At 36.7% G+C, this 72089-nt stretch overlaps 1 protein-coding gene and 2 long non-coding RNA genes across 4 annotated transcripts; all 3 read left to right on the plus strand.

Annotated features, from left to right (window-relative positions):
- Positions 1-13675: 13675 nt before the first annotated feature.
- On the plus strand, positions 13676-15512 carry LOC120112483 (zinc finger A20 and AN1 domain-containing stress-associated protein 9-like). 2 transcript variants are annotated; one of them, XM_039132012.1, is made up of 2 exons: positions 13676-13768; positions 14737-15512. In XM_039132012.1, exon 2 carries the CDS (start codon positions 14757-14759, stop codon positions 15264-15266), a length of 510 nt encoding a protein of 169 aa, XP_038987940.1. In that variant the 5' UTR covers positions 13676-13768; positions 14737-14756; the 3' UTR covers positions 15267-15512. The 2 variants fall into 2 exon arrangements, with proteins under 2 accessions (XP_038987940.1, XP_038987939.1); XM_039132011.1 differs by lacking the exon at positions 13676-13768 and adding an exon at positions 13776-13901.
- Positions 15513-23639: 8127 nt separating this feature from the next.
- Positions 23640-24697, plus strand: LOC120112484. Its single transcript, XR_005514139.1, has 2 exons — positions 23640-23775; positions 24533-24697. It is a non-coding gene; the product is annotated as an uncharacterized LOC120112484 (long non-coding RNA).
- Positions 24698-27762: 3065 nt separating this feature from the next.
- Positions 27763-30222, plus strand: LOC120112485. Its single transcript, XR_005514140.1, has 3 exons — positions 27763-28584; positions 29369-29417; positions 30175-30222. It is a non-coding gene; the product is annotated as an uncharacterized LOC120112485 (long non-coding RNA).
- The last annotated feature ends 41867 nt before the right edge of the window (positions 30223-72089 follow it).

Genomic DNA, 72089 nt, shown 5'->3' on the forward strand with positions numbered 1-72089 from the left:
TCAAGGTTATCCATTGATTTTGATGAATATTTTATAAGGAGTGGATTAGAATTGTTTATGATCTAATCTTGTGATAGATCGATTAATCAAGAGCAGTTGATATTTTGACCAGAAAAAAAATGATGTTCTTATTCAAACTTAAGACGTTGATTTTATTTATGAGAGAGAGAAGTTTGACTTACATCATCTACTAAAAGAACTAAATTTGGAGGTATTGGACCTTATTCTTATGATAAGATGAAGTTGTATTGATAAGTAGAATTATTGGAAGACTTGAGTTAGTCTTCTAGTAGAGAAGAATGTTGTTGGTTCTATGAATAATCTGGAGGTAGCTATGTAAGTTTCATCAGTAGGTTTTTCTATTATTGACAATTTTTGGGAGAATCTTGGGCATCTTAAATTTAGTGTTAACGGATTGATGGTTACTTGGTTGGACTTAGACCTGAAATGTTTTAACATAGATCTCCTATTCCTAATTCTGACATTGTTAATCTGGCTATTTGAAAGGGGCTTGAGGCTTTCCTAAGACAAAGATTAATCATTATATTATGGGAAAAAACGAGGAGCATTTGATACTAAAGCTTTCTCCTACTTATATTTAACCGATTAAATTTCTATGTGGAATTAATCAAGAGAAATTAATTTCTTGGAGAAAAGAATTATGGCATTTTAATCCAAGGCTGGAAGGTTAGTTTTATTTTGAAAGAGATCAAAAAAACTTGCTATGAATCATAGATGGAAAGGATTAAGTTTTGAGATGCCATGATTTTGCCAAAATCTTGTGAGGTTGCATTTCGAGATGGAGATTGTTTAGAAGCTCGGGAATGATATGATGTTCCAAACTTTCAAAATTTGAAGCCTTATGTGAGTTAATTTCGGGGACGAAATTTTTTTTTAGGAGGGAGGAATGTGAGACTTTGGACCTGGGCCCGGTCCACTTGACCGGCCTAGTCCCAAGTTTCAGCCCCACGTGCAACGAGATGGAATGATCCATCTCGAAGAAGAAGGAGCCCCTGTTTTAGGGCTTCTTCTCCTTCTCCTTTGTGGTATCAGGGAGAGCCGCCACAACCAAGAAGAGGGAGGGGGGTTCTTCTTCATGTTGCCGCCCAAGAGAGAGAGAGAGAGAGAGAGGGCCGTTGGGTCGGTCTTCTTTGGTACGGGTAGCCTTCTTCTTCCTTTGCCGTCGGAGAGGAAGAGAGGCGTCGGATCTTTGTCGGAGCGGAGGTAAGAGTCCCTAGCCTTCCTTTCCTCTTCTCTCAGTGCTTGGCTATGAGGTGTTGTGGTTTGGAGTCGGCCAAGCGCCAGATTTGGGTCCAAAACGGGGTGCTTTGCTTCGGCCTGTGTGCTCTAGCTGCCGGCGTGTTTGCCGCCGCCAGCCGCCGGGGGTGGTCGGGCTTGCTTCGCTATCTCCTGCCGCCGTCGGGGCCGGCCCCCACGGTCGCCCTTAAGTCCGACCGAGAGGGGTGAAGAAGAAGAAGGGGGGAGTCATGGGCCCCCTGTTTCGCCAAAGGAGAAGAGAGGAGTCGGAAGAGGAAGGGAAAAGAAAAAGAAAAGAAAAAGAAGAAAAAAAAGAAGGAAAAAGAAAAGGATAATAAATAAATAAAGAGAGGGGATGGTTTACGGTTATGAACCCGAACTCGGGGTGCTAGGCACTTCTGCAGGATCAACCATGGGAGAATATTAAAATTTAAGTTTTTGTATACATATATTGTGATGAATTTTAAGAGAAGAATGTGATTTTTGGATATTAAGTTTTGCAAGGGATTTGCGGAATTAATTGGATTTGTTGTGGATCGCGTTTTCAAAGTAAATAATGTAATCTTTTTCATTTATTGGCAAGTTATAAATGTTTTCTTGAGTCGAGTTATTCTTGATTTACAAATTCGATGCATGGTGTTATATGTCTATTTTTAGAATATTGTATAATTTTGATTGAACGTATTTGCTTTCGTTTTGGATTATGTTTGATTGATTCGATATCATATTTTCGGTTTAGAATCTTGAACATAATGCAAGAAAAGATAATAATAACTCGTAATAGATTCGGACTCGCAGTCGGGCTATGCTGAGGACCCTGCCAATGGGGGCTAATACATTGGTATCGCAAGATTAGTCGGTGATATGACCCTGCCACAGACAAAATGTGGTCTTAGTTTCTGGCTGTTAAGTTGAATATGATAAATTGAAAGAAATTAAGATATGAATAATATTTGGTTTGACACTGCATGTTTTCATAACTGAAATATGAAATAGAGAACTAATTAAACTTCGACCTGGCTATGTTGAGGACCCTGCCAATGGGGATAGATACGTTGACAATTGATTGTCCTGAAGGACTCGCCGCAAGAAGATTAGTCGGTTTTGATGACCCTGCCACTGGAAATATATGGTCATAGTCTAGGATCGACAACTTGAATCGAATATGCGAAATAATCTCGAATCCGTGAAAAGAATCTTAAAAATTTAAGAAATATTTGACTTGTACCTTGGAACTGCATATATATTTATTTTCTATATATTATTGCCTGATTTATCTAGCTAGAGTGTTCATTACTTACTGGGCTGTTTTACTCATTATACAATTTCTTGTTATTTTACAGATTTGGAGAACTATTCTATTGATGTTTCAAAATGGGAGAGTGACTAGAAGGATTGTGGCCCAAGCTATCTTAGATTAGGGTTATTTAAGTTGAACTATTATCTTAGACATTCATTAAGATTGTTGGACATTGCAAGATTTTGTTATTTTAAGAACTAAGTTTTGAATGTTGGTAAATTATTGTTCCGCTGCGTATTTAGAACTGTGAGACTTTATGACTTGAGTTAGTTAATGGAATAAGATTGCATTTATTTAGCTGAATTATTTTGGATTTATATAATTGAGATGTTGGTTAAGATGCCTTGCATGCTCGTGGGAAGAGTTTTCTATGGGTGTACAGCGGTTGGCGCGTTCCCCCGGCTTGCGATTTCGGGTCGGGGGCGTGACGATATTAATATTTGGATAGGTCGACTACTCTTTTATTTAGGGAGAATGCCAACAAGTTAACTTCTATTGCATATGACTCTTCTTTATTTGGACTCTATTTGCATATGAACACTTGTTTGATCAATTTTATAAGCAATACATAATAGTGATAATTATTTTAGGATACAGTCATATCCATGGTATTCGTAGTCCATGGTTCCTTGCTCAACCGCCTTTTGTAAAAGAAACAACCATACGTAATCATGTGTATTTTATACGACTCACTGTATGGGTCCGGTTCGTATCTTTAGACACAACTTTCAAAAATTTTATATTTAGTGAAATAGTTAGCTATCGTTTTTACTTCTGGATCCGTTTAGCATATCTTCATACATGTCTTTTAAAAATTTTATGTTTATAATTTCACAACCATAATTTGATCAAGGTTTGAAAGATAAAAATTGATTAATCGAATTTGAATTGATTTTAATGATTAGGTAGATAATTTTTAAGTTTTGCATAGATTGATGGTGCAGAGCATAGTCATATTCAGTTCGATCTTACTGATTTTACTGTATAAAGTCATATTTTAAGATGCAGAGCATATAATATTGGCGTTTCTTTGGGTTAAACCTTCAGTTTTTGGCAACTCTTTTCCAAAATGCGCAAATCATACAATTGTTTGAAACTTGATCAAACTCTTTCGATCCATCACCCATCCATCTTATCTTGTCAGATTGGAGTAACCCACTAGTTTTTGCTTGTGATCACCACCTAAATGGTTCAATAATCTTTTATATGAATGGTTTGTAGTTTAGCATAATGTCGTGAAACATAATCTACAGAGTTTTACATGAGAAATTGCAATGACAGTCCTTTAGCCAATTTATACCTATGATGCCTGTCCAACTTGATGATCCCGATGGCTGATTTAAACGTGCTTTTTCCTAACCCTTTGTTTGGACCCAACGATATAAATCCATTGGAATCTGTCCCATTTGTCTCGCTATCCACAGGCAGTCAGTTTTGAGATGAGCACATAATGGATGTAACCAATAGTAATGCAGCTGGGTGAGTGGTGGCACGTCATGCAATTTAGGGAATAATATCTGCTGTATCAACCAACACTACACTAGTCTTTGTTGGTCATGGTGAAATATAACCCCAAAAAAACTCTTGATAGCTTTATTTTTGCAATCCCTTGCCAAAATGACATAACAATTTTTTGAAATCGCCAAAAAAAAAATGTGCTCGAATCTATCCGGATATTAGGGTTGAGGACGAGATTGGGCCCAAATTTATAAATGTTATATAAATTTAAATAAAGTCACAAATAGAATCGAATATTCAAATACGAATGGAATGGTTGTTTATCCAACTTTTATTTTGGCCCAATCTCATCCTCAAATACTGGGTATTTACCTTATCGACTATCAGATCAATGGCGGGTTCTATTTGATTTGGCACCTGAATTCGCACATGAATCGGACCGCACTCAATATTTGTCAGGCTATTGTTTTCTTGTTCCCTCGAATCTATGGAGTAAGACATCGATTTGTCAATAAGATTAATTATGTTTATTGCATTGCATAATGGGCTCCCTTGAAAAGCATTGGAACACGTGTAAATGAGGTGCTCTATCTAACTGAGCTATAGCCCTTGTCATAGATATATTAACACATGATAATTTCTTATCATGTGGGATATTATGAATATTCCATAATAATCCCACATGATAACTCTCTGATTGATCTACTGTTAACAGATTGGTATTGCTTAGAAATAATATTCCACTTATAATCCTATAAGTGATGGGTTCTTTTTTTGGTGATAAATAACCTACTTAACTCAGTGGTTAGAGTATTGTTTTCATACGGCGGGAGTCATTGGTTTAAATCCAATAGTAGGTAAAACTTATTAGATACCGAAGTCAATTGAGTAAGTGGGCCTCACTATAGGATACCGAAGTCAATTAAGTGGGCCCCTACCTAACTATATAAGCTCTTTGGGCCTCACTAGCCATCTCTCTGCTCAAAATTAATTTTATAAGAAAAGAAGGCTCCATTTTTACTTTTCTGCCATGCCAACCTACTACGAGGGACCAACAACAAACTTTCTTTCCAACCAATATCTGTTTCCGACCAGCATATGTTCTTCTTCATCAGTTTTAGTTCTCGTTTTTTAGCCCACTGCATTATAGAAATCGAAGATATCGGTGTATTATTTACTGGCTTTGAATTCTACTTGTCCAACTTTATAAATATAATTTTTTAAATTATCGTTGCAAATGAGAATTTCTATATTTATATATTAAGCTATAATAGATTACATAGTTTATTATCTAAGGGGTCCAAATCAGTACGTGTATAAGAACTCTTTTTTTTGGAGGGTGCATCGGTTACGGTTTTATAGCCTGACTTGGACCATAGACAGTTTGGCTCAAGCCGATAAACTCTTGATGCTAGTTCTTTGTAAAAAAAAAATTTAGAGACCTCCACTTTCTTAGAGAGTTGTAGAATTTTTTTTTGGTATATTGTTTTTTTTGGTACATTGTTGTTTTCTCATAATTTATCTAAGATTAAGCTCAGACCCATAGCATCTCACGGTTATTTTCTTTCTTGAGTTGATGTTATATCAGCTAAGCCTAGTTTGATTATTTTTTAAATTTTTTTCTGATGTGACATTTAGGTTCTATTAAAATTAATGATTTGTCAAACATTTTGTTCAGTTATAGATCAAAGTGTTGGATTAAAATAAATGTTAAGGAGATAAGTGTAGATTTTTCAAACAATTAAATTTAAGTATAACTTACTCCTAACCTTAGGAATTTTTTTGTAATTTACTTAGGGGCAATTTTGAGATAAATGGTTTTAGTAATGCCGTTAGTTTAATTGGGTGTAAGTGTAGGTTTTATAAACTAGTATGCATAGATGTAATAAACGTAAACTTCTTTTGGGGGGGGGGGGGGGGGGGGGGGGCGGTTTGCATTTTATTCTTATTTATATTAACCTTTTTATAATATAATTCTATCAAGTTACAATTTAAGGTTACTTTAGATTAGATAATATATAATATGTGGGTTAGGGTTGAAACACTCTAGTTTTTGTTTGCTATATTTAGACAAGGCCAACAAGTTCTTTTGATCACAAATGATTAAAGTATAAGAAAGCTAATCTAATATTTAAGAAATATGGGAAATAATATATAGTTATTAATTCAATAAACAAGCATCTAATTTTCTAGTATCATTATTTTCATAATTAATAACCATGGGATCAACTTGTAGATAGCATATATATTCTTAGATTGAACCAAAAATCTGTAAGATACAATTGGTGGAAGAACGTACTTTCCTCTTGAGTTGGTATGCAGGAGGCTTTGCCAATATTTGTTTATTTCCACCAACTAAAGAGATATTTGACTTTTTACAGGTATTACACACTTGCGGATGGCCAATGCAATTGGATGCATAAGACCACCATGATAAGTGATCTATAAAATGATTTGAGAGAATGGGCCTAATAAGTTCTAATGCTAGTAAGGTAGGTCATGAGTTGGGGATGGAGCAAGGATTTAACATCTTAGGGAGGATTAGGAAAATGCAAAATTTCTTCTATTAATAGTAATTTTTTTTCCAACCTAAAGAAATTTTATTTTTTTATAGAAGAACTGTTTTTGATATCTTTACTTATAGAGTAAATTACAAAATCTTTCTAAAATTAGGAGTAAATTCAATTACACTCAATAGTATGAAAAACCTACATTTACCCATTTGAGGTTTATTTTTATTCAATACTTCAACCCATAACTTAACAGAATATTAGTCAAACCGTTAACTTTTAATCAAACCCAAATGTCATATTAGAAATTTTTTTAAAATGACCAAAACAACCTTACAAAAATTTTGTTGGGATTTATGTTTATAATACTTACACCCAATATTTTGTAAATTCTTATACTTACACCCATTTAAATTAATAGTGTTAGTGAAACCATTTATCTATTTAAGTCAAAATTAACTTTATAAGAAAATAAGGCTCTTCTTTCACTTTTCTGGCTCTTGGAACTCTTCGAAGTATTATGTCTTCAAGAGTCTTCTTTTCTTCGAGATTAAGCAGCCAAGAGCACGTTTCCCCTTCGCCACCCCACCACAAGCATTCCTTCTCGATGAGCGATCAATAACTAGTTTTGTTTTCAACCGACATCCGACAATGAACATCCTTCCTGACCAGCATCTGTCATTTCTGATGATGTTTTGTTCTCACTTTTTTGCCCACCACATCATAGAAATCGGTGATGCCGGTATATTATTTGTTGATATTGTCGCTATAAATGAGGATTTCTATATCTATATATGGAGCTATAATAGGTCTCGCAGCCAATCATCTAAAAGATCCAAATTAGTAAATGCATAAGAACTCTTATTTTTGGAGGGTGCATCAGTTGTGGTTCCATAGCCTAGATTGGATCATACACAGGCTAGTTCAAGTGATAATACTCTTGATGCTCGTTTCCTACAACAAAAAATTTTAGAGACATCCACTTGATTAAGAGATCTAGATTGCTTTTTTCTTTGCACATTGTTATTTTTTGATAATTCATTAAGATCAAACTCAGACCCATTAAACCGCACAGCGATTCTCTTCATTGGGTGGATGTTACATCACTTAAGGCTAGTTTGGTCATTTTTTGAATTTTTTCTTATGTGGCATTTAGGTCCCATTAAAGTTAATAGTTTGGCTAACATTCTATTAAGTTATAGGTTAAAGTGTTGAATGAAAATAAATCTCAGGAGGGTAAGCGCAGATTTTTCAAACTATTAAATGTAAGTATAATTTACTCCTAATTTTAGGGTGCATTTTGTAATTCATCACTCGTAGATAATTTTGACTTTTTATATGAGATAAATGGATTTGATAACGTCGTTAATTTAACTGAGTGTAAGTATAGATTTTACAAACTAGTGAGTATAGATGTAACAAACATAAACTTCAAAGGGGGCTTTTGTAATTTACTCTTATTTATATTAGCCTTTTTATAATATAATTCTATCAAGGTACAATTTAAGGTTACTTTAGATTAGATAATATATAATATGTGGGTTAGGGTTGAAACACTCTAGTTTTTGTTTGTGAAAATAGACAAGGCCAACAAGTTCTTTTGATCACAAATGATTAAAGTATAATGAAACTAATCTAATATTTAAAAAATATAGGAAATAATATATAGTTATTAATACAATAAACAAGCATCTAATTTTCTAGTATCATTCTTTTCATAATTAATAACCATGGGATCATCTTGAAGCTAGTATATATATTTTTAGATTGAACCAAAAATCTGTAAGATACAATTGGTGGAAGTACGTACCTTCCTCTTGAGTTGATATGCAGGAGGCTTTGCCACTATTTATTTATTTCCACCAACTGAGGAGAGAATTGACTTTTTACAGGTATTAGACACTTGCAGATGGCCAATGCAATTGGATGCATATGACCACCATGATAAGGGATCTATAAAATGATTTGAGAGAAAATGGACGTAATAAGTTCTAATGCTAGTAAGGTAGGTCATGAGTTAGGGGTGGAGGCAGGATTTAACATCTTAGAGAGGGGGTGTAAATTAAGAAAATACAAAATTTCTTCTATTCTTTCAACCTAAAGAAATTCCATGTTTTTGATAGAAGAACAGTTTTTGACGTCTTTTTTTATAGAGTAAATTACAAAAACTTTCCTGAGATTAGCGATAAATTACAATTACACCCAATAATATAAAAAACCTACACGTACCTACCTGGGTCGGGTCGGTTCGGGTCCACCACTACAATTTTTGACCCAACGGATCATTTGGATCATCGGTTTCTTGTATAACCCGGATTCAATCCAAAAAATTCGGATATGGTTTGGATCCAGGTTGGATCGGGTCTGGGACTGTGCTTCCTTTTATTTATTGAATATCTAATTTTTCACACCATGAGCAACGTATATGTCGCTTGATGTACAATTTACAAAAATCTAGCTTTATTTTCTAGAGATTCAGAAATCAAAATAGATAAATGATATCCGAGTGATTCAAAGTCCTGCAAGAACGTTGATCATAGCTTGGCGTGGAGAGTACATGGCCTCCAACGGAACGAACTCAGGCAAGGTCAATCTGGAGACTTCACCCATGTCCACCTCTTCTCTGCCAGCTCTTTTCCACTCAAAACATTGGATCAACGTCCCAAGTGCTAGCCCAACCTCTCTTATTGCAAGCCCTTCCCCAGGGCACCTCCTCCCCATTCCAAATGGGATCATCCACTTCCCTTCCCCTTTCCTATTCTCAAATCTTTCTGGCTTGAATTTTGCGGGCTCCTCCCACGTCTTGGCGTCTCTATGGATATAGTCTGCGTTCACCAGCAAGGTTGTTCGTTACGGAATACTGTAACATCGCACAGCACATTCACTGGATGATTTATGGGGCAAAAGGAGCGGGTCGACAGGGTACAAACGAAGTGTATATCTTTATTTCCATCGGCAAACTAATCTAAGAGATGTAGCAACGTTGAAACCTGTCATTGACTAATAATTCTACATCTTACAGTGACCACATCTACACCCACAGCGAGCAGCATTTCACAAGCCCAAGCTACCTGAAGCCCAAATCATCCATAAAGGGCCAATTGTCAATTATGAACCTGCAACTGAACCAAATGAACCAAATGAACTACCTAGACCATCTGCAGTATAATTGTTTTCTCTGTAGTTGATAGGACTGCTAAACAAAAAGACACACTACCTAGACATCCATGAATGATCGGTTCACTTTAACTAAGAGAATATTCCAGTAGTTCATTTGAACATTGACATGAGCCGATCCAAGACACTATGAAAATGAATTACATCACAGTCAAACGAGAAAAAAACGTAGTTCAACGAGTCAAGTGAAGTAGATAGCACATGGCACACATGAAACATGGCAGTGTTCAAAAAACGGAGTCTCTTACCCTTCAGTTCGCAAAGCCACGCCCCGACGTTGTATGGACTTGATAGAAAATAGCTACAAAAAAATTTCTCTTTTTCCTTAGGTAACAGATGTATAGTTAACTACGCATAAAAATTACAATATTTTTAATAATATAAATATAATAATGAAGATGATTGTTACCTGCATAAGCTAATCATCAGTACTCATAACAATAGCTGTTTTGTAATCTTCAACCATATAATTAGTTTAGGGAGGTGGGTCATCTACAAATGAAAAAAAATTATAAATTAAAAATTGAAACGCTTTGTTGGTGCATCTTCAAAATTAGAATCCCGTGCCTCAAGTCACATAAACATATTCTTGAATTGTATAGCATCATCTATGCGTATCCTTTTCTTACTATGCATCTTTAATTGTTTCACAATTGCCATAAATGTTTTCAATCTTGCTTGGGATGATTTTACATATTTAACAGCCTCACGGATCCCATGAATAGCACCCTCCACTACCTTCAACCTGTCCTTCACAATTAAATTAAGAATATGTGCACAACAATGCACATGAAAGAACTTACCATCCAAAAGTAAATCTCTTCTAAATTATCTTTGAAGTTCCATGGCCATAGTTGTATTTGCTGAAAAATTATCAAGGGTGATTGAACCCAACCTTTTCTTAATATTTCAAAATAAATTGCAGCTAGCTATACAATCACTAATGACTAAGCCCATATGTGGTGAAGAATCCATCTTAAAATTGATAATGTGCTTTTTAAGTTTTCAATCATTAGTGATGTAATGTGTCGTAAGACACATATATCCCATTATCTAATTTGATGTCGACATATCAAATGTTAAGCTAATTCTTCCACAGTTCGCCTTAAACAAACCATCAAGTCTTCTTTTTTTCTTTTCATATGCTTTAAAGCAGTTAGATGTCAATGTTGTCCTTGAAACAATACGAAATTCAAGTCTAAGGTTCATAACAAATTTTCGAAAAGAGAGTTCTCGACTGTTGTAAATGGCAACTCTTGTAGAATTACCATTCCTACAAGATCCTCATGGATTCTCTTTTGATCAAATGAATAGAGAGTCTACTCATTCAATGGTAAGACCATCTTTTAAAGTCACATTACCTATTAACTGTTTCTGCCTCCTATCAAGACTTTTTTTGGACTTACAGTTCTTTATTTGTTTGTGAAAATGACTTGTCTCATATTTAGGATCGGCTGAAAAAATAAAATGGTGATAATTATATTTAGCCTTCTCGTTTTGGTTTTCTACCTCACTATAATGATTCTATATCTCTGACCTCCTTTTTTTGCTCGCTTGGAAACTTTCTGTATTAGAGGGCTCCATAGCTTCAGAACGAAGTGTACTTGAAACTTCAGCTGTGTTTTCATTGCTACCCATCATAGACATTAACTTATATCCAAAAGCACTTAAGAATACATTTCGACAAGTTTTCAATTTCTAAAAAAATGTAGTATCTAGAATGTTATTTTCATTTTTCAGAGCATGATAGAACTAATAGAGAACCTTTAATGATCCATAAGAACTCACAAATCAAGGATGAGAATTGTTCAGAACGTACGTTCATATGAGAATAAACTTGTAAATGGATGCAGTGCATGGTTCAATTTTAGTAAAATGATGTTTGGATTTTCCATAACCTAAAGTCTAGCTAAACAAGCATTACAAGCTTCAGACAAATTTTCACTTCTCTGGTGCTGCATTGGTTTCTTCAAGAGCCCAAACTGATACATTAACTTCTTTGTGATAACTTCCCTGAAATTTGGACCTCAAATTAAGTGGAATGGGTTCCAGAGCCTTGAACATTACTAGAGGAAATGCCCTTGTATGAGAGCAAATAGTTCAAATACTTCAAGGCTGTATAATTCTGTAGGCAGCATTTATCTGTTGCTTGTGCCAAGATGATTTCCATATGTTCCATAAACAAAACAGAAGTGGAAGATGAATTTTGGAGGACCTCAACTCCGAAGAAATTCTTGTTCAACGGAACCATTATTACTAGAGCAGATATTCCTGATTAGTATAGATAGATGGGTATTAATCCTGAGCATCAAAAGAGTAGATCTTCCAACTCACTAAACAATATCTAAAAGCTCACCCCTCACAAATGATATATGGCAACCATTTAGATTATGAGGGATGCAACTCCGATCACAAGAAACCCATTCAAAGGCAAAAACTCTCATCTGACCATCTAGGATGAAAAGCCATGAAAACACAAAAAAATTGAGCTATAAATCGAAGAAGGAAGCAAAGCTAGATACATCGGAGGAAGAAAGATCGAAATCCAATCTTACTTCCTCCACCCACCACCAATAGCACAAACCAAAACCATCAGATCAAATAAAAATCACAAAAAGCCCGACCATTCCAAGAAGTGAAAGCAAGAAAAGTAAGCGAACCAAATCCAAATATCAAATGCAGGAAATGAAGCAAAGACCTACGAGTGATTTGATAAGGAGGAATGTAGGGGGGATTACAGTTTTATAGAAGAACTGAAGAAGCTTATGACCCCCACACTGCCGGTACCTTAAGCGCCATTGCTGGAACCCTAAGCGCCACTGGCGGAGAAGCTCCGCCTTTGACCACCGCCCTCCCCTCTCTTGCTCTCTCTCTCTCCCACCATTCTTCTCTCTCCCTTATCCCTTGTGCCTTCTTCGTCCGTCCCTCTCCCTTGCCTCCATGGCTCCACCTCGAACTCGAAGGCTCGAAACGGCGAAACCCTTATGATTTTCACTGTGTGTGTGAGAGAGAGAGCCGCTTCCGCCTTCAAGGAACTAGGAACCCTAAGACTCTTACCGTCTGGTCATGGGTCACGGGTCAACCCGACCCATTTGCAGCCTTAATCCCAGCTTGAAGTTCTTTTTTATTTTTTTAAGATGCAATTCTTTTTGGGAATAATTGAAGGTTGTTGCATGCTATAATCAAAAACACTTATTAAATTAGTTCATGAAAATATCATCCCAATCTATGTTTTGATTCTTTTGATTGTTAATGCAATGAAAAAAGCAATAGTTGAAAAAATGATTGGTGTTTGATTTGTGAGCAAAAAAAAAAGGAGTTTTATAACTTTACCTCTTCGATCCGTCCAACTCATCCTATCTAAACATTCCTACTATGCCCGGTAGATATGAGTATATAGTTTCCAATTGCGGGATAGGAATGAGTAATGGCTTACACAATCTATACACCTGTTGCCATCTCTAACAAAATAAATTTTTTTCTATGATTATTTTTCAGTAAGAAAAGAAGTTTGACTTCTACCTTTTTTAGCATGGAAAAAATCATGGTAATGTTTATGGGATTCCATAACTATAAACAGGGTACATAGCTAATGTAAAAACAGTTTTAAAATAAATTAAGCAATAATTATCCTTTCCATTATTTTATTATCATTATTTTTATGTTACTGTTTTATTACTTAATTATAAATTTACTATGTTACATTGATATCAAACTTAGATCATTAGTACTTAGAAAAATCGAATAACAACATTGGCATGACATGTGATGTTTGGACCTAAGGTGAACTTTACCTCAAATTGACCTTATTTCCTCGTCACCCCTACCTAATTCTATTGACTAAAGTTGTTGTCTTTCTCCAGAATCTCAAATCCAGGCCCAATAAAGAAATTCCCTTCCTCCTAAAAAAAATATTAAAAAAAAGGAAAAAAAATTCCTTCTCGGCAACGAAAAAAAAAAGCGGCTAGACCCCGGACGGCTGATCGGGAGGTCCCGGGCAGGTCGGGCAGACGCGACCGATGACTTGTCGTTTCAATCCTACTTCGCATCTACGTACTTATTTTTGGTAAGTTTCTATCTATTTATTTAAAACCCCAACAACAGCCTCCCAACCTCAAAACCCAGACTTGAAACAAGAATTCTTTCGTCTCGTCCCTCCTCCGCCGTCGCCCCGAATAATAGGTTCGATTCCGAGCAAGGTCAGTCCTATCTCTCTCCCGTTCGATCAATCGTTTTGCTTCCGATGCTTTTATTCCGGATTAGATAAAAAACGAGGTTGGCGTTTTTCTATCTCTGCGTTTCTCTTGATTCTTCTTGAATTCTGTTTTAATAGATTGATTCTTTTTAAATAGTTAATTTGTAAATACTGTGTTGGTATCATTTGATGATCAGAAATCCATGGATTTTGGCTTCTAATTCGACAAAATCCAGTCTCTCTTTGGTTTGGGACTCTGTGATTTCTTTTGTCTTTCTTCTGCACCCGTCGATGCTGTCATGAGTTAGATAAGGGGTTCTTTTGATTCTAGATGAAGAAGGTTTTTTTTTTTTTTTTATCCTAAAGATTGGTTTTTTCTTGTTTTCTTTTTTTTTTCCTTTCCATCTGATTGATCCTATTTATTAGAAAAACCGGGTAATATTTCCGGTTCCGTGATCAATTAATTGAGTCTTTCTTACTATGTATGGGATCGATGCCCAGTTTCTGAAACTTTGGTATCAGTAAAGGGTTTAAGGATGTCGATTTGTTGTCTTAATTCTTTTCTGTTCCCTAATTGGTGTCAAGTTGCTCCTAAGTTATCAGTCTTTCATTACATTGTAAATTTTTACATGGTGATATAAGTATTTAAAATATCGAAAGAGACAGACAGTTGATATTGCACTTATAATTCTCAATGCTGGATATATTTGAATTTTGGTTATAGTTTTTGAGAATTCATTGAAGCAAAGAGAAAATTACTTCAAGGACTACCTCTTCTTTTTTTTTTTTCCTTCAAGGTTGATTCATATCTAAATTGAGATACATTCTTGGACTGTTAGGTTGTTATAAACTGTGAAGCATGGCACAAGATAGCTGGAACAAAGAGACCGAGGAGACTGAATGCTGCGCAACGGAAGGTCCGATTCTGTGTGCCAATAACTGTGGCTTTTTTGGGAGTGCAATGACCAATAATTTGTGCTCCAAGTGCTACAGAGACTTCATCATGATGCAACAGTCTGTTGCTGCTACGCCTGTTATAGGAGTTGAGAAGGCAGCTCCTACTGCATCTTCTTCTGTGCAATTGGAACCTAGTATTGAAAAGTCTGATAAGTTGGATGGAGGCAATCTCATGAATGTTTGCAAAGACCAAACAGAGGATGCTTGCAACAAGCAACCAGCAAATCGCTGCTTGCTATGCCGGAAAAAGATTGGGTTGACTGGGTTTAAATGCCGGTGTGGAGGCACATTTTGCTCAGCTCACCGGTACTCTGAGACCCATGAATGTTCGTTTGACTACAAGAGTGCTGGTCGACAGTATATAGCCAAAGAAAATCCTGTCGTGAAGGCAGAAAAGATTCGGAAAATTTAAGTTGATGTCTGAAATTGAAATTATTAGGATCGAACGGAGGTCACTCCTAGTTTCTGAGGCATAAGTTTGGTGTTAGTTCTCTGTTGATCCCCTAGTCAATGTTCTTTCCAGCGAAGCACTAGAAGTGAAGTCCTTTTCTTATTTTTTTATTGTAATTAGTAGTGTCAATGAAATGCCTTGTAACCATTCATGTTTTGCTTATTAAGTGCTAAATACCATTCCTTTCTAATATGAGCTTTTCCCAAATAGATTTTATTTGTGCCTGATCCATACTGGATGCTTGTAAATGACATGAGTTGTTGAGGGATGGCAAAGTGCCTCATCTGAGTGTGAGAAGGTTCATATCACGATCTTAATTTACCATACCTATGATTAAATGTCAAGCCTGTATATTGAGTTTAGCATTTGAAAGGTTCCTTGCATTTGAAATTGTAATCATATAATAATTTAATTAGCATAAAATATACTGAATAGGTTCAAGAATACAAATTAATATAGCATAAAATTTAATTATCATATAATAATTTAATTAGCATTCTACAATTAATATAGCATGGATGATGAAGCTCCCAATACAAGATCAATAGCGTGCTGCATGTTTGCATGGGAGTGAGTCTATCTGGTAGATTCTCAAGGATCATATCCTTGAAGTCTAACAAGAGGTATGGGATCTTTAGTGGATGACCCTATACAGCTTCTCGATGTGCCTATAGTTCACAAGCTTCCATGGCAAAGGTTGTCGCATTCGAACCCGTCACATGACCTTCTATACACTACTATGCAATAATGAATTATAAGTTCTCTATTTATAATGACCGCTTAAGCTGTACCGGCTTAACGTGAAAATAGGAGCAGTACCAAATTGCTTTCTTTGTTAAGGTCTACTTTCAGGAAGATCATGATAGTTGGAGTCCTCAGTTGCGGTTCTTGTTGCACCAAGTTGGACTAAGCTCAGCTAATCTTTTCTATGAGTTCATTTTTCTCCAGTGAAAAGCATTGATTGTACAATAAAGTTTAATTTCTTCTTTCACAGAACAATCATTATTCTATTAATTAGATAAGAATATTACAGGTTCTATCCACTAATTTGATGATGTTGCTAATGTAGATCGAGGAATGTTCCTCTAAGCCAATGGGTAGCTATATTGATGGTATGATTCTTCTGATGCATATTATTTTCTTGTTGGTTTACATGTAATTTGTCGTTAGCAGAATGTGGTGGAATAGTGTAGCTGGATATTCTTATTTCTCCTTTGAGGAAGAATAAAACTACGTATTATTCTATCAGAGTTTATATGCTTGATAGTTAATACCGAAGAAACAGCTGCTTATGAAAATGTTTGTAATATTCTTCGGAAAGTCCTCTCTTGATTTGGTTGGGCAATCTGCTGCTATTTATGTTTTTAACTGTTTATATGCAGGAAACAGAAGCATTATGCTTTGCAAAAAAGCAAGTTTGGATAATATGGCATGAGATGCTGGTATTATGTTTCTAAATTACCATGTGTTATTAATTTCTTTAACAGCAGGGACATGAGATGAGTGGGAGATCCAAGGACCTGATGACTCAGTTGCAGAATAAGTTTGAAGAAGTAGAAGCAAAAAAAATCTGAAATTAATATATCAAGCAGCAAGGCATTCTTTGATTACAATTGGTGGAATCAATTTACAATTATGGATGGGGTCTCATGTTCTATAAGTCGAGCATGCTACAATAAGAAAATGCAAATGATTTTCTTTCTTAATAGTCAAAGCAGCTTGTTTAGCAAGTAAAGCACCAAATTAAGAGTGTTCCAGGGAGTCCATCAAACCAAATTAATAGATGATTGGCTATCATTTCTTCCAAGGTCAGTCCACAGAAGTCTGGTCTGCTTCATGAATGTTATCATATGACGTGCCGGTTCATGCAGTTTCCTTTGATGGAAATGGATGAGGATGCCTTGGAAGAGGAATACAAAGCTCTGTTGGCTGATAACACTGGAGAAATGGAATACCAGCACTCTCTAGAGGTGTATTCTGGTTTGAACTTCTGCTGTATTGATTTGATAGTTGGCCTGTTTTTATTGCTGATGTTAGTATCTTTTACTAAAGATTTTGCTTTGTATCAGTTCGTTTATGGTATTAGTAGTCTTAAATCATCTGATCCTTTTGCAATTTCATTTTTTTGTAAACACTTTTACTATAATCAACTTCTTTATGGTATCTGTTACTGGAGTTTTTCAATTAATTTCCTCCAGGGACTAGGTTTAGAGGAATAAACCTGGCTTGTCTGCTGTATGTGTGCTATTGCATTCCTATCTTCACTTTATTTTCTCTAGCTTAGTGTTGCTGATTGTTGACCTATATTTTCTTGACTGTTCCCTATGGTCTCATAGTTTTATTATCATCATATTAAACACAATATTTGTTTTTCCATTACACATATGAAATAGAAATCAAATGCAAACGTTGGTTCCAGCTGAAGTCTTGGTTCTGCAATATTTTATCACTTACCGGACTGAGCTATTTAATTACAGTTTTCTTTTTTTTTTCTTTCAAACTTCTTAGTTTACTCACTTTCGGATATGACTTGGCTCTCTTATTCCACAGGAGATCTTTTCAGATTCACCTATTTTGTCTTTGAAACATTTATTTTGTCAACTGATTTCAAGATGTAGTGTTATTCGCTGCAAATCATCGAATCATGGTGACAGGAAGTTGTCATTCATTCACAGTTTATCTTTGTGGACAAGTTACACCAGTTAATTACTCTTCTCTTCCTTTTGAATTGATGGATACCTATTAACCGATCTTAGTAGGATGCTGCATAAATATCATTCTTGTTAGGTTCTTGGTTAAGTATTGATGAGTAGCCATTGTTGGATACCAGCTGTATGATCTTGGAAGGATGGTTGGTTATATATTGATCTTGTTAGGTTCTTCGGTAATTCTAGGGGGGATTAGTAGAATAGGTTGGACTATTGCATTCGCATCCTCACTTTGTGTTCTCTAGAATAGTGTTGCTGATTGTTGACGTATATTCTCTTAACTGTTCCCTATGGTCTCATAGTTTTATTATCATCATATTAAACACAATATTTGTTTTTCCATTACAAATATGAAATAGAAATCAAATGCAAAATGTTGGTTCCAGCTAAAGTCTCGTTTCTGTAGCATCCTTGACTTATGCCTTATTTGATCTATGGAAAGATGGATCTCCGCCTTGACTGCATTTTAAGTGTATGGGTGCCTGGATAACCAAATTTTTTGAGTAATTACTTTTCTTCCTGTTTTTCTTAACACATGTTTTTCTACATGTACAGAAGTTAGAGAGCCAGTTATCTGAAAAAAGTTTCGGCAACTTGATCTAGGTATTGGAAAATATTGCAATTCCCTTTCTTTGGTGCCCGAACATTTTATACTAGCAAGACTGTTCTATTTTATTGTTATTTTATTTCTTTTACAGTCTTAATTTACTCATGTTTGTATATGACTGGGCTCTCATATACCACTAGTTTTTGTTTCAGATTCATATGCTTTGTTTCTGAAACATTCATTGCCAAATTATTTCACATGCAGTGCTATTTACTTCAGTTCATTATAACATCATGATAAGACATTGCTGTTCATTCATAGTTCATCTTCATGGGCGAATTGCACTGAAATGTTGCATTGGATGGGAGGTTCCAGGTAGTACATATTCATGATTTAAGATGCTGTGTTATTTACTTAAAATTATTGTTTCATTGTGATAGGAAGTTGTCGTTCATTCACAGCTTATCTTTATGGACAAATTGCACAAAAATGTCAGTGTTGTATCTGTGATGGTGTCTTAACTTGTTTACAGACTCTTGTAAAAATATTTTAGCCTAAAATCATTCTTTTTTGCTAGCTTTGGGGTGCAGGGGATGAAATGACCCATATCTTTTGGAAATCAATTAAAAAAAGCAAGTGATGAGCTTTTAGCCTTTTTATTTCAATTTTGTGTGCTGTACTATTTTTCTATCAATTTCCGCTGGAATGCCATGCAATTTTATTTTTTTTGTTATAAAAATCACTGTACAGCCAATTTAATTGGTTGTTGCTTTTTGAAATTGCTTGTTGCTTCTCATTTACCCATTCTTGGAGTTTGATATATAGTATTTTGACTAGGGGCTTCCTAATTTGGGATCCAGATGTCAAGGTGCAATAGAAAGTGCAGGAGCTCCTCTTAAGTGGCCATAGCGTTTTTAAGTTGCAAGATGTCTTCAATGCCTTTTCCCATTGTAGATGCTACCTCATGTTTTATATTTGCAATTCTATTTATGCATGCTAGTGTGGAGTTAAAGTTAAGGTTTGTTTATTTGGCCCATTTGCGCTCTTTGTTAAAATGAAAAACAATGGCCTGCTAAAAACTTATTTTCGTTTTTTTCCTCATGCACTACTGTTTGTTCATACTTTGGAGTTTGGAGCTGCTTTTTCTTCCCTAACTCTACTTTGTTTGTGTAGTTGAAATTAAGGCTTGTGTATTTGGTATCATCAATGTCTTTGTTGGAGTCATGGACCTTATATTTCTGCTGTTCGAATTTAATGTTTTGCTTGAAAAAGCTGTACCCACTCTGTGTTATATGATTTTACGTGAGAAATGTTTTGTATGTGGGCTCTGTGATAGACTTTTAGAATCTTCTAAAGGCATAATAGTTGGATGCCGTCAAGACATCTTAAAATAATTATAACATTGGTGGTTGGCTTTTTGGTTATTGTGGCATTCATGGAAGTGATTCTTTTCCTGGAGGACCTGGAACTACTTTCTTTTGCACTTGGTGTTGATGGTTGTCTGATTACGAGCTTTCTTGTCATTGAAATAGCTTTGTTGTTAAGGCCAGTGCATCCTAGAAAATCAGTTTTTTGAATAAGAACTAAATTATTGACTAGGCTCCTGGGCAAGAGATGCCTCGTCATACCCATATATAAGGACATTATGAATCTACAAATGTCCATATGGTAGTGCTTTAGACATATTTTACCTCTTACATTGTCACTTGTGCTACTGGTGATGCTTATTGAAAGTTTATTTGGATTTTTCTTTTTTTCTAGGTGTGTCGCAATGGAAAAACCATGGAAGTTGATGTTGCACGTGGTACAGTAACCCATCACTACAAATAACATTTCTTATATTTTGCTTGAATGGAAGGGCTTGTGCAGGTACTTTTTCCTTTGCTTTTGACTATAGCAATGGTTCTAACTGGAAGAAGTAACTGAGAAGTTGACTTTTATTTGCCTTTCACAACTGATATTGTTCATGATATACTTATGTAAATAAAGGATTTGTCAAAGGCTCTAGCTTTCTTTTGTTTGCCTAGAAAAACTTGATCATTATCCTCAATTCCTCATCATAATTTTATAGAGGATACTAGATTAATTAGTGGATTTATATGTTGCAATCATATGATTTTTAACACATCTTGATTGATTAGGTTTCACCTAATTGCTGAAATCAATAACACAACTGTCACAATTGTATCGAATGTTGATTAATGAGAAATTTGTTCCCCCTTTTTTTTTGATTTTGATCTTCTGTCCTATATGGTAAAATGCTCAGGCAATGAGAAGATGTTGTAGTCCTCAACGACGGGTTAATTCTCCTTTTGATTTTGATTCCATTCACGACCTTCCATTTTGAAAAATGTTATCTTTGTCTTGAATGGCCTTTGCGGCGTACTTCAATATAAAACATACTTATGTTCTCAATTTTACTATATACTATATGTGAATAACGATTATAATTCTCCGATGTCTTTATTTTGATCCAGTCATCTGTTGTGTTAATCATGATTTAAATCATACAGAGTCCCAGTATGGTTGAGATGTTTACTTGTATATTAACTTCAACTCTATCAGGTGGTTATTTTAAATCTTGAGAACTGCAATCTGAAACTTAATTTGTTTTATGATTTTAGATTCAACAATATTATATAAGATTCTCTAGATCATTCTTTCTTAAATACGATAATATTATGTATGAATGTCGTAGAATGTGTCAGAGCAGATTGTAATCTCATAACTAAATACGTAACTAATACTTAATTTTAATGAGGATGAGTCAAGACATGTTTAACTCGTGCCATTAATCCACTGATACTGTGTATTACGCTATTAGCACAGGCAATACTTTAGGAATTGGTGTCAAGTGTGTATTCATAACCATGAAGAGCATGAATCACTTCAAACCCTGTGCTTGTCAAGTCTCGCAATAGTTGCTTATAAAGATTATTTTAGACATTCAAATGGTAAGAGAATAGGTGATCACAAATAGATCTTCTGTAACTTGAGCGAGACATCAGCTAAAGCCAGTAACTTGCTTTTCTGGATCGTGCACAAGAAGTTACTAAATGAGTTGGTTTGAGACAAACTCACTTCTTGGTCTAGAACAATGATCAAATTATTTTTTTCTTTTTATTTATCCTATTGCTTCAAAAAGTTTGTCACTTTTTCCTGCCTGCACACTTTGTAGTGCACTTCAGCAAGAGAATGACAAATTCTAGTAGCAACTTCAATTCTCAGTAATGCCTTAGTCCAGTTATTATAGTCCTGGCTCCTACCATTTATGGCTCCTATATGGAAAATAAAAGCCTTTAATAGGTATGCCTAGTTTTTTTGTAGTTAATGGCCGTGACGATAGTCTTTAGGCAATTTTTCTTCCTTTCCTTCTTTTTTTTTTTTTATTTGATTAATTGGACAAAACAAAGTTAATGAAGTTAAATGCTAATGTTAGCCAAACTGGTATTCTTCGGCACGTTGACGATGAAATGGTGGGATTATATTTCTTGCTGCCCCTCTATTTATCTGCTCACGCTACCAAGAGCATAGTAGGCCTTCTTCCAGTGCTTGACACCTGTCCAGCATAGTATTCTTTTAGCCACATGCATGATGCTTTGGGTTTCACAAGAACAGTTGATGGCACTTAGAAAATATGCCCTAAGCATTAAAATTAGATTCCCAGTCTATATGTTTTATGTACAACAATTTATGATATTGAGGACAATGAGATAGCAGATAAGAAACCGAAAAAGCTCTCCCCGTTGAAGAAAGAATCCTTAACCCTTTCCTAGCTTATCATTTTGTAGGGAATCGAAATATATTAACTGTATATGATGATTTACTTATTAATCCTAGAGTGTTCATAAAGCTTACCTTGTGCTCATAATATGCATGTGTTTTTGTGTGCGTTGCCACTATTTTTTGGTTCCCCTTTCTCGCGTAAAGCGATCATCATTCGAAATTGGGGGTGGGACCTGTTGGCATAATGCACGCTGGAACGTTGGAATTCGAGGTCTCATGAACGACTTTTTTTTTCATGGACAAACTTTCCGGGCCGGAATCAACCTCTGAATTGATTTACCTAATAGCGACATAAATAGTTCCTCCCTTATCTATCAAGGGAAGTCGGGTTCCTTCTCTTCTTTCTACCCGCCCACGGCCCGTTCCCCGGAAGTGCTCCACTCAGCAACCTCTAAAACCTTAGGCGGGGGGATAGCTGTGAGAGCCCAGTTCATTAACCGGCCGCATACAACTAGACCAGTGGGCCAGGCCTATTGGCCGTTGCGGCCTCTAACTCTTCGGAGGCTATAAAAGCTTCGCACGTCCTTCCTCAGCGATAGGGTTTTCTGTACCCACGTTGATGCCGCCGGAGAGGGGGCGTCGCAGTTCATCCCCGAAGCCAGGTAAGCCCCTGACCACCTCGTTTTCTTTCCTGCATTTCCTCCTCCCGATCCACATGGGAGGATAGATCAATTACAAAAAAAAAAAGAAAGAAAGAAAAGAAAAGAAAAGAAGAAGAAGAAGAAGAGGAAGGGAAGGGGAAGGGCTTTACCTGTGGTCTTCGACGGCAGATCCATCGCGGGAAGCGGTCGCAGGCTCAGCCACAGCCGTCCTGCGGGCGCTGCTGGCCGATCGCGGGCGTCGTCGGCCTCGGCCGATCACCTCCCAAGCGATCCGGCATGGAGGTCTTCCCCCTTTGCTTCGCAGGAAAAGAGGGGAGATCTAATGAATCGTGAAAGGAAAAGAAGAGAAGAAGAAAAAGGGAAGAAGGAGAAGGCCAACTGCCGCGGCTTTTCTTCTTCTCCGGTGCGCGTCTCCTCCGCGAGAAGAAGGAGAGGGCCGATCGCCATGGACGCCGCCGGCCATGGTTCAGCTCCTGCAGACCTCGCCCTCCTCCCTTCGTGGGAGAAGAATGGAGAAGAGAGGAAGGAGGAGTCGGGAGAAGATAAGAGGAGGAGAAGAAAAAGAAAGAAGAAAGCAAGGGAGAAGCTTCGGGAAGAAACAGGAAGAGAAGAAAAGAAAAGGAAAGAAAAAGAAAAAGAAGGAAAAAGGAAAGAAAAAGAAAAGAAAAGAAAAGAAAAGAAAAGAAAATAATAATAAATAAATAAATATAATAAAATAAAATAAAATAAATAGTAAAGTTGAGAATAGCAAATAATTGATTTTATATGATATTAATAGGTACAGTGGAGTTGCCCAACTGTACTTAGGGATTCGTGAGCGAATCAATGTAAGTAACCTTGGCACTGATCTTAAAGTTTTTAAATTACTATTTATTCATCATTATGAAAATGTATTGCTTACGATATATTTTTCTCAAAATTAGGATCAAGTATATGATTGCATGTGATACATGAATTTGATTAAAGAGCATCCTTCATGAATATTTGATGATGTATGAGTTATGAAATTATGATTATGTTAGACTGCATGAAAAATGATATTTGAGGCATGTTTATGCATTTTAAATTATATAATGCCATTTATCATTTTCAAACCTATTTATGATGATTATGATTTATGAAAGAAAAAGAATATGATTTATGAACTCTCAGATAGCTATGACCACCTCTAGAAATAGAGGCCAGTCGAAACCCTGGAGCTAGCATCCAAAGAATAACAGGCCCTCTGCCAACGGGTTAAAGTTGGTAACGAATAACAGAATTAGTCGACTAAGATTAACAGGCCCTGTCACGGGATTATAGTGACCATAGCAGCACATCCGTCTGAGAGTATGTTTTATAAAGTATGGATAAATGGCAATATTTCTATATGACTTGCATTATCATGGTTATGAACTTTCATGGATGGATCATGCATTGCTTTATGACCTGATTTGTGTATATCATCTATAAAATGTTTTATTTTACCACAACTGTTGGCTTTTTAATCACTGCATTGGCATAATTGTACTTGATCAAATAAGATAGTACCTGGTTACTTACTGAGCTGTGTAGCTCATACCTTTTTATCCACTTTTTCTACAGATGAATAAGACTACTAGGAGCAGGGAGCTTGGTGTTATTCAGGGTTGGGGTAACTGAAAATGTTATGTAATATATAATTTTAGAAGCTCTGTACTGTTCCAACTTCATGAATAATGTTATGACACTAGTAAATGAAACTATTTATTTTTATTATGAAATTTTAAATGGCTTCGTGTTATTGTGTGCATAAGATTGCAATAGCACGGCCGTGTCATGATCCGGATTTGGGGCGTGACATTTAGTGGTATCAGAGCTTAGGTTTAAGATCATTGAGATTATGACAATTAAACTATCAGAAGCTAGGTTTAAGATCACTTAGGATTGCGATATGAATAATATAAGAACTTAAGGTTTAAGACTACTAAGGACTGTGGCACAAGTGGCTTTAAGTTGGAAGTTTAAGATCATTGAGGATTGTAACAAAATTGGAATCAGAACAAAGGTTTAAGAGCAATAGGGAATGTGACAGGAATATAAGAGAGCTTAAAGTTTAAGATCACTAGTGATTGTGATAGAAATGTAGCAAATTTTTAAATTATGATTAAATTAGATTTTGACTAATATTAAGTGGAGTACTAGCCATGGAATATTAAAGTACATTGTGATTGTTTGTGTATTAGTATATAAGTGATTTTGGAAGATCAACTTGATATCGGGTACTGTGGATAATACTTCTAGTTTGTAGTTAATTATTTTGATGGCAAGATAGGGTTCATTCATAAGTTGTTTAAGGCTTGGACAAGAAAAGATTTTATATTCTTCGAGAATGAAATATGTATGACAATTATGCATGAAACTGTTATATAGAAAGAAAATATATCTGAGGATGAGACTTAAGAGTTTTTCCTTTGTTTACTTGGAATATGAAATATTAGATGTTTTCCAATTACAATGCGAATTGGTATTTTGATTGAAAGTCATTTAGTAAATTTTGAGAATAATTATCAATCTTGAAAAATATTTGAGGCTCAAATGTTCTACTATGGATAAAGTGTAGTAGTTTATGATCCTGCAATAAATCAATTAAATGAATATTAGTTGATGTTTTGACCAAAAAAAAAAATATAAGTCAAGGCTATGAGTTGATTTTGGATTTTGTATCACCATTGATGAAATGCTAATGTGATTTCATGAGAGGCCTAAATAAGTTTAACCAAAAAAAAAAAAAGATTCGGGATGGTTGAATGTGCTTATGAGTAAGTTAATTTGAAATCTTTTAATTCATCGGAGTATAGAATTAATATTCTAAAAAAAAAAAGAAATCAATATCAAATTGTAGAATGGAATTATCAAGGAAATTTAGAGTTGGCTTAGCTCGAATTGGATTTAGAATATGATTACATGATAAGTCAATGATGCAAATATGGCAATTATCTCGAGGATTAACCTTGATCTAGTATGCATCGGAAGCAAGGATAAAAAAAAAATAATTTTGCTTGGATATTAAAAAAAAAAAAGAATGATGATGATATGGGCTCAATTGGAAATGTAAGTGGAATCAGCAATAGAGTTTGATATGGGAACATGTTCAATACCACATGATGTTTCACAAGTTGTATTTAGTGATCCCTGTTTCTAAGATTTGAAATAAATTGTTTCATCTCTAATTGATGGGCAATTATTAAATACCTTTGTTTACCACTGAGAAGCAAGTTTAAATTGTTTCATGAGGAAGGTGAAAGTTATGCATAATAATTCCACATATCATTGTCTAGTGGAAGGAGCACAAGAGAAGAAGATTTTTTTTTTTTTTTAAATAGAGATCTTACGATAAAAGTATGCATCCCTTTCTTTTAATGGATATGTGAAATTCAGAATCACCTGGCAATGCTAAAATAGGGCAGATTATTGTTCATGCAATTTAAGGATACCTAATATAACATATTAGGATATTGAGAAACAATTTCAAGAAGTTTACACCTTCCGAGCTTAAAATTTTCCAAGATGACTTGAAAGTTCATCTCTTACTAGGAAAGAAGGCTCATTTTCTACGGATGAAGTTGCTGAAGATGGAAAATTTGTTTAAAGCATTTGTCACTTATTTAAGGAAAAAAAAAATTCTAGCTAAGTAAATTCGATCAAGATGGAGGAAAGATTTGAAGTGTAAATACACATGTGGTGGAAATATTTATGATGATTTTGTTAACAAACCACATAAATTATAGTTTGACCAGCTAAGCAATTTTTCTATGGAGTTACAGAGAGTGAAGAAGAGAATTGTGGTATTTTCATTACTGGCTTATATGAATTAAAGGAGAAAAGTCACAACTTTAGAACTGCCTGTGTAGCCCTCAACTCAATCAATATCCATCAACTGCTTCTCCAAACTGTATGAATGAACTTAGTAAGTATCAAAAAAAAAGGTGGTAGGATGCTCAATCCCTTAGCAGCTAAAAAATAAAATAAAATAAGGTTTCTGCTATTAACAAGGAAGGAATCAAAGAAGAGAAACAAGTTCATCAAAATGATATGCAAAAGGCAGAGAAATGAGGTATTTAATAGTTCTATTTGTAGACAAGTAGTATTTTGATCAAAAGTTATTAGTGAATCTAAAGGATTTTGATGTTTTGAATCAGAGTGCGCAGCGAAAACATAGTGATCTGAATTATTTATCTAAGTTGGTCAGAAGTATTATTTCTTTGATTCAGAAAGTTTTAATAATAAAAGATTTGATTTGTTTTCTTGTGTAGTAGAACTTTTCTTGATAAATGAAAGAAAAATGTTCTGATTTTTGGATGTCATTGTGCTATCTTAGATTCTCCAATTTTATGTTGTGTTAAGAAATTCTTAGCATTTTTTGACTAGAATTAATGGATCATCAATTTTGATCTTGGATTTGGAATATATTGGTATAGACCTCCTCCCTCCTAAATCTAAAGCTTGAATTTCTTCAATTAAGATCAACCCTCTATCTGATTGAAAGAAATTGCAGTTGTCAATCAACTTTGATGAATATCTATCAAGGGTGGATTAGAGTTGTTTATGATCTAATCTTGTGATAGATCGGTTAATTGAGAGAAGTTGATATTTTGACAAAGAAACTTAATGTTCTTATTCAGAATTAAAATGTTGTTTTTTTTGTTTATAAGAGAAAAGTTTGATTTAAATCGCTTACCAAAGGAATCAAATGTGGAAGTATCGGGCCTTATTCTTTCGATAAAATCTAATGATGAAGTTGTATTGATAAGTAGAATTATTGGAAGACTTGAGTTAGTTTTCTAGTGGAGAAGAATGTTGTTGATTCTATGAATAATTTGGAGGTAGCTATGTAATTTTCACCAATGGGTTCTGTTATAGTTGACTATTCTTGGGAGAATCTTGGGAATCTTAAATTTAGTGTTAACGGACTGACAGTTCCTTGGTTGGGCTTAGATCTGGAATGCTTTAATATTCATTCCCTACTCCTAGTTATGACATTGTCAATCTATCTAAATGAAAGGGTTTGAGGTTTTTCTAGGATAAAGGTTGATCATTAATTCATGGGTAAAGTTAAGAGAAGAAAAAGGATTATAGATTATGAAAAGTATTCGATGCTAATGCTTTAACCTATTTGCATTAAGCGATTATGATTTCTGTCCGGAATTAATCATGAACAATTAATTTCTTGGGCAAACAATTATGGTATTTGAAATCCAAGGTTGAAAGATTAGCCTTCTTTTGGAAGAGATCAAAACAACTCCTATGTGTTACAGGTAGAAAGGGTCAAGTTTTGAGATGCCGTGATTTTGCCAAAAATTTTGTGAGTAAGCACTCTCTGAGTGAGACTACTTTGGAGCTCGAGAATGATATGATGGTTACATACCTTCAAAGTTTGAAGCTCCAAGTAAGTTAATTTCGAGGACAAAATTTCTTTTAAGGGGGAAAGAATGTGAGAGCCCAGTTCATTAACCGGCCGCATACAGCTAGACCAGTGGGCCAGGCCTATTGGCCGTTGCGGCCTCTAACTCTTCGGGGGCTATAAAAGCTTCGCACGTCCTTCCTCAGCGATAGGGTTTTCTGTACCCACGTTGATGCCGCCGGAGAGGGGCGTCGCAGTTCATCCCCGAAGCCAGGTAAGCCCCTGACCACCTCGTTTTCTTTCCTGCATTTCCTCCTCCCGATCCACATGGGAGGATAGATCAATTACAAAAAAAAAAAGAAAGAAAGAAAAGAAAAGAAAAGAAGAAGAAGAAGAAGAAGAAGAGGAAGGGAAGGGGAAGGGCTTTACCTGTGGTCTTCGACGGCAGATCCATCGCGGGAAGCGGTCGCAGGCTCAGCCACAGCCGTCCTGCGGGCGCTGCTGGCCGGTCGCGGGCGTCGTCGGCCTCGGCCGATCACCTCCCAAGCGATCCGGCATGGAGGTCTTCCCCCTTTGCTTCGCAGGAAAAGAGGGGAGATCTAATGAATCGTGAAAGGAAAAGAAGAGAAGAAGAAAAAGGGAAGAAGGAGAAGGCCAACTGCCGCGGCTTTTCTTCTTCTCCGGTGCGCGTCTCCTCCGCGAGAAGAAGGAGAGGGCCGATCGCCATGGACGCCGCCGGCCATGGTTCAGCTCCTGCAGACCTCGCCCTCCTCCCTTCGTGGGAGAAGAATGGAGAAGAGAGGAAGGAGGAGTCGGGAGAAGATAAGAGGAGGAGAAGAAAAAGAAAGAAGAAAGCAAGGGAGAAGCTTCGGGAAGAAACAGGAAGAGAAGAAAAGAAAAGGAAAGAAAAAGAAAAAGAAGGAAAAAGGAAAGAAAAAGAAAAGAAAAGAAAAGAAAAGAAAAGAAAATAATAATAAATAAATAAATAAAATAAAATAAAATAAAATAAATAGTAAAGTTGAGAATAGCAAATAATTGATTTTATATGATATTAATAGGTACAGTGGAGTTGCCCAACTGTACTTAGGGATTCGTGAGCGAATCAATGTAAGTAACCTTGACACTGATCTTAAAGTTTTTAAATTACTATTTATTCATCATTATGAAAATGTATTGCTTACGATATATTTTCCTCAAAATTAGGATCAAGTATATGATTGCATGTGATACATGAATTTGATTAAAGAGCATCCTTCATGAATATTTGATGATGTATGAGTTATGAAATTATGATTATGTTAGACTGCATGAAAAATGATATTTGAGGCATGTTTATGCATTTTAAATTATATAATGCCATTTATCATTTTCAAACCTATTTATGATGATTATGATTTATGAAAGAAAAAGAATATGATTTATGAACTCTCAGATAGCTATGACCACCTCTAGAAATAGAGGCCAGTCGACATCCTGGAGCTAGCATCCAAAGAATAACAGGCCCTCTGCCAACGGGTTAAAGTTGGTAACGAATAACAGAATTAGTCGACTAAGATTAACAGGCCCTGTCACGGGATTATAGTGACCATAGCAGCACATCCGTCTGAGAGTATGTTTTATGAAGTATGGATAAATGGCAATATTTCTATATGACTTGCATTATCATGGTTATGAACTTTCATGGATGGATCATGCATTGCTTTATGACCTGATTTGTGTATATCATCTATAAAATGTTTTATTTTACCACAACTGTTGGCTTTTTAATCACTGCATTGGCATAATTGTACTTGATCAAATAAGATAGTACCTGGTTACTTACTGAGCTGTGTAGCTCATACCTTTTTATCCACTTTTTCTACAGATGAATAAGACTACTAGGAGCAGGGAGCTTGGTGTTATTCAGGGTTGGAGTAACTGAAAATGTTATGTAATATATAATTTTAGAAGCTCTGTACTGTTCCAACTTCATGAATAATGTTATGACACTAGTAAATGAAACTATTTATTTTTATTATGAAATTTTAAATGGCTTCGTGTTATTGTGTGCATAAGATTGCAATAGCACGGCCGTGTCATGATCCGGATTTGGGGCGTGACAATAGCACAGGCAGGAATGAATGCTGCGAACGATACACTCAATTTATTACCACCTGGTGTAGTGGTGCTTCGACCACATAAATATAAAAGATGAATAACGAAATGAAAATTCATTTCGAAATGAAAAAGAACTGAGGAACCTTCCGCTCTTGGCAAAGGTACTCCGTCATTCATAGTTCGAGTTCAAACAGTGGTCTTATCTTCTGAATCAAAGAACACGGGTCAAAAACTGGTTGATTGATTCATAACTTGTTAGACGAAATCGTGCTATAATGTGATTTCATCACTCCAACGATAAATCATCCACAAACGATAGCAGAATGGACAGCTTCGAAGGTTTACAAGGATACCAGATTGAAAAGCATTGCCCTTCCACGATGAAAGACATTAGGCCCTGACCGATAGGCTTAAGGGAAGGATTGGGCAGGCAGAGATGGAGAGGATTCCATACGGGACTCAGGGGTTCCCCCAAGCGAAGAGCAAATGAGACCGGAAAGAAGAGAAACTCGATATACGAAACTCAAGAAGGTTCAATCCATCTGATTCCCCATTTCCTCGCTTAGCCGGACATAGGTTTTCTTTTGCACTTAGATCTCCTCCCATGCAAGAAAAAAAAGCATTTGGACTGGCCCTAAGAAAAAGGGAATCTATGACTCTCCCCTGCTGTAGCGAAGAGTTAGGATCGACGGGCTGGTCGAGCTAGCTCTAATCGAACTGTGACATCACGTAAAGTAAGTGTCACGCGAATATAGAGAAAAAGATTCAAAAAGAGCGCCGTGCTAGAGTGCAGGCGCTTCAGCAACGGGAAAGACGTAAAAACAAATCAGTGGGGCCATGCCGGTACGACAGAATATGCGTTAGAAAGGTCAATCCCTCCCCTCCTTTTTTAGTCAAAAATAGAGCAACAGCGCTCGAAAGTCAGAGTGAACCAAGAGAAGCTGAACAGACGGAGTGCAAGTGCATCTATGGATCATTTTTTTTTTCTTTTTCAAATTTAAGGGAACCAAGTCCCTGGATATAGTGCTTGATGGTGCTCCTTGGCATGTTTGGAATAGGCCACCTTGACTGCATTGACTTACTGGATTGCCCCTTTTTTTTATAGAAAGCTACGGCAAAGAACTTTTCTAAGTTGTCACATCAAACAAAAGCAAAAGTGCATTTCAAAGGCGGAAAATCGAAGATTACAAGCTTGCGCCTCTTTTCATTCTACTCCTCTATTTTCTGGTTTCCTTACCCTTTTATGAGGTCCCCTCTCCCTTAAGGTCGAGTTGGTCACAGGAAAAACAAGAAAAGAAAGTATTCGTTTCGTTCAGCTTTCCACTTTCTTGAATGAATTCGATCTATCGATCTAACAGAGTGCTTTCTACCAAAGCAAAGAGAGCTATAGGCTAGCCAGCCCCTGGCGATTAGGCGGGTGGGCATAAAAGGATTTCACGTGCGTAAGGGGATCCCCCTTTTCGCTATGTAGGTTCAACTACCTTTTGGGCCCTCTCATTCCTTCCAAATCTAAGTTTTTTTGGTAATATTCATTTGAGTAAGTTGTGTGTGTAGGTGTGTATTTCTATAATTATGCTTGCATACGAGGCTCATTATCCTATCATGATACTTGTATGGAAAATTATGTCAGGCCACTTTACGTAACAAATCTTTGCCAGTAATGTGTTCTTTTTCTTTACTTGCATATTAATTGTTGTATGTTGCATGGTTGGCAATGAGTGACCTAAGAAAGTTGGACAACATGTATAAGCACTATATTTGTGAGACCCTGGAACTGGGCCCAGTCCACTTGACTGGCCTAGTCCCAAGTTTCGGCCTCACATGGCCTAGTCCCAAGTTTCGGCCTCACATGGCCTAGATGGAAGGATCCATCCCGAAGAAGGAGCCCCTATTTTAGGGCTTCTTCTCCTCCTTTGTGGTATCAGGAAGAGCCGCCACACCCAAAAATGCACGTGAGGCAGCAGGATGGAAGGATCCATCCCGAAGAAGAAGGAACCCCTGTTTTAGAGATTCTTCTCCTTCTCCTTTGTAGTATCAAGGAGAGCCGCCACACCCAAGAAGAGGGAGGGGGGTTCTTCTTCGTGTTGCCGCCCAAGAGAGAGAGGGGGAGAGAGGGTCGTTGGGTCGGTCTTCTTCGGTACGGGTAGCCTTCTTCTTCCTTTGCCGCAGGAGAGGAAGAGAGGCACCAGATCTTCGTCAGAGCGGATGTAAGAGTCCCTAGCCTTCCTTTCCTCTTCTCTCAGTGCTTGGCCATGAGGTGTTGTGGTTTGGAGTCGGCCAAGCGCCGGAATTGGGTCCAAAACAGGGTGCTCTGCTTCGGCCCGTGTGCTCTAGCCACCGGCGTGTTCGCCGCCGCTAGCCGTCGGGGGTGGTCAGGCTTGCTCTGCCGCCTCCTGCCGCCATCGGGGCCGGCCACCACGGTCGCCCCTGAATTCGACCGAGAGGGAAGAAGAAGGGGGGGTCACGGGCCCCCTGTTGCACCAAACAAGAAGAGAGGAGTCAGGAGAAGAAGGGAAAAGAAAAAGAAAAGAAGAAGAAAAGAAAAAGAAAAGAAGGAAAAAGAAAAAATAAATAAATAAATAAAGAGAGGGGATGGTTTACGGGTATTAACCCGAACTCGGGGTGCTAGGCACTTCTGCAGGATCAGCCATAGGAGGATATTAAAATTTAAGCTTTTGTATACATATATTATGATGAATTTTAAAAGAAGAATGTGATTTTTAGATATTAGGTTCTGCGAGGGATTTGTGAAATTAATTAGATTTGTTGTGGATCAAGTTCGCAAAGTAAGTAATGTAACTTTTTTTTAGATTTATCGGCAAGTTATAAATATTTTCTCGAGTCGAGTTATTCTTGATTTACAAATTCGATGCATGGTGTTATATGTCTATTTTTAGAATATTGTATAATTCCGATTGAACATATTTGCTTTCGTTTTGGATTATGTTTGATTGATTCGATATCATATTTTTGGTTTAGAGCCTTGAACATAATGCAAGAAAAGATAATAATAACTCATAATAGATTCGGACTCGCAGTTGGGCTATGTTGAGGACCTTGTCAATAGGGGCTAATACATTAGTACCGCAAGAACATTAGTCGGTGATATGACCCTGGCACAGAAAACATGTGGTCATAGTTTCCAGCTATTGAGTTGAATATGATAAATTGAAAGAAATTAAGATATGAATGATATTTGGTTTGACACTGTATGTTTTCATAACTGAAATATGAAATAGAGAGCTAATTGAACTTCGATCTAGCTATGTGGAGGACCTCGCCAATGGAAGCAGATATGTTGATACTTGACTGTCCTGAAGGATTTACTGCAAGAAGATTAGTCGGTGTTGATGACTCTGCCACAGGGAATATGTGGTCATAGTCCAGAATCGACAACATAAATTAAATATGCGAAAGAATCTCGAAATCGTGAAAAGAATCTTAAAAATTTAAGAAATATTTGACTTATACCTTGAAACTGCATATATATTTATTTTCTACATATTATTGCCGATTTATCTCGCTAGAGTGTTCATTATTTACTGAGCTGTTTAGCTCATTATACAATTTCTTGTTGTTTTACAGATTTTGAGAACTAGTCTATTGGGGTTCCAAAATGGAAGAGCGACTAGAAGGATTGTGGCGCAAGCTATCTTAGATTAGGTTATTTAAGTTGAACTGTTATCTTGGGCATTCATTAAGATTGTTGAACATTGCAAGATTTTGTTATTTTAAGAACTAAGTTTTGCATGTTGGTAAATTATTGTTCTACTGTGTATTTAGAACTGTGAGACTTTATGACTTGAGTTAGTCAATGGAATAAGATTGCATTTATTTAGTTGAATTATTTTGGATTTATATAATTGAGATGTTGGTTAAGATGCCTTGCATGCTCGTGGGGAGAGTTTCCTGCGGGTGTGTAGCGGTTGACACGTTCCCCCGCCTCGCGATTTTGGGCCGGGGGCGTGACAACTTAGATGGGATCAGAGCTTAGGTTTAAGATTACTAGGGAATAATGATTAGTTATATCAGAGCTTAGCTTTTAGGATTCTTAGGATTCGTCGAAAAGTTTGAGAGATGGGGCAAGAAGAAAAATATCTTTGTTACTTTTGTTAGTGGTAAATTTGTGTTATCTTATCTGAATTTTGTGATGCTGAAATCAGAATGCTAGCTGTGTTTATAGCCAAAGTATGAATAGGCTATTTTGAGAGTTTTCTTGGTGGAGTAATTTGTATTCCAAGATATGATTAATTAGATTTTGACTAAGTTAAGTGAAAGAGTATTAGTTATGGAATATTATCGTGCAATGTAGGTATTTTGGAAGTTCAGATTGATATCGGGTACTATGATGTTACTTCTAGCTTGAAGTTAATTAATTCAATGACAAGTTAAGGCTCGCATATGAAATGTTGTTTAAGGCTTGGGCTATATATATATATATATATATATATATATATATATATATATATATATTTGATGATATTCATTGAAATATTCTTTCGAGGATTGAAAACTATATGAGGATCATGTATGTAGATGGAAAATATATTTGGGATGAAATTCTAGAATTATTCTTTGGCTTTACCTTGAATTTGAAATTTTAGATCTTTTCAAATTACAATGAAAATTGGGATTTTGATTGGAAGTGATTTAGTAAATTATGAGAATATTGGTTGTTTAAATTATTTTAAGATGGTCAACGATATTAACTCTGTGATTGAGAAATATTTTTTGATGGGTTTTCTTATTGAGGAGAATTTCGTTGTCAATGAAAAGGATAGTGTTTTTGATTTTGACTGATACGGATATTATCGTATTATTAGTAGGTTCTTCTATTTGCTATGAAAAAAAGAGAGAGAGAAATTTGGCATCCCAAGTCTAGGATTAATAGTTTCTGCATTAGCTGATCTTGGATTTAGAATGTTTTAGCATAGATCTCTTTTCTCTTAAATTTGTAGCTTATGCTTTTAAAAGAATTAAGGAATAATTATCAATCTTGAAGAAATATTTTTATTGGAGATTATAAAGTATTCATCTCGGTGGAATTATTAATAATTTAAATTCTCGTCTTTGGATCCAAATAATAGATCTTGTTCATGTCTATCGGAGATTATGTGATGTATATGAAATTTCAATTCAATGTTCGGATTTAAGCGGATCAAGGGTCTTTTGTCAATATTGTTGCGGTTGCTAATCAAATCTAGATTTGCATAAAGAATTTGAATTTTAGAAGCTTACATGGTTATGATGAAAGATTTTTGATAAATGCTAAAGATCTCGATGAAGAAAACTTTAGGAGAGATGGTTGAGTCGGTTTTACTCATTCATATTGATTTAACGCCTTCTAATTTGGAAGAGCATTGAGAGAATTCTTCGGGTTGATTTTACTTGTAGTTTGACTTAGAATCCTCTAGTTGAACTAATAAGAAAATTAAGATTCAATCAATTTTGAATCATAGTAACTAGCTTATATGATGGTTTGAACGCATCAATTGACTCAAGGGTGAATCTAGACGGATGTGCTCGAGGTAAATTAGGGGATGAGAATCAAAGATTTCTTTTTTGGCTTTACGTGGAAATTGAAATTTTGGATCTCTTTAGTTCATAATACAAAGTAGTATTTTGATCGAAAATTATTAGTGAATCCAAAGAATTTTGGTGGTTTGAATCAGAGTGCGCAGCGAAAGCGTAGTGGTATGAATTATTTTTTTTAAGTTGGTCAGAAGTATTATCTTTTTGATTCGGCAAGTCTTAAGAACAAAAGAATTGATCTATTTTCTTGTGTAGTAAAATTTTTTTGATAAACAAAAAGCAAATGTTTTGATTCTTGGATATCGCTGCACTATTTTAGGTTCTCCAATTTTATGTCATGCTAAAGAAATTCTTAGCATCTTGAGACTAGATTTAATGGGCTATCAATTTTGACCTTCGGTTTAGAATATTTTGGTGTAGACCTCTTTTCTTTTGAATTTGAAGCTTGAACTTCTTCAATTAATATCAACCCTCTATCTAATTGAAAGAAATCAAGGTTATCCATTGATTTTGATGAATATTCTATAAGGAGTGGATTAGAATTGTTTATGATCTAATCTTGTGATAGATCGATTAATCAAGAGCAGTTGATATTTTGACAAAAAAAAAATTTGATGTTCTTATTCAAACTTAAGATGATTTTTATTTATGAGAGAGAAGTTTGACTTACATCATCTACAAAAAGAACTAAATTTGGAGGTATTGGACCTTATTCTTATGATAAGATGAAGTTGTATTGATAAGTAGAATTATTGGAAGACTTGAGTTAGTCTTCTAATAGAGAAGAATGTTGTTGGTTCTATGAATAATCTGGAGGTAGCTATGTAATTTTCATCAGTGGGTTTTTCTATTGTTGACAATTTTTGGGAGAATCTTGGGCATCTTAAATTTACTGTTAACGGATTGATGGTTACTTGGTTGGACTTAGACCTGAAATGTTTTAACATGGATCTTCTATTCCTAATTCTGACATTGTTAATCTGGCTATTTGAAAGGGGCTTGAGGCTTTCCTAAGACAAAGATTAATCATTATATTATGGGAAAAAAACGAGGAGCATTTGATACTAAAGCTTTCTCCTACTTATATTTAACCGATTAAATTTCTTTGGGGAATTAATCAAGAGAAATTAATTTCTTGGAGAAAAGAATTATGGCATTTTAATCCAAGGCTGGAAGGTTAGTCTTATTTTGAAAGAGATCAAAAAAACTTGCTACGAATCATAGATGGAAAGGATTAAGTTTTGAGATGCCATGATTTTGCCAAAATCTTGTGAGGTTGCATTTCGAGATGGAGATTGTTTAGAAGCTCGGGAATGATATGATATTTCCAAACTTTCAAAATTTGAAGCCTTAAATGAGTTAATTTCGAGGACGAATGTTTTTTTAGGAGGGGGGAATGTGAGACTTTGGACCTGGGCCCGGTCAACTTGACCGGCCTAGTCCCAAGTTTCAGCCTCACGTGCAACAGGATGGAATGATCCCTCTCGAAGAAGAAGGAGCCCCTGTTTAGGGCTTCTTCTCCTTCTCCTTTGTGGTATCAGGGAGAGCCGCCACACCCAAGGAGAGGGAGGGGGGTTCTTCTTCATGTTGCCGCCAAAGAGAGAGAGAGAGAGAGAGAGAGAGAGAGGGCCGTTGGGTCGGTCTTCTTTGGTACAGGTAGCCTTCTTCTTCCTTTGCCGTCGGAGAGGAAGAGAGGTGCCGGATCTTCGTCGGAGCGGAGGTAAGAGTCCCTAGCCTTCTTTTCCTCTTCTCTCAGTGCTTGGCCATGAGGTATTGTGGTTTGGAGTCGGCCAAGCGCCGGATTTGGGTCCAAAACGGGGTGCTCTGCTTCGGCATGTGTGCTCTATCCGCGGCGTGTTCGCCGCCGACAGCCACCGGGGGTGGTCGGGCTTGCTCCGCTACCTCCTGTCGCCGTCGGGGCCGGCCACCACGGTCGCCCCTGAGTCCGACTGAGAGGGAAGAAGAAGAAGAAGGGGGGTCATGGGCCCCCTGTTTCGCCAAAGGAGAAGAGAGGAGTCGGGAGAGGAAGGGAAAAGAAAAAAAAGAAAAAGAAAAGAAGGAAAAAGAAAAGAATAATAAATAAATAAAGAGAGGGGATGGTTTACGGGTATGAACCCGAACTCGGGGTGCTAGGCACTTCTGCAGGATCAACTATGGGAGAATATTAAAATTTAAGTTTTTGTATACATATATTGTGATGAATTTTAAAAGAAGAATGTGATTTTTGGATATTAGGTTTTGAGAGGGATTTGCGAAATTAATTGGATTTGTTGTGGATCGCGTTCTCAAAGTAAGTAATGTAATCTTTTTCAAGATTTATTGGCAAGTTATAAATATTTTCTTGAGTCGAGTTATTCTTGATTTACAAATTCGATGCATGGTGTTATATGTCTATTTTTAGAATATTGTATAATTTCGATTGAACGTATTTGCTTTCATTTTGGATTATGTTTGATTGATTCGATATCATATTTTTGGTTTAGAACCTTGAACGTAATGCAAGAAAAGATAATAATAACTCGTAATAGATTCGGACTTGCAGTCGGGCTATGCTGAGGATCTTGCCAATGGGGGCTAATACATTGGTATCGCAAGATTAGTCGGTGATATGACCCTGCCATATAAAATATGTGGTCTTAGTTCCTGGTTGTTGAGTTGAATATGATAAATTGAAAGAAATTAAGATATGAATGATATTTGGTTTGATACTGTATGTTTTCATAACTGAAGTATGAAATAGAGAACTAATTGAACTTCGACCTGGCTATGTTGAGGATCCAGCTAATGGGGACAGATACGTTGACAATTGACTATCCTGAAGGACTCACCGCAAGAAGATTAGTCGGTTTTGATGACCCTGCCACTGGAAATATATGGTCATAGTCCAGGATCGACAACTTGAATCGAATATGCGAAATAATCTCAAATCCGTGAAAAGAATCTTAAAAATTTAAGAAATATTTGACTTGTACCTTGGAACTGCATATATATTTATTTTCTACATATTATTGCCTGATTTATCTAGCTAGAGTGTTCATTACTTACTGGGCTGTTTTACTCATTATACAATTTCTTGTTATTTTACAGATTTGGAGAACTATTCTACTGAGGTTTCAAAATGGGAGAGCGACTAGAAGGATTGTGGCCCAAGCTATCTTAGATTAGGGTTATTTAAGTTGAACTGTTATCTTAGACATTCATTAAGATTGTTGGACATTGCAAGGTTTTGTTATTTTAAGAACTAAGTTTTGAATGTTGGTAAATTATTGTTCCGCTGCGTATTTAGAACTGTGAGACTTTATGACTTAAGTTAGTCAATGGAATAAGATTGCATTTATTTAGCTGAATTATTTTGGATTTATATAATTGAGATGTTGGTTAAGATGCCTTGCATGCTCGTGGGAAGAGTTTTCTATGGGTGTACAGCGGTTGGCGCGTTCTCCCGGCTTGCGATTTTGGGTCGGGGGCATGACGATATTAATATTTGGATAGGTCGACTACTCTTTTATTTAGGGAGAATGCCAACAAGTTAACTTCTATTGCATATGACTCTTCTTTATTTGGACTCTATTTGCATATGAACACTTGTTTGATCAATTTTATAAGCACTACATAATAGTGATAATTATTTTAGGATACAGTCATATCCATGGTATTCGTAGTCCATGGTTCCTTGCTCAACCGCCTTTTGTAAAAGAAACAACCATACGTAATCATGTGTATTTTATACGACTCACTGTATGGGTCCGGTTCGTATCTTTAGACACGACTTTCAAAAATTTTATATTTAGTTAAATGGTTAGCTATCGTTTTACTTCTGGATCCGTTTAGCATATCTTCATACATGTCTTTTAAAAATTTTACGTTTATAATTTCACAACCATAATTTGATCAAGGTTTGAAAGATAAAAATTGATTAATCGAATTTGAATTGATTTTAATGATTAGGTAGATAATTTTTAAGTTTTGCATAGATTGATGGTGCAGAGCATAGTCATATTTAGTTCGATCTTACTGATTTTACTGTATAAAGTCATATTTTAAGATGCAGAGCATATAATATTGGCGTTTCTTTGGGTTAAACCTTCAGTTTTTGGCAACTCTTTTCAGGCCAAAATGCGCAAATCATACAATTGTTTGAAACTTGATCAAACTCTTTCGATCCATCACCCATCCATCTTATCTTGTCAGATTGGAGTAACCCACTAGTTTTTGCTTGTGATCACCACCTAAATGGTTCAATAATCTTTTATATGAATGGTTTGTAGTTTAGCATAATGTCGTGAAACATAATCTACAGAGTTTTACATGAGAAATTGCAATGACAGTCCTTTAGCCAATTTATACCTATGATGCCTGTCCAACTTGATGATCCCGATGGCTGATTTAAACGTGCTTTTTCCTAACCCTTTGTTTGGACCCAACGATATAAATCCATTGGAATCTGTCCCATTTGTCTCGCTATCCACAGGCAGTCAGTTTTGAGATGAGCACATAATGGATGTAACCAATAGTAATGCAGCTGGGTGAGTGGTGGCACGTCATGCAATTTAGGGAATAATATCTGCTGTATCAACCAACACTACACTAGTCTTTGTTGGTCATGGTGAAATATAACCCCAAAAAAACTCTTGATAGCTTTATTTTTGCAATCCCTTGCCAAAATGACATAACAATTTTTTGAAATCGCCAAAAAAAAAATGTGCTCGAATCTATCCGGATATTAGGGTTGAGGACGAGATTGGGCCCAAATTTATAAATGTTATATAAATTTAAATAAAGTCACAAATAGAATCGAATATTCAAATACGAATGGAATGGTTGTTTATCCAACTTTTATTTTGGCCCAATCTCATCCTCAAATACTGGGTATTTACCTTATCGACTATCAGATCAATGGCGGGTTCTATTTGATTTGGCACCTGAATTCGCACATGAATCGGACCGCACTCAATATTTGTCAGGCTATTGTTTTCTTGTTCCCTCGAATCTATGGAGTAAGACATCGATTTGTCAATAAGATTAATTATGTTTATTGCATTGCATAATGGGCTCCCTTGAAAAGCATTGGAACACGTGTAAATGAGGTGCTCTATCTAACTGAGCTATAGCCCTTGTCATAGATATATTAACACATGATAATTTCTTATCATGTGGGATATTATGAATATTCCATAATAATCCCACATGATAACTCTCTGATTGATCTACTGTTAACAGATTGGTATTGCTTAGAAATAATATTCCACTTATAATCCTATAAGTGATGGGTTCTTTTTTTGGTGATAAATAACCTACTTAACTCAGTGGTTAGAGTATTGTTTTCAAACGGCGGGAGTCATTGGTTTAAATCCAATAGTAGGTAAAACTTATTAGATACCGAAGTCAATTGAGTAAGTGGGCCTCACTATAGGATACCGAAGTCAATTAAGTGGGCCCCTACCTAACTATATAAGCTCTTTGGGCCTCACTAGCCATCTCTCTGCTCAAAATTAATTTTATAAGAAAAGAAGGCTCCATTTTTACTTTTCTGCCATGCCAACCTACTACGAGGGACCAACAACAAACTTTCTTTCCAACCAACAAAGCGTGGGCGTGGGCGTGGGTCAAACGTCGGGCAGGTGGGCGTGGGTCGGGTTTAACCCGACGCGTCAAAAAAGCGTCGTCGCTCTATGCCGACGCTTTTAAGCGTCGTTTATTTTATACAAACCCGACGCTTAAAAGCGTCGGCGTACTTGAACCGACGCTTCCCACCATATTTTGTGTTGGACTATGCCGACGCTTAAAAGCGTCGGCTTATGCTACTTGACCGACGCAATAAAGCGTCGTTAAACATCAAACCTATAACCACTCCCATTTTTTTTTTGGGTTGCCAAGGTGAAGACAATAACACATGGCTACATTAATACATTCTCTTTCAGCAGTGGTAGTTGTGAACTTGAGGTAATTGTTTCTTTTTTTTTTGGTCACTTCTGGTTGATCACATCATAGATCAATATCTTTTTCTTCCTTTTTTGTTTCCTTTCATTCAATATTAACAACCAATTGAGAAAACAAATCATGCTCATTCCTTAACATGTCCAATTAATACTTTACACTGATTACATATAGCTTGGTATTACCACACCAAAGGAATGCCAAGTTATGTAGAAAAACTAGTAACAGAAAACCATCACTGATTTATATATCCAACAGGTCAAATCAGGGCATCATCAAACTAAGATTGAAAGAAGGAGATGGATATATTAAAACTTAAAGATACCCATGTTAGCAACATGGTAAATGGCTAATTGGGATACTGCAGTTTGGACTGAAAGTTAGAGCATTGCCAGGAGAATATGGTTTAAAAGAACTTTGTTAATATGAGCTGCCAGCTTGACTTTAAAAAAAAGAAAGAATAACTAAAAAAATGTAGAACGCAGTGCTTTCTTTTTTTTATTTCTCATTTAGAAGCAAAACGTTTACCAGAAAAGTAACCTACTTGTTCTTAAGGATTTAAAACATGGTCAGTGGAGGGTACCCAGAGCTTTGTTCTTATAAGCTGCCAGCTTTGAATTTACAAAAATAAAAAGAAGAGATATACAACTATATACTTCTTTTTCTCATAAAACTTTGGAAGCTACTGCAGCTAGAATTACATTGAGAGCAAACAATTACAACAAATTAGAACCTACTTCAAGTGTACTTACAAGTTCAATGACTAGAGAAGGATTCTATCAGTCAAAATACTTAAAATAGCGAAAATGACATAATTTACACGGATTAATCACGAAATTATGACAGTACTGATAATGGTTTCTTACATTCCAAAGAGATTACCCCACTCCATCATGTAGTTACTAAAATTATACTCTGGTATGTACATGAGGTCAGCTTCTCCATCCACCCCAAATTCTCCAACTAGAGGATGGTAAGTAACTGAGGTAGGGCTGCCCTCACCCTCGCCGCCGCCGTTGTAGCCAGAAGCTCCATTCACTGCTTGGGAGAGCTTCCTCATGGACACTTCAGCCTCTGCAAGTTTCTCCTTTAGTTTCATAAGCTGCATGCCAAACAAAATACCGACACTACAACAAATGTTGGTTTTGCCGACTTACTTTTCCCGACGCTAGGGGAAAGCGTCGGTAAAGGTTGGCTCACAGCTAACCTTTCCCGACGCTTTGGGTTAGCGTTGGAAAAGCGAAACAAACAACGACGCTATAAAGCGTCGTTATAAGTTTAAGAAACAACGACGCTTATAAGCGTCGTTAGAAACCTTACACTACAACGAATGGGAGTGTTGGGGACTGTGTTCTCCCGACGCTAGGGAAAGCGTCGGGAAAGTTTGGCCCAGCCCAACCTTTGCCGACGCTTTTAGTAAGCGTCGGTAAATCCAAAGAAACGACGACGCGTTGATGCGTCGGTCAAATATTTAGAATCTACGACGCTTAAACGCGTCGTTAGGAAACATTAAACCCCCCACCCGGCCCCGTCTCCTCCATTTTCTATCGGTCGAGTCAGTCGATGCCCTAGCTCCATCGCCGACTTCTCAGCTCCGTCGCGATCCGTGGCTATCATTAGACTACATACGGTTCAAAGCAAGTTCTCTCTATCTACCGAAAAGAGAGAGAGAGAGAGAGAGAGAGCAAGTTTTCTCTATTTGTTGCACACTGTTCAGTTAATGGTGCTGAGAAGATGGTACTTGAATTACAAAACTTTACCAGGGAACAAACACTGTTCTCATCTTTTCTGCATTCTGGCATTGAGCTGTTTCTTTATGTTCTTGTCATGAACTTGATTGATAATAATTATATGTTAATTTGCAGTTAACGCCTTAATGTCAACCCTCATCCTCTCGTGTTTATCATCTATTTTGCTTTAAATCATTTGCTTTTAATGGCTAGATGTTCATTCCAGTTCTAACTATTTTAAATCATTTACCTTTAATGGACTTGTTATTTTATAGATGGACTGGGGAGAGTGAGGCGAACACGAGGGCCCACTCGAGCACGGGACGTATGGAGCCTACCTGAGGATGAGAAGATTGTCGTCCATTGCAACGAGCTGGGGCAGCCCATCAAGAATGCTGCAAGCATTTTATCAACTTTTTTAGGATCGGTTGCGCGGAAGGGACAATTGTGTCCACTCAACTATACGAAATGGAATGAAATGCTTCCTTCGTATAAGGTTGAGCTTCTTAGAGTTGTTGAGGTAAAGAATTGAATTTGCTTACTATCTTCAATTATTTTTTGATTTAACATTGATATAACATTTTTGACTTTGATGTAGACAAAATTTGTCCTTCCTGCAAATAGCCATGATTGGGTGCTGAAGTCCGTCAACCGCAAATGGAAAGAATATAAGGCGAAGCTAAAGGCGGATTGGAAGCACGAGGGCATGACTGAAGAGGAGGTGGCCCGTGTTTGTCCTCCAGATGTAATCTCTCATCAGTGGAGGGAGCTTGTCCACTACTGGTTTTCCGAGAGAGCTCAGGTTGTGTATATTTTTTCAATACCTTAGATTGTATTTACTATTATTATAGATTAGAAATTTATACATTTTATGCATTACATTGTTTATTGTTTTTCGGGGAAGACATATTCCAATATTGGTAGAACTGCTCGAGCATCACAGACTGTTCCTCACACTTCAGGCTCCATGAGTTATGCGAGGCATAGAGCTGAATTCGTAAGCTTTCTTAAAATAATTTAAATTTATTTTAAATTATTCTATTATATAGCATGAATACTCTTGAAATATACTTTTTGTTGTAGATGGATGATAATGGGAGGGAGCCTGGTAGGGTGGAGTTTTATAGGATGACTCACACCCACCGAGATGGCAGCTTTGTCCGGGAGGAGTCAAGAGATATAGTTGTATGTATTCATCTTTGGCTTGTGCTGTATTTTTTTTGGTTTTATTATTGGCATACATTAATTTGAATTTTTTTGAGAGATATAGGATAGGGCAACAAATCTTATTTCGGAGCGCGTCGGGGGGTCATCATCATCCGACGCGACCCATAATATTGAAGCTGAAGTGCTCGCTGAATTGATGGGCCCAGAGCGTTATGGTCGAGTAAGGGGTTACGGCGTTGGAGTTACCCCTACTCAGTTGTCTTCAGTGGGCACATATACAAGAAATGCCAGAGAATCTAGTAACACTGCAGAAGTTCGTCGGCTTCAAGCAACTATTGATGAGTTGAAGCAAAACCAAGCAAATTTGCAGTCTCAGCTTACGAATATTTCTTCCATGTTACAACGATTTCTCCCTTCTCAGGTAAATAATTATATATATTTTAATATTTTACATATTATCAATTATGATATATGAGTTAATGTATCACATTATTCTTAACTTCTAAAGTTTTTTTTTATTTTTTTTGTAGATTCCTGATACTTCAAACGCTAGTAGAGATGATGATGGAGCTGAATTCCGTCCCTGATGCATTCTAGATTATCTTTTATGAGTTTGATATGTATATGTTTCTGCTTTTTCAGAGTACATTGTAATTTGCTTTTTCAGAGTACATTGTAATTTGCTTTTTCAGAGTACATTGTAATTTGTATGGCAGCTTTTCTGATATATGAGTCAAAAACATGGAGTTTTAATCAGATATATCAATATTCATATTTTGAATGATCTGAGTATTTGTGTCAATGTATCAATGTAATACAGGTTCATATTGTTATAATATATGTTTTGTAATTTGTATTTTATAATACTGATTATCGTTTTATTTTTTTTTAAAAAAGACAATTCCCGACGCTTTTAAGCGTCGGTAAAAAAGACCGGCCATTGAGCAATTTCCGACGCTTAAAAGCGTCGGTAAAAAAGGTCGTGGCAGCAGCGGCAATTGAGCAATTTCCGACGCTTAGAAGCGTCGGGGAAAGGTTAATGCCGACGACGCTATACAAGCGTCGGTAAATCACGAATTGCCGACGCAAAAAAGCATCGGGGAAACCGCTCTGTCGGTTTATCGCCGACGCTATATGAGCGTCGGTAAAGCCATGTTTTTGCCGACGCTTTACTCAAGCGTCGGCAAAAACTTTTCCCACTCTGGTATATCCGACGCTTTGCCAACGCTTGGCTTTGCGTCGGGGGTATTTTAGCCGACGCTAATTAGCGTCGGCAAAGCTCGAAAAATGCGTCGGGAAAGGCCTAGTTTCCTGTAGTGCGAGCCAGCTCAAAACTCTTAAGTCAGAAATATAAACAGCAATTACCAGAACAACAGGATCTATCTCTACAGGAAAACAACTCAAAAAATAAAAAAAAGACAATCCTATAACATCATCAAGGACCTCAGCCAGCAGCCTCCAAGCATAGTCCTCTGATGCCTCTTCATAATCTTTCTTTTGCTTCAGCACCATGTGCCCGCTGATCTCCCATACAGCAGGGTTCACTTGAGTATCCAAGAGCTCCTGGCTCACTTCACCAAGAGCCTGTTTTTCAGCATAGCACTGAGCAATTTGGGCACAGGAAAGAAAATCAGCAAGGCTTGTTTCTACTACACCATGGAAAATTCATGATACAATTATGGATTTAGCCCACCTTCGTAAGTTATGATCATATTTAGAAAGAAAAATTAGAATACCGAGAGATCACCCTCTTCCACATACAGGTAATGGCAATAAATGTTTGATAAACAATTCCTAGCCATCCTTAAAAAAAATTAACCCATCAACTTATGACTACTATGCCTAGTATAGTTAAGAGAACCAACAGTTCAAAGTTCAAACACCGCTACTAGTTCAGGATATGAATTAGTTCACACCGCTTGTTCCCACCCACATTCCATCAAGGAGTATTCCACACATAAGTATCAAGTGCATAGACACCAGCATAAATGAAACTAGAAAAAAATAATAGAATTTACTAAAGAATACAAATAGCAAGTAACAAAAAAATTGACACTGCGATGCATTTTCTGCAATACTGAATTTTTCTTTGTTGTGATGTCACATCAACAAGAGCTTCGACGCCTATGTATACGACCACATGTACTATCATCCTATCTTCTTTCGTTGGTTATGCCTATGGAACCAAAACTGAGCACGAAATTTCAGAAACGTGGACAGCATGGAAGAGCAATAAAACCACCATAGAGGTGAATATTTTCATATTGAAATGCAATCCTTTAAATGAGTTTCATACTGTTTCAAAGACCTTTTGGTTTAACATAACTGAAAATATTTTCATGAAGAAGATGTATTCCAGTTACTTTCATCCCTCCATATATACGAAATTGCACAATAGGCCTACAGAATTGGTTCTTGATATTCCCATCACTATAATTTGCATTGAGAGATTTTTATTTTATTGTGGCTTAAGATGGTTCAGGTAACTACAAGACCATCAAGGCATCAAGGCCAACTTCATAACTAGTGTTAATTTGCTTGTTGAAGGAGCGTGTTAGGTCTCAATCAGGAGCGTCTGAATTATCTCCATGGCCCACTTGGTTTCAGGTTTATCCTGCCAAACGAGATAGCTTTTCTATTCCTTATCGGGGAGGGATAAAACAATTTCGTATATATGGAGGGATGAAATAACTGAAAATATTTTCTGTAAAAAACATAATGGGATAAATAGAATGAACAGTTTACTTTCATGAAGAAGATGTATTCCAGTTACCTCATCTAGATCGTGGGAGTCAAGTCGTCCAGCCGGACTGCCTGTCCTGAAACCATGTTCCTGTCAGTCAAGTCAACATAGAACATACTAATTAAAGTCCTTTCCAAGATCTATACTTATCAAAGTTCTGGCATAATCATATTTTGGAAATTGAGGTAAGATAATGGTGGTGGGGTTGGGGGGGGGGGGGGGGGGGGAGGGGGAGAGCTTACTACGTACAAATCTTGATATTCCTTAGAATCAGGCATGTCATCCAATGGACGTTTTGGTGGTCCAGGTCTTGGATTAGCAACTTTCTGGAATCACCTTCATTTACCACAACAGTACCATGTAAACCATATAAGAAAGTTGTATTGCAATCAGAAAATGCCAGTTTGCAAAGTGATCATAAAGCAAATTAAACAAAATTAACCACCTAAAATATGGCATACAACTTAAATTTCTATAACTAACAAATGCATGTTTTTTAGCTGGATGATGCCAATACAATACTTCAATTGATCAAGCAATAGTAATACGTGTTAAATTTGCAAACTATGGATTAACTCAGCATTACTGGGATGCTGGACCTGTACCAAGTAGCAGCAAATGATCCATGTCAGTCACTAATTTGCAGAGAAAAGAGCGAGAAGACTTGTCAATAGTGCAAGGGTTATACCATTATACCAGTAATGGGACCGGTCTATTGGCCCTGGAGCCCGTTAGGACCTAAAATGGAGTGGAGTGTCTAGATAGTGTTTCTTCCTTTGGCTGAGGTTGACCGAATCTGCATTATCTATCTTAAACCGATCAAACTCTACAAACTAATTGTTATACATAAGATTTTGGAAACCATGTTCCTGTCAAGTCAACATAGAACATACTAATTAAAGTCCTTTCCAAGATCTATACTTATCAAAGTTCTGGCATGATCATATTTTGGAAATTGAGGTAAGTATCAAAAAAAAAATTTAAAACAATCTAAAAACATTCATCTCAAATTTGTAAGTACACAATCTACGATGTATCAAGAGTCGACGGCATCATCATCTCTACGAGTAGATGAAGTATCAGCAACCTACAAGAAAAAAAATACTTTAGAAACTAAAAATACGAAAGTCATCATGCTCATACAAGAATACATTATAATTATATAAAATATTTAAATATATTTAGTTATGTACCGGAGGAGCAAATCTCTGCAAAAAAGATGAAATATGGTCAAGCTGATCCTGCAAAGATTGTATCTTCAACTCTTGGCTCTGCTTCAACTCCGCCATATCAGTCATATGACTCTGCCTCATCTCCTCTATCCTTGTCTCATATGACTGCTTTATCTGTGCCATCTCTGTCTTCAAACTACAAACCTCTGCAGTGCTAGTACCTTGTCTGGCATCTTGGGTATATCGGCTCACTGCAGACAGCTGAGTGGGGGTAACTCCGATACCGTAACCCCTCACGCGACCATAACGTTCTGGGCCCATCAATTCTGCATAGACCTGAGCCTCGACGCGACTGGCCGCGTCGGATGATGATGACTCCCCGACGCGCTTTGAAATGAGATTTGTAGCTCTTTCCTATATCTCTCTCAAAAAAATAAACAGTCACATTAATAATTTAAAGGAAGTAAAATTAATAAAAAAATTATGATCAAATAAAAAATGAATACATACAACTATATCTCTCAACTCGTCCCGGACAAAGCTGCCATCTCGGTGAGTGTGGATCATCTTATAAAACTCTACCTCACCAGGCTCCCTTCCATGCTCTACTATCTACACATACGGAAAGTATATTGCCAAACTATATATCATGATACGTGCTATATGTTAGTAGAGTTTCAAATAGTTTCAAACAAACTTACGAATTCATTTCTACGTCTCGCATAACTCTTCGAGCCTGAAGTATGAGGAACTGCTTGAGATGCTCGTGCAGCTCTACCAATATTAGAATATGTCTGCCAAAATAAAAGCACACAGTATAATATTATTCAATGTATATATTTGCAATCTATATTAATAATAAAGATAATATAAGATATTGAAACAATATACGTGACCTGTCCTTTTTCAGAAAATCAGTAGTGAACAAGCTCCCTCCACTGCTGAGGGTATACATCAGGAGTCACACGAGCAACCTCCTCCTCTGTCATACCCTCACGCTTGAAGTCCGTCTTCAATTTTGCTTTATATTCTTTTCATTTGCGGTTGAGGGACTTTAGCACCCAATCATGGCTCTCTGGAGGAAGTACAAACTTACCCTACAACAAGATACAGAATGTTATAATAATATTAAACCTCAAAAGTAAAATCATGGTAGTAAGCAAATTAACATACAGAAGGTGTCAAATTAAAAAGAACAAATTCAATTCATTACCTGTATGAGTCTAAGAAGCTCAACCTTATACGAAGGAAGCATGTCATTCCACTTCATATAGTTGAGCAGACACAGCTGACCCTTGCGTGCAACCGATCCTAAAAAGCTTAATAGAAGACTTCCAGCTCTATTGATGGGCTGCCCCAATTCGTTGCATCGGATGATGATCTTCTCACCCGGAGGAAGCTTCCACACATCCTTTGCTTGAGTGGGTCCCCGTCTCGTCCTCACTGTCCCTTGTCCATCTATTCAAATTAAATAAAATGTCTTAAAAAGTTGAAGACAAATATCAACATAAAATATGAACTTTAAATCGAATTATCCTGGATCCGGAGCTCATCCTCCGGACAATCAGCAGGAGGCTCGCGCTGAGATCCTGACTCGTGCTGCTGGTGCTCATATGGCTGCTGGGACTGCAGGGACTGCTCAGAAGTAGATCCCACCTGAGAATGCTGGAACTCCACATCTCTAAATAGCCTCCCTCGGGGCATATTGTTACATGGTATGTACAAAAAAAGAATCAATATTTGGTTAAATGATAAATTTATACTAAATAAAGGGCTAATAAAAGAGAATATAATAACTCATTCAACGTATGCTTCATAAATTTTACTTACCATTATGAAACTACATTCTCATTCAACATCCATCCTAATCAAACTCATTGGCGCATTTACTTCATCAGTTGGCACAACATTATAAGGCATACACTGAGTATAAGTATCATCGTCCTCCTCTTCCAACCTTTTTCCCATATCATACAAGTCCCTAGGTTTCGTCTTAATAACGAGAGACCAATTTTTATCTTTTGAGTCTTGCACAAAAAATACTTGTCGAGCTTGAGATGAAAAAACAAATGGATCATCTTTCAATAACACACCAGTATATATCAACCTTGAAAAATTTACAAGTGCGAATCCATTTATGTCTTGCCTCAAACCTCGAGGTGAGTTTATATCCACCCAATCACATCCAAATAATACTACCTTAAACTTTCCATAATAATCCAACTCATAAATATCTGTTAGAGCACCATAATAATTTTTTCCATTGCCTTTATCATTGCCAATGACTTTATCATTGCCTTTATCCCAGTGTTTTTACTGTATGATCTCCAAGGCTAAAATGGCAGACAAACTATAGCTCATACTAACTTTTCTCACTATACCGTTTCGCATTAAAGCGATGATAGCATCGGATTTTTGATTTTTGATTTTGATAAAAATCAAGGACCTTGGCGGGAATGATGTTGGAGTTGATAAGAACATTGTTGTTAATGATAACCAAACAATCAATGATTAGCAGTTACACAAATGGTGTATATCAGTTACATTATCATAGAAGACGATGGTAATTATTATGGGACGGTCACATTGGAACACCAATACTTTCACAAAAACTAAATGATGTATTGCAAGTGGCTACAATTTCCCTAGGATAGTATATGATTGGGTAGCTAATCTTAAAATTTTATCAATTTTAAAAAATGAGGAGGAACGCCACCATGAATTCTATAGTTATCAATGACATTTGAATATACGAAAATAGATGCACATGTTCAGCATTCTTGATGATGACATCCTTACAACAATGATTTATGCTAGCACTTCAACAGAATCAAACAGCAATAACAGAATATCAATCAGTACTTTTTTGTGTGATTTTCCCTAGGGGGTCAAAAGATACCTGTGGGCAACTTCAATCATCATGAAAGTTCATAAAAGCATGTCCTCTCTTAAGAGGTTAATTAGAGTTATAGGCATCGCATGCTTAGTCCCCCTCATCTTCTCGTTTTGATCTCATCCAGCATTTTCAGCAAGCCATTTAGAAGCCTATTGTCATTCCTTGCTACATGTGTCATTAGTGCATTCTCCATTCCATTCCTTAACATATTCAAGTTGTACAACTCATTGGAAGCATATTAAGGATGTGCATTGTTCACAAGCTGACACAAGATATGATTATCACTATATTGCTTCTATGACTCCCTTACAATGCTACTGCTAGCTTTTTTTCCATAATTATCTTTGCATTTGAATGTCTATAGTTTTCATCTCATAAGTTTGGTTTAAATCCATTGATCTCATAATACTTGGTCATTTACCAATTTTAACTACAATAAGAGGAACAAGAGAAACATTATGATTTAATCATTGGCACCTCACTGGCTCGGAATGACAATACACACTTAATTTATCGACCCATGAAACAAAACAATCCAACTGACTGTGATAGCATGCATTTTGGAGTGTCAAGAATGATTCACTATATGGTTCTTTTAAAAATATCTGGACATATATGGACTAATTACAATTGTCATATGTAATTGTGAAGAGATGAATTTCAAGTTGTAGGCTACTCAAAGAGGCAGCTCTAAGCCCACATGCTTTTACACTTGTAATAGGTGATATTCGGTGCAGTTTTTCGCTGTATAATAATTCTGATGCGATAAGATGAGAAAAAGGATGTTAAAAATGGATTATTGACAGAAAACCAAGTGCATGAGCATTTCCATAAAATGGAAAAGCTGCAAAGTGGTATGTGGAACACAGTCTTGGTTAAAATAGAATTGAAAATAAATCCACTTAGAAAGTTGATGGCCCGGAAAACTTGAATGAGAATTTTAATTATCTTATATCTAAAAAGCATATAAACAACTACTTCAGGGGTATTAATTGCCTTTGAAACTTATGACCTTGTTCTGTGACTTGCAATGTTGGACAATTCCTATAAGCAATAAAGATGATCAAATAGCATTAAGCATGAGAAAAATGAAATATGATAGTATCATATGCCCGATTAAAATCCTCAGAAAAACCGAGAAACATCATTTGCCTAAGAAAGAAGTGCATACCTGAGATCAGAGAAGACAACGGCTCGCGAGCTTCAAACTCGGATCTCAACGCCGTTAATCTGTTCCAAAATCTTAACCCTTGTTCCCCAACAGCTCCGATGTGGTAATTAGCTTCGGAATCCAGCCACTGGTGACGCCTCTGGATCGATCCACTGTAACCCTGCGAAGATTGAAAGAAGGGAGGAAGAAGGGGTGAAGAATAAGAGGTGAGATTGGGTATGGGAATGCGGGGAGCAGCGAAGTGAGAGCAAACGATACCCTTACCGTGGCCCAAAAAACCCTAAAATTAAAGGCTGCTACCGTCCCAACTTGAAACCCTAGAGAGGAATCCCCTTTTCTTTTCTTTCTTTTCCATAATGGAATTTTTTTTTCTAGATATGGTACGAAGAACCGAATCCAGGGGCGCTTCACCAGCTTCCCCTTTGTTTCCTCTCAAAGGCCCTGGGGTCGGTTGTTCGGCAACATGGAAGCTTTGCAGAAGGAGGCGGAGAAGGAGGAGAACAAGCGAGAAGAAGGGAGCGGAGGGAGAAGGAGAAAAATACCTCGGTTGGTCGGTCGGTCGGCGCCGGAGAGGAGGGAGGAGGAGAAGGGGTTGGAGTCGGACGGCCGGCACCGGAGAGGAGCAAGACGGAAGTGAACACGGAAGCTCAAGCAGCGCCGGAGAGGAGAAATAAGGGCTCGATCGGGGTCGGTCGCTGGGTTAGGGTGGTGTGCTCGCATTCGACGACGCTTATAAGCGTCGTTGTAGGTCTGGAAGAACAATGACGCGTAATAGCGTCGCCCTATAACCAATTCCCACGCTTTCGAGCGTCAGTTGGAAATATGGACTATGACGACGCTTAAAAGCGTCGTTTATTCTTTTGAATTGCCGACGCTTATAATAAGCGTCAGCAAAAGTACAAGGGGAGGCCAAATTTGCCGACGCTTTTCCATAGCGTCGGCATTGAACAGTCGGCTTTGCTTCTTTCTTTTGTAGTGACACTAGTCTTTGTTGGTCATGGTGAAATATAACCCCAAAAAAACTCTTGATAGCTTTATTTTTGCAATCCCTTGCCAAAATGACATAACAATTTTTTGAAATCGCCAAAAAAAAAAAAGTGTTCGAATCTATCCGGATATTAGGGTTGAGGACGAGATTGGGCCCAAATTTATAAATGTTATATAAATTTAAATAAAGTTACAAATAGAATTGAATATTCAAATACGAATGGAATGGTTGTTTATCCAACCTTTATTTTGGTCCAATCTCATCCTCAAATACTGGGTATTTACCTTATCAACTATCAGATCAATGGCGGGTTCTATTTGATTTGGCACCTGAATTCGCACCTGAATCGGACCGCACTCAATATTTGTCAGGCTATTGTTCTCTTGTTCCCTCGAATCTATGGAGTAAGACATCGATTTGTCAATAAGATTAATTATGTTTATTGCATTGCATAATGGGCTTCCTTGAAAAGCATTGGAACACGCGTAAACGAGGTGCTCTATCTAACTGAGCTATAGCCCTTGTCATAGATATATTAACACATAATAATTTCTTATCATGTGGGATATTATGAATATTCCATAATAATCCCACATGATAACTCTCTGATTGATCTACTGTTAACAGATTGGTATTGCTTAGAAATAATATTCCACTTATAATCCTATAAGTGATGGGTCCTTTTTTTGGTGATAAATAACCTACTTAACTCAGTGGTTAGAGTATTGTTTTCATACGGCGGGAGTCATTGGTTTAAATCCAATAGTAGGTAAAACTTATTAGACACCGAAGTCAATTGAGTAAGTGGGCCTCACTATAGGATACCGAAGTCAATTGAGTAAGTGGGCCCCTACCTAACTATATCAGCTCTTTGGGCCTCACTAGCTATCTCTCTGCTCAAAATTAATTTTATAAGAAAATAAGGCTCCATTTTTGCTTTTCTGCCATGCCAACCTACTACGAGGGACCAACAACAAGCTTTCTTTCCAACCAACATCCGTTTCCGACCAGCATATGTTCTTCTTAATCAGTTTTAGTTCTCGTTTTTTAGCCCACCGCATTATAGAGATCGAAGATATCGGTGTATTATTTACTGGCTTTGAATTCTACTTGTCTAATTTTGTAAATATAATTTTTTAACTTTATCGTTGCAAATGAGAATTTCTATATTTATATATTAAGCTATAATAGATTACATAGTTTATTATCTAAGGGGTCCAAATCAGTACATGTATAAGAACTCTTTTTCTTGGAGGGTGCATCGGTTATGGTTTTATAGCCTGACTTGGACCATAGACAGTTTGGCTCAAGCCGATAAACTCTTAATGCTAGTTCTTTGTAAAAGAAAATTTTAGAGACCTCCACTTTCTTAGAGAGTTGTAGATTTTTTTTTGGTATATTGTTTTTTTTGGTACATTGTTGTTTTCTCATAATTTATCTAAGATTAAGCTCAGACCCGTAGCATCTCACGGTTATTTTCTTTCTTGGGTTGATGTTATATCAGCTAAGCCTAGTTTGATTATTTTTTAAATTTTTTTCTGATGTGACATTTAGGTTCTATTAAAATTAATGATTTGTCAAACATTTTGTTCAGTTATAGGTCAAAGTGTTGGATTAAAATAAATGTTAAGGAGATAAGTGTAGATTTTTCAAACAATTAAATTTAAGTATAACTTACTCCTAACCTTAGGAATTTTTTTGTAATTTACTTAGGGGCAATTTGGAGATAAATGGTTTTAGTAATGCCGTTAATTTAATTGGGTGTAAGTGTAGGTTTATAAACTAGTAGGCATAGATGTAATAAACGTAAACTTCATTTGGGGGGGGGGGGGGGGCAGTTTGCATTTTATTCTTATTTATATTAACCTTTTTATAATATAATTCTATCAAGTTACAATTTAAGGTTACTTTAGATTAGATAATATATAATATGTGGGTTAGGGTTGAAACACTCTAGTTTTTGTTTGCTATATTTAGACAAGGCCAACAAGTTCTTTTGATCACAAACGATAAAAGTATAAGAAAGCTAATCTAATATTTAAGAAATATGGGAAATAATATATAGTTATTAATTCAATAAACAAGCATCTAATTTTCTAGTATCATTATTTTCATAATTAATAACCATGGGATCAACTTGTAGATAGCATATATATTCTTAGATTGAACCAAAAATCTGTAAGATACAATTGGTGGAAGTAGGTACTTTCCTCTTGAGTTGGTATGCTTGCAGGAGACTTTGCCCATATTTGTTTATTTCCACCAACTAAAGAGATATTTGACTTTTTACAAGTATTACACACTTGCGGATGGCCAATGCAATTGGATGCATAAGACCACCATGATAAGTGATCTATAAAATGATTTGAGAGAATGGGCCTAATAAGTTCTAATGCTAGTAAGGTAGGTCATGAGTTGGGGGTGGAGCGAGGATTTAACATCTTAGGGAGGATTAGGAAAATGCAAAATTTCTTCTATTAATAGTAATTTTTTTTCAACCTAAAGAAATTTTATTTTTTTATAGAAAAACTGTTTTTTATATCTTTACTTATAGAGTAAATTACAAAATCTTTCTAAAATTAGGAGTAAATTCAATTACACTCGATAGTATGAAAAACTTATATTTACCCATTTGAGGTTTATTTTTATTCAATACTTTAACCCATAACTTAACAGAATATTAGTCAAACCGTTAACTTTTAATCAGACCCAAATGTCATATTAGAAATTTTTTTAAAATGACCAAAACAACCTTACAAAAATTTTGTTGGGATTTATGTTTATAATACTTACACCCAATATTTTGTAAATTCTTATACTTACACCCATTTAAATTAATAGTGTTGGTGAAACCATTTATCTATTTAAGTCAAAATTAACTTTATAAGAAAATAAGGCTCTTCTTTCACTTTTCTGTCTCTTGGAACTCTTCGAAGTATTATGTCTTCAGGAGTCTTCTTCTCTTCGAGATTAAGCAGCCAAGAGCATGTTTCCCCTTCGCCACTCCACCACAAGCATTCTTGCTCGACGAGCGATCAACAACTAGTTTTGTTTGCAACCGACATCCGATAATGAGCATCCTTCCTGACCAGCATCTGTCATTTCTGATGATGTTTTGTTCTCACTTTTTTGCCCACCACATCATTGAAATCAGTGATGCTGGTATATTATTTGCTGATATTGTCGCTATAAATGAGGATTTCTATATCTATATATGGAGCTATAATAGGTCTCGCAGCCAATCATCTAAAAGATCCAAATTAGTAAATGCATAAGAACTCTTATTTTTGGAGGGTGCATCAGTTGTGGTTCCATAGCCTAGATTGGATCATACACAGGCTAGTTCAAGTGATAATACTCTTGATGCTAGTTTCCTACAACAGAAAATTTTAGAGACATCCACTTGATTAAGAGATCTAGATTGCTTTTTTCTTTGCACATTGTTATTTTGTGATAATTCATTAAAATCAAACTCAGACCCATTAAACCGCACAGCGACTCTCTTCATTGGGTGGATGTTACATCACTTAAGGCTAGTTTGGTCATTTTTTAAATTTTTCTTATGTGGCATTTAGTCCCATTAAAGTTAATAGTTTGGCTAACATTCTATTAAGTTATGGGTTAAAGTGTTGAATGAAAATAAATCTCAGGAGGGTAAGCGCAGATTTTTCAAACTATTAGATGTAAGTATAATTTACTCCTAATTTTAGGGTGCATTTTGTAATTCATCACTCGTAGATAATTTTGACTTTTTATATGAGATAAATGGATTCGATAACGTCGTTAATTTAACTGAGTGTAAGTATAGATTTTACAAACTAGTGAGTATAGATGTAACAAACATAAACTTCAAGGGGGGCTTTTGTAATTTACTCTTATTTATATTAGCCTTTTTATAATATAATTCTATCAAGGTACAATTTAAGGTTACTTTAGATTAGATAACATATAATATGTGGGTTAGGGTTGAAACACTCTAGTTTTTGTTTGTGAAAATAGACAAAGCCAACAAGTTCTTTTGATCACAAATGATTAAAGTATAATAAAACTAATCTAATATTTAAGAAATATAGGAAATAATATATAGTTATTAATACAATAAACAAGCATCTAATTTTCTAGTATCATTCTTTTCATAATTAATAACCATGGGATCATCTTGTAGCTAGTATATATATTTTTAGATTGAACCAAAAATCTGTAAGATACAATTGGTGGAAGTACGTACCTTCCTCTTGAGTTGATATGCAGGAGGCTTTGCCACTATTTGTTTATTTCCACCAACTGAGGAGAGAATTGACTTTTTACAGGTATTAGACACTTGCAGATGGCCAATGCAATTAGATGCATATGACCACCATGATAAGGGATCTATAAAATGATTTGAGAGAAAATGGACGTAATAAGTTCTAATGCTAGTAAGGTAGGTCATGAGTTAGGGGTGGAGGCAGGATTTAACATCTTAGAGAGGGGGTCTAAATTAAGAAAATACAAAATTTCTTCTATTCTTTCAACCTAAAGAAATTCGGTGTTTTTGATAGAAGAACATTTTTTGACATCTTTTTTTATAGAGTAAATTACAAAAACCTTCCTGAGATTAGCGATAAATTACAATTACACCCAATAATATAAAAAACCTACACGTACCTACCTGGGTCGGGTCGGGTCGGTTCGGGTCCACCACTACAATTTTTGACCCAACGGATCATTTGGATCATCGGTTTCTTGTATAACCCGGATCCAATCCAAAAAATTCGGATATGGTTTGGATCCAGGTTGGATCGGGTCTGGGACTGTGCTTCCTTTTATTTATTGAATATCTAATTTTTCACACCATGAGCAACGTATATGTCGCTTGATGTACAATTTACAAAAATCTAGCTTTATTTTCTAGAGATTCAGAAATCAAAATAGATAAATGATATCCGAGTGATTCAAAGTCCTGCAAGAACGTTGATCATAGCTTGGCGTGGAGAGTACATGGCCTCCAACGGAACGACCTCAGGCAAGGTCAATCTGGAGACTTCACCCATGTCCACCTCTTCTCTGCCAGCTCTTTTCCACTCAAAACATTGGATCAACGTCCCAAGTGCTAGCCCAACCTCTCTTATTGCAAGCCCTTCCCCAGGGCACCTCCTCCCCATTCCAAATGGGATCATCCACTTCCCTTCCCCTTTCCTATTCTCAAATCTTTCTGGCTTGAATTTTGCGGGCTCCTCCCACGTCTTGGCGTCTCTATGGATATAGTCTGCGTTCACCAGCAAGGTTGTTCGTTACGGAATACTGTAACATCGCACAGCACATTCACTGGATGATTTATGGGGCAAAAGGAGCGGGTCGACAGGGTACAAACGAAGTGTATATCTTTATTTCCATCGGCAAACTAATCTAAGAGATGTAGCAACGTTGAAACCTGTCATTGACTAATAATTCTACATCTTACAGTGACCACATCTACACCCACAGCGAGCAGCATTTCACAAGCCCAAGCTACCTGAAGCCCAAATCATCCATAAAGGGCCAATTGTCAATTATGAACCTGCAACTGAACCAAATGAACCAAATGAACTACCTAGACCATCTGCAGTATAATTGTTTTCTCTGTAGTTGATAGGACTGCTAAACAAAAAGACACACTACCTAGACATCCATGAATGATCGGTTCACTTTAACTAAGAGAATATTCCAGTAGTTCATTTGAACATTGACATGAGCCGATCCAAGACACTATGAAAATGAATTACATCACAGTCAAACGAGAAAAAAACGTAGTTCAACGAGTCAAGTGAAGTAGATAGCACATGGCACACATGAAACATGGCAGTGTTCAAAAAACGGAGTCTCTTACCCTTCAGTTCGCAAAGCCACGCCCGACGTTGTATGGACTTGATAGAAAATAGCTACAAAAAAATTTCTCTTTTTCCTTAGGTAACAGATGTATAGTTAACTACGCATAAAAATTACAATATTTTTAATAATATAAATATAATAATGAAGATGATTGTTACCTGCATAAGCTAATCATCAGTACTCATAACAATAGCTGTTTTGTAATCTTCAACCATATAATTAGTTTAGGGAGGTGGGTCATCTACAAATGAAAAAAAATTATAAATTAAAAATTGAAACGCTTTGTTGGTGCATCTTCAAAATTAGAATCCCGTGCCTCAAGTCACATAAACATATTCTTGAATTGTATAGCATCATCTATGCGTATCCTTTTCTTACTATGCATCTTTAATTGTTTCACAATTGCCATAAATGTTTTCAATCTTGCTTGGGATGATTTTACATATTTAACAGCCTCACGGATCCCATGAATAGCACCCTCCACTACCTTCAACCTGTCCTTCACAATTAAATTAAGAATATGTGCACAACAATGCACATGAAAGAACTTAACATCCAAAAGTAAATCTCTTCTAAATTATCTTTGAAGTTCCATGGCCATAGTTGTATTTGCTGAAAAATTATCAAGGGTGATTGAACCCAACCTTTTCTTAATATTTCAAAATAAATTGCAGCTAGCTATACAATCACTAATGACTAAGCCCATATGTGGTGAAGAATCCATCTTAAAATTGATAATGTGCTTTTTAAGTTTTCAATCATTAGTGATGTAATGTGTCGTAAGACACATATATCCCAATATCTAATTTGATGTCGACATATCAAATGTTAAGCTAATTCTTCCACAGTTCGCCTTAAACAAACCATCAAGTCTTCTTTTTTTCTTTTCATATGCTTTAAAGCAGTTAGATGTCAATGTTGTCCTTGAAACAATACGAAATTCAAGTCTAAGGTTCATAACAAATTTTCGAAAAGAGAGTTCTCGACTGTTGTAAATGGCAACTCTTGTAGAATTACCATTCCTACAAGATCCTCATGGATTCTCTTTTGATCAAATGAATAGAGAGTCTACTCATTCAATGGTAAGACCATCTTTTAAAGTCACATTACCTATTAACTGTTTCTGCCTCCTATCAAGACTTTTTTTGGACTTACAGTTCTTTATTTGTTTGTGAAAATGACTTGTCTCATATTTAGGATCGGCTGAAAAAATAAAATGGCGATAATTATATTTAGCCTTCTCGTTTTGGTTTTCTACCTCACTATAATGATTCTATATCTCTGACCTCCTTTTTTTGCTCGCTTGGAAACTTTCTGTATTAGAGGGCTCCATAGCTTCAGAACGAAGTGTACTTGAAACTTCAGCTGTGTTTTCATTGCTACCCATCATAGACATTAACTTATATCCAAAAGCACTTAAGAATACATTTCGACAAGTTTTCAATTTCTAAAAAAATGTAGTATCTAGAATGTTATTTTCATTTTTCAGAGCATGATAGAACTAATAGAGAACCTTTAATGATCCATAAGAACTCACAAATCAAGGATGAGAATTGTTCAGAACGTACGTTCATATGAGAATAAACTTGTAAATGGATGCAGTGCATGGTTCAATTTTAGGAAAATGATGTTTGGATTTTCCATAACCTAAGGTCTAGCTAAACAAGCATTACAAGCTTCAGACAAATTTTCACTTCTCTGGAGCTGCATTGGTTTCTTCAAGAGCCCAAACTGATACATTAACTTCTTTGTGATAACTTCCCTGAAATTTGGACCTCAAATTAAGTGGAATGGGTTCCAGAGCCTTGAACATTACTAGAGGAAATGCCCTTGTATGAGAGCAAATAGTTCAAATACTTCAAGGCTGTATAATTCTGTAGGCAGCATTTATCTGTTGCTTGTGCCAAGATGATTTCCATATGTTCCATAAACAAAACAGAAGTGGAAGATGAATTTTGGAGGACCTCAACTCCGAAGAAATTCTTGTTCAACGGAACCATTATTACTAGAGCAGATATTCCTGATTAGTATAGATAGATGGGTATTAATCCTGAGCATCAATAGAGTAGATCTTCTAACTCACTAAACAATATCTAAAAGCTCACCCCTCACAAATGATATATGGCAACCATTTAGATTATGAGGGATGCAACTCCGATCACAAGAAACCCATTCAAAGGCAAAAACTCTCATCTGACCATCTAGGATGAAAAGCCATGAAAACACAAAAAAATTGAGCTATAAATCGAAGAAGGAAGCAAAGCTAGATACATCGGAGGAAGAAAGATCGAAATCCAATCTTACTTCCTCCACCCACCGCCAATAGCACAAACCAAAACCATCAGATCAAATAAAAATCACAAAAAGCCCGACCATTCCAAGAAGTGAAAGCAAGAAAAGTAAGCGAACCAAATCCAAATATCAAATGCAGGAAACGAAGCAAAGACCTACGAGTGATTTGATAAGGAGGAATGTAGCGGGCATTACAGTTTTATAGAAGAACTGAAGAAGCTTATGACCGCCACACTGCCGGTACCCTAAGCGCCATTGCTGGAACCCTAAGCGCCACTGGCGGAGGAGCTCCGCCTTTGACCACCGCCCTCCCCTCTCTTGCTCTCTCTCTCTCCCACCATTCTTCTCTCTCCCTTATCCCTTGTGCCTTCTTCGTCCGTCCCTCTCCCTTGCCTCCATGGCTCCACCTCGAACTCGAAGGCTCGAAACGGCGAAACCCTTATGATTTTCACTGTGTGTGTGAGAGAGAGAGAGCCGCTTCCGCCTTCAAGGAATTAGGAACCCTAAGACTCTTACCGTCTGGTCATGGGTCACGGGTCAACCCGACCCATTTGCAGCCTTAATCCCAGCTTGAAGTTCTTTTTTATTTTTTTAAGATGCAATTTTTTTTGGGAATAATTGAAGGTTGTTGCATGCTATAGTCAAAAACACTTATTAAATTAGTTCATGAAAATATCATCCCAATCTATGTTTTGATTCTTTTGATTGTTAATGCAATGAAAAAAGCAATAGTTGAAAAAATGATTGGTGTTTGATTTGTGAGCAAAAAAAAGAGGAGTTTTATAACTTTACCTCTTCGATCCGTCCAACTCATCCTATCTAACCATTCCTACTATGCCCGGTAGATATGAGTATATAGTTTCCAATTGCGGGATAGGAATGAGTAATGGCTTACATAATCTATACACCTGTCGCCATCTCTAACAAAATAAATTTCGGCAACTTGATCTAGTATTGGAAAATTTTGCAATTCCCTTTCTTTGGTGCCCGAACATTTTATACTAGCAAGACTGTTCTATTTTATTGTTATTTTATTTCTTTTACAGTCTTAATTTACTCATGTTTGTATATGACTGGGCTCTCATATACCACTAGTTTTTGATTCAGATTCATATGCTTTGTTTCTGAAACATTCATTGCCAAATTATTTCACATGCAGTGCTATTTACTTCAGTTCATTATAACATCATGATAAGACATTGCTGTTCATTCATAGTTCATCTTCATGGGCAAAATTGCACTGAAATGTTGCATTGGATGGGAGGTTCCAGGTACTACATATTCATGATTTAAGATGCTGTGTTATTTACTTAAAATTATTGTTTCATTGTGATAGGAAGTTGTCGTTCATTCACAGCTTATCTTTATGGACAAATTGCACAAAAATGTCAGTGTTGTATCCGTGATGGTGTCTTAACTTGTTTACAGACTCTTGTAAAAATATTTTAGCCTAAAATAATTCTTTTTTGCTAGCTTTGGGGTGCAGGGGATGAAATGACCCATATCTTTTGGAAATCAATTACAAAAAGCAAGTGGTGAGCTTTTAGCCTTTTTATTTCAATTTTGTGTGCTGTACTATTTTTCTATCAATTTCCGCTGGAATGCCATGCAATTTTTTTTTTTTTGTTATAAAAATCACTGTACAGCCAATTTAATTGGTTGTTGCTTTTTGAAATTGCTTGTTGCTTCTCATTTACCATTCTTGGAGTTTGATGTAAGTATTTTTGACTTGGGGCTTCCTAATTTGGGATCCAGAGTTTTACCGACGTTTTTTAGGGCCTTTGCCGACGCTAATAAGCGTCGGCAGAAACCCAGCCGACGCAAAGCAAAGCGTCGTAAACGCGTCGACCATATCGAAGTGGGAAAGGTTTTCGCCGACGCTAAACAAAAGCGTCGGTAAAACCTGGGATTTACCGACGCTGAGGAAAGCGTCAGTGTAGGCGCCATTTCCGACGTAAAAAAGCGTCAGTGTAGGCGCCATTTCCGACGTAAAAAAGCGTCGGCATAAACTAAAGGGGCCTGCGGCGTGTTTTGGCCGACGCTTATAAGCGTCAGCGAAGCGTGCCAGGCACTGCGTTTTAACGACGCTTTAAAGCGTCGGAAGAGGAATTTTTTTAAAAAAAAATATTAGAAAACAAATGCATATCATAAATCAACATTTACATCAATATAAACCTGCATTACATTTATATCAACACAAATATTCAGGTCATTCAAAACATTCATATTGTCATACATGATTAAAAAGTTTTAGAATTACATTGTACTTTGAAAAATATAAGAAAGATACATATAAAACTCCTTAAATAACAGTCTAAAATGTATCAGGGACCGGATTCAGCACCATCACCATCTCTACGAACTGTTGAAGTATCAGGAATCTACAAAAAAAAAAAGAGAAACTTTAAAAGTTAGAAATATGAAAATCATTAACTCATGCAAAATAAGTGATAATTATGTAAAGTCATCAAATACATATAGTTATTTACCTAAGGAGGGAGATATCGCTGTAACATAGATGAAATATGCTCAAGCTGAGACTGCAAAGTTTGTTGGTTCTGCTTCAGCTCTGCCAACTCTGCCTGATGGCGATCCTTCATATCTTCAATTGTTGCCCGAAGTCTACTAACTTCTGCATTGCTACTGCCTTCTCCAGCATTTCTTGTATACATGCCCACTGCAGACAACTGAGTGGGGGTAACCCCAACGCCATAACCCCTCACTCTACCATAACGCTCTGAGCCCAATAATTCAGCTAGCACCTGAGCTTCGACATGACTGGTCGCGTCGGATGATGATGACTCCCCGACGTGCTCTGAAATAAGAGTTGTTGCCCTGTCCTATATCTCTCAAAAGAAAAAGTCATATTAATGTATGCCAATAATAGAACTAATAAAAATATTGTTGAAAGATTCAAAGATGAATACATACAACTATATCTCTTGACTCCTTCCGAACAAAACTGCCATCTCGGTGGGTGTGAGTCATCTTATAAAACTCCACCTTACCAGGCTCCCTCCCATTATCATCCATCTACAACAGAAAGTATATTGGCAAGCTAGTTATCATGCTACATACTATATGATAGAACAATTTAAAATAGTTTCAAAGAGTTTCAAAAAAACTTACGAATTCAGCTCTACGTCGAGCATAACTCATCGAGCCTGAAGTATGAGGAACAGTCTGAGAGGCTCGTGCAGCTCTACTAACGTTGGAATATGTCTTCCCAAAAAAAGAATAAACAATATAAATTTGTAATTTAAATTGTTAGTAAATACAATATAAGGTATTGAAAAAATATACATAACCTGAGCTTTCTCGGAAAACCAATAGTGGACAAGCTCCCCCCACTGATGAGGGATTACATCAGGAGGACAAACACGGGCAACCTCCTCTTCTGTCATACCATCATGCTTCCAGTCCGCCTTTAACTTGGCCCTATATTCTTTCCACTTGCGGTTGACGGACTTCAGCACCCAATCATGGCTCTCTTTAGGGAGCAAAAACTTTTTCTACACCAAAGTAATTAAAGAATGTTATAACAATGTTAAATCAAAAAATAAAATTGTGATAGTAAGCAAATTCAATTCTTTACCTCAATAACTTTAAGAAGCTCAACCTTATACGAAGGAAGCATTTCATTCCATTTCGTATAGTTGAGCGGATACAACTGACCATTCCGCGCAACCGATCCTAGAAAAGTCGATAAAATGCTTGCAACCCTCTTGATAGGCTGCCCCAGTTCATTGCAATGTACCACAATCTTCTCATCCTCGTGTAGGCTCCACACATCCCGTGCTCGAGTGGGTCCTCGTGTCCTCCTCACTCTCCCTAGTCCATCTATAAAAATAAAATAAAATATCCATCCACTAATTAAAACATTAAAGGCAAATGATTTAATATAATTAGATTGTAAAAAAAATTAATATATAAAATGTAAATCAAATTACCCTGGATGTTCACGTCATCCATGTCTGAACAATCAGCAGGTGGCACGTGCTCAGACTGAGACTCGTGCTGAGAGTGAGACTCATGCTGAAAATGGGACTCGTGCTGCTGAGGCTCGTCAGGCTGCTGGGACTGCAGGGACTGATCGGAAGAAGATCCCACGGACGTGTATTGAAACTTAACATCTTTGAATCGTTTTCTTCGCGGTATGTTGTTACCTAGTATGTACAAAAAGAAGCAATACTAGTTAAATAATAAATAAAATCTAAATAAATTGCTAATTAATTCAATGTGATCAGCTGAGCAATTGAAATTGATCTTGTCAACAATTATCTTGCAAAGAGATCATAGCAATCCTATAATCACAAAGAACCTTTCTATTGTCAATATGGCATACGGCAAATGGCACAAAGAGAGAAGCATATGATTTGGGTGTGGATAGCACCATTGCTCCCTTGTTGGCCAAAGGAGATAGCATGTTATATTTCAGACAGGCCACGTCTCAATCAGTTCCTTGGGCTATTCTATGATTACTTGAGGCTTGAAGGTCCGGCAATCTCTGAACATTCTCACTGGTCCTGAGACTGGAGTTCTGTAATATAGACTTTTTCCCACCTTCTTGTTCTCAATCATCAAAATAAACTCTCTTGATAGTGACAGCAACAGAGTAATGCATATGTTTATTTAGAGGGGAAAAAAGCCAGAGTAATCTATAGGTCATTGGTGTTCTGCAAATATCTATTAATGTTGTAATTGTTTCAACCAGTGCATTATCATACTTGGAGAATTTCGAATAACATTGTTAAATTTGACTGCACAGCTTCTCATCAGTTATCACTCATTCCCTTTTTCCTACAGAGTAAAATTTCTATCAACATTCCTTCTTACCGATTTCTTCTTCTGAGAACAACCAAATGTAATACCCTATTGGAGGTCTGAATAAATTAGCATGCTCTCAGATTATGACAGCAGTTACTTCTGACAACCATGAACCATCTAACTCTGCAAGCATGATGAGATTTGCTTAGCAGGATCCCACCAAATACTAATCACTAAAATTACTGTACTCATGTATTACAGTGAAATAGTTGTTCGTCCTTAGTTGCAGAATTAATGCTGTTCACTGTATCAAATGTTTGGATTGAAAAAATCAGCCTGCCAACTTTTCAGCAGATGGTTGAACAAGGTTTCATGCTTTTCTCCATGCAGGTTGCTGTGCTATTTTTTTTTCTTCAAAGTGATAGAGACAGTACAACCTTCATATTCATTGGAAACAGATTCAATTCCATTTCCTCAAAATGAGGCAACTGGCAAGAAACAAACAAGCACATGCACATGAACACACTTCAAACTAGTTTCTGAGTGATTTCCTGTCTGGCTTCCTATTCTTTTCCCACAAAAACTAAATGAAAGGTAAAAATACATACAAAAAAATAAAAAAAATATTAAAAGAGTAAATAATATTACAAAAATGAATAACGAAGAAGAGGTATAAAAAATCATGAGCTTTTACCAAATTGATGAAAAGAATGAACACAGTTGGACTCTTCTGGAAAATTTGTCAGACTCCTATTCTTCTTTGTTGCTGTCATCATGTAACCACCACCATCATGCTCGTGATCATGGAAAGAATCTGCTGGTCTGAACAATGATAGTGTTGAGCTTGACATTCAAATAACCCAGCCTGTGGGAGGCATAAGTGTATTGGAAATCATTGCTCCTGTTATATTAGGATTTTATTCCCGGTTATCATTTTAGGGCTGTCCTACTTGTTTATCCCAATATTATCTCTAGTAGAACAGGGATTTTGTCTCTAGGGAAATAAGCACCACGAATCACCGCAAATAAGATCAGAAGTAACAGACAATACATCATGCATATAAATAAGAACTTCTATGGACCAATCCACGAGCTACTAATATTTGGTTAATTCTAAAATTTGAAATGCCGGAGATGGTTGGGGAAAAAACTCATCTGCGATTAAATGCCGGAGAGGAGAAAGGAGGAGAGGAGCTTGCCGTCGAATGTCGCTCGGTGCCGGAGAGGACAAGGGTCGGCCGCTCGTCGTCGGAGAGGAGGGAGGAGGAGAGGAGCTCGCCGTTGGACGTCGCTCGGCGCCGAAGTGGACAAGGATCGGCCACTCGTCGTCGGAGAGGAGGGAAGAGGAGAGGAGCTTGCCGTCGGACGTCGCTCGGCGCCGGAGAAGACAAGGGTCGGCCGCTCGCCGTCGGAGAGGAGAGAGGAGGGGAGGAGCTAGGGCAAGCCTTGATCGGGATGCAGAATGAGGAGGAGGGGAATGGCCACTAGGTTTTGCGTATAAGCCTTGTCAATTTTACTTCTGCCGACGCGTATAAGCGTCGTCTTAGGCCACAGTCTACGACGACGCTAATTAGCGTCGTCTTTGGCCGACGCTTTTTGAAAGCGTCGGGAGATTTGGGCGCAAGTCGGAAAATCGCCGACGCTTGGAGAAAGCGTCGGCAAAAAAGAGTCGTTAAAGCACGATTTTGTTGTAGTGAGATGTCAAGGTGCGATAGAAAGTGCAGGAGCTCCTCTTAAGTGGCCATAGCGTTTTTAAGTTGCAAGATGTCTTCAATGCCTTTTCCCATTGTAGATGCTACCTCATGTTTTATATTTGCAATTCTATTTATGCATGCTAGTGTGGAGTTAAAGTTAAGGTTTGTTTATTTGGCCCATTTGTGCTCTTTGTTAAAATGGAAAACAATGGCCTGCTAAAAACTTATTTTCGTTTTTTTCCTCATGGACTACTGTTTGTTCATACTTTGGAGTTTGGAGCTGCTTTTTCTTCCCTAACTCTACTTTGTTTGTGTAGTTGAAATTAAGGCTTGTGTATTTGGTATTATCAATGTCTTTGTTGGAGTCATTGACCTTATATTTCTGCTGTTCGAATTTAATGTTTTGCTTGAAAAAGCTGAACCCACTCTGTGTTATATGATTTTACGTGAGAAATGTTTTGTATGTCGGCTCTGTGATAGACTTTTAGAATCTTCTAAAGGCATAATAGTTGGATGCCGTCAAGACATCTTAAAATAATTATAACATTGGTGGTTGGCTTTTTGGTTATTGTGGCATTCATGGAGGTGATTCTTTTCCTGGAGGACCTGGAACTACTTTCTTTTGCACTTGGTGTTGATGGTTGTCTGATTACGAGCTTTCTTGTCATTGAAATAGCTTTGTTGTTAAGGCCAGTGCATCCTAGGAAATCAGTTTTTTGAATAAGAACTAAATTATTGACTAGGCTCCTGGGCAAGAGATGCCTCGTCATACCCATATATAAGGACATTATGAATCTACAAATGTCCATATGGTAGTGCTTTAGACATATTTTACCTCTTACTTTGTCTGGTTCTTGTACGTGTTCTAGAGTACTTGTGCTACTGGTGATGCTTATTGAAAGTTTATTTGGATTTTTCTTTTTTTTCTAGGTGTGTCGCGATGGAAAAACCATGGAAGTTGATGTTGCACGTGGTACAGTAACCCATCACTACAAATAACATTTCTTATATTTTGCTTGAATGGAAGGGCTTGTGCAGGTACTTTTTCCTTTGCTTTTGACTATAGCAATGGTTCTAACTGGAAGAAGTAACTGAGAAGTTGACTTTTATTTGCCTTTCACAACTGATATTGTTCATGATATACTTATGTAAATAAAGGATTTGTCAAAGGCTCTAGCTTTCTTTTGTTTGCCTAGAAAAACTTGATCATTATCCTCAATTCCTCATCATAATTTTATAGAGGATACTAGATTAATTAGTGGATTTAAATATGTTGCAATCATATGATTTTTAACACATCTTGATTGATTAGGTTTTACCTAATTGCTGAAATCAATAACACAACTGTCACAATTGTATCGAATGTTGATTAATGAGAAATTTGTTCCCCCTTTTTTTTTGATTTTGATCTTCTGTCCTATATGGTAAAATGCTCAGGCAATGAGAAGATGTTGTAGTCCTCAACGACGGGTTAATTCTCCTTTTGATTTTGATTCCATTCACGACCTTCCATTTTGAAAAATGTTATCTTTGTCTTGAATGGCCTTTGCGGCGTACTTCAATATAAAACATACTTATGTTCTCAATTTTACTATATACTATATGTGAATAACGATTATAATTCTCCGATGTCTTTATTTTGATCCAGTCATCTGTTGTGTTAATCATGATTTAAATCATACAGAGTCCCAGTATGGTTGAGATGTTTACTTGTATATTAACTTCAACTCTATCAGGTGGTTATTTTAAATCTTGAGAAGTGCAATCTGAAACTTAATTTGTTTTATGATTTTAGATTCAATAATATTATATAAGATTCTCTAGATCATTCTTTCTTAAATACGATATTATTATGTATGAATGTCGTAGAATGTGTCAGAGCAGATTGTAATCTCATAACTAAATACGTAACTAATACTTAATTTTAATGAGGATGAGTCAAGACATGTTTAACTCGTGCCATTAATCCACTGATACTGTGTATTACGCTATTAGCACAGGCAATACTTTAGGAATTGGTGTCAAGTGTGTATTCATAACCATGAAGAGCATGAATCACTTCAAACCCTGTGCTTGTCAAGTCTCGCAATAGTTGCTTATAAAGATTATTTTAGACATTCAAATGGTAAGAGAATAGGTGATCACAAATAGATCTTCTGTAACTTGAGCGAGACATCAGCTAAAGCCAGTAACTTGCTTTTCTGGATCGTGCACAAGAAGTTACTAAATGAGTTGGTTTGAGACAAACTCACTTCTTGGTCTAGAACAATGATCAAATTATTTTTTTCTTTTTATTTATCCTATTGCTTCAAAAAGTTTGTCACTTTTTCCTGCCTGCACACTTTGTAGTGCACTTCAGCAAGAGAATGACAAATTCTAGTAGCAACTTCAATTCTCAGTAATGCCTTAGTCCAGTTATTATAGTCCTGGCTCCTACCATTTATGGCTCCTATATGGAAAATAAAAGCCTTTAATAGGTATGCCTAGTTTTTTTGTAGTTAATGGCCGTGACGATAGTCTTTAGGCAATTTTTCTTCCTTTCCTTCTTTTTTTTTTTTTATTTGATTAATTGGACAAAACAAAGTTAATGAAGTTAAATGCTAATGTTAGCCAAACTGGTATTCTTCGGCACGTTGACGATGAAATGGTGGGATTATATTTCTTGCTGCCCCTCTATTTATCTGCTCACGCTACCAAGAGCATAGTAGGCCTTCTTCCAGTGCTTGACACCTAGTGCACATAATATGCATGTGTTTTTGTGTGCGTTGCCACTATTTTTTGGTCCCCCTTTCTCGCGTAAAAGCGATCATCATTCGAAATTGGGGGTGGGACCTGCTGGCATAATGCACGCTGGAACGTGGGAATTCGAGGTCTCATGAACGACTTTTTTTTCGTGGACAAACTTTCCGGGCCGGAATCAACCTCTGAATCGATTTACCTAATAGCGACATGAACAGTCCCTCCCTTATCTATCAAGGGAAGTCGGGTTCCTTCTCTTCTTTCTACCCGCCCACGGCCCGTTCCCCGGAAGTGCTCCACTCAGCAACCTCTAAAACCTTAGGCGGGGGGATAGCACAGGCAGGAATGAAGGCTGCGAACGATACACTCAATTTATTACCACCTGGTGTAGTGGTGCTTCGACCACATAAATATAAAAGATGAATAACGAAATGAAAATTCATTTCGAAATGAAAAAGAACTGAGGAACCTTCCGCTCTTGGCAAAGGTACTCCATCATTCATAGTTCGAGTTCAAACAATGGTCTTATCTTCTGAATCAAAGAGCACGGGTCAAAGACTGGTTGATTGATTCATAACTTGTTAGACGAAATCGTGCTATAATGTGATTTCATCACTCCAACGATAAATCATCCACAAACGATAGCAGAATGGACAGCTTCGAAGGTTTACAAGGATACCAGATTGAAAAGCATTGCCCTTCCACGATGAAAGACATTAGGCCTTGACCGATAGGCTTAAGGGAAGGATTGGGCAGGCAGAGATGGAGAGGATTCCATACGGGACTCAGGGGTTCCCCCAAGCGAAGAGCAAATGAGACCGGAAAGAAGAGAAACTCGATATACGAAACTCAAGAAGGTTCAATCCATCTGATTCCCCATTTCCTCGCTTAGCCGGACATAGGTTTTCTTTTGCACTTAGATCTCCGCCCATGCAAGAAAAAAAAGCATTTGGAGTGGCCCTAAGAAAAAGGGAATCTATGACTCTCCCCTGCTGCAGCGAAGA

This window comes from Phoenix dactylifera, chromosome 11 (genome assembly GCF_009389715.1).
Source record: "Phoenix dactylifera cultivar Barhee BC4 chromosome 11, palm_55x_up_171113_PBpolish2nd_filt_p, whole genome shotgun sequence".
Lineage (NCBI taxonomy): Eukaryota > Viridiplantae > Streptophyta > Magnoliopsida > Arecales > Arecaceae > Phoenix > Phoenix dactylifera.

Coding starts and splice junctions, on each gene's coding strand:
- LOC120112483 (XM_039132012.1), top strand. CDS start 14,757: ATGGCACAAGATAGCTGGAACAAAGAGACCGAGGAGACTGAATGCTGC.